Source organism: Bombus fervidus, unplaced genomic scaffold (assembly GCF_041682495.2).
Source record: "Bombus fervidus isolate BK054 unplaced genomic scaffold, iyBomFerv1 scaffold0048, whole genome shotgun sequence".
Lineage (NCBI taxonomy): Eukaryota > Metazoa > Arthropoda > Insecta > Hymenoptera > Apidae > Bombus > Bombus fervidus.
In genome coordinates, this window is record NW_027212611.1 from 1 (window position 1) to 71,010 (window position 71,010).

Here is a 71,010-nt window from a genome sequence, read left to right on the forward strand (position 1 = left end):
AAAACGGAAACATTTCTGATATTGACGACGTCGTACGAACGAACCACACAAACTATTCCACCCTTACAGTAATACTGAACTTTGAATCCTAAAACTTTGAATCTTTGCTGCTAGTACGTGCCTATTTTATAGTATTATCCCTACCACAATACTCCTTCATCCCTCTATGAGGCACTGTGCGGAGTGCGCAAGTTGTCGACCAATCAAATGTCACTGATGCTCCACCCCTTACCGTACCGCCCCTTATGTACCGTCCTGTATTATCATTGCCTGTATATAAAATAATAAAATTATTTTTACAAATAAGTACACAATTTTTTCAATATGTGAAACATCTCACACAGGCTTTCTGCAGGAAAATTCAACCGTTTCTAACAATTTATTAATTTATTTTGAGATAAAGTTCTCTCGGGATGCGAATAGTAAGACGCTGTAGCATTATGTTATATTATATATTACCTATTATATCATGTTATATATATAATATATCAACTGATTTAGGTAAACAATTAATGTATTGTGTGAAAATATATAATGTTGTTATATCAGTAAATTCTTTATTATTGTTCGTTTGTAGGCATGTTTGTTTTTGGATTGGCAGCTGCAATAAATAAAGATACGTTTGAAACTATATATGAAGCATGTCCATCAGCACTATTGAATTCTCTAAATGATGATGTTACACCATTTTGCATTGCTGCTATGAAAAATGATAAAAATTTATTTTTTAGATTAATAGAATTAGGATTTAATGTTTCAAAAAGTAGTAAGATATTGCATTTTGTTTAAAATTAATACGATAACGATACATAATATTGTTGGCAGAGTTTTTATCCATGTTTATCATTAATTTTCAAATAGATGACTATGCTTACAGTGCATGATGAAGCAGTCAATAGTACCAGAAATAAAAAATTTGGCAAAATATTTTAACACAGAAGATTATTGGAATGATAACTCTGATCACATTCTTAAAGCAAATGAACCAGATAACAAGGACTGTTTAAGTCTTTCCAAATTAGTAAATAAAAATAATAGTAATAAGTCTCCTTTAAATGTTCATAACATACCGATAGTTACATTCGATACTACAATGTGCAATAATGTCAACTGTAACAACAATGTCATAAAAGATTCAAAAGAACTTTTAAAACCTTGTGCATTAAGTTTAGAGACAAATCACGCAGAAATCTGAACAAACTGTTACCTACTTCTCCAAATATATATTTTACACAAACTAAACGTAATGAGGAAATTAATTTGAATATAAAAGATGAAACAAAAGATAAACAATTATTCGTAAATGCAGATGAAGATGAAGTGATGCTAACTTGTTCAAAAAGTAGAAAGAACGTAAGCTTTGCAGAGGTATATTAGTTATTACTCTATATTATATACTAACTAAATATGATATTTTAATTTAACTGTATTGAACGAAGATTTAATTGAAATTTGTATAAAAAATGAAGCTGACAGAAAAGCTATATTAGATGTGATAAACAGATCATAAAAAATCAGCGACACAAAGAGAATTTATTACCTTTTATTAATTATATCTAGTTCTAATTATATATTATTATCTTATTTGTTATATACTAAAGCTGATTTATTGTATAAATTTAAAAATATAATATGTTATGTTATAGCATATTAGTATTATTTCTTATACTAACTTAGTACACTTAAGAACACATATGATACATTTCTATTTTTGCTTATAAAGATACATTTACATACATTTACATACGAAACTTTTTTTTTTGTTTTTTTTCTTTTTTTTTTAATTATTTGTTTGGATTTTACAATTTGTCCAGAAGGACACTTGGTAAAATATTATATCTTAGTGAATAAAAAAATAAAAATAAAAATATAGCATGTGGGTGGCTACCCCCATCGGGGTACCATCGTCGTGTTTGCTAGGTTATATCCTTTGTGAGGTCTGTTGGGTGTTTCCTTTTTAGTCTTCTTTCTATGTTTGATGTGTTGACCGTTGCCGCTGACAGTCGGTTCGGGTACTTTTCTATTCTTTCTCTGTACCTTCTTGCGAATCTGTTAATCTCCTCCTTGACCGTTGGTATTCCCAGGTCTTTCCGAATGTCATCGTTTCTAACGTACCATGGGGCGTTTACTATCGTTCTAAGAATTTTAGCTTGTATTGTCCCAATTTTGCTTATATGGCTCATTGCTGCTGTTCCCCATAGCGGGAATTTACATACGAAATGGCTGTAAAATTGTTGTATTCCTGATGTGTGATAATACTTTATTAATAAGTACACTTTTTTTGCTTTAGGATCATGCGGAATTGAACGCAAATTTAGACAATCACTCGATTCACTATTTTTCATTTGACCTAACTGATTTATTTTTGCCATTATCAACGCAATATTGTTTTGATCCAATTTAATAAATTATAGAATAATTATATGTAACTTGAACTTAATCATACAGAATTTAGAATCATAAATATGTGTATACTGGATAAAAATGAGCTGCTACCTATATCAGATTTAGCTTTTGATAGTTTCTCCTTTTGCGTCAAATGTTTTTGTCTCTGATCTTTTTCTTCTGGTAGCTATTTTTAAACAGAGAAGATTATAAGCGAAGCATAAGCAATGAAAGTATAATAAAAGAAAAAGTAAGCTATGATTTTTATGATTTGAAATATATATGTATAATACAGTTTCATTTTACTAACAATAAGGGGAATAAAACAAGGAACAATTAGTTAGATTACTAAAAAAAAAAAAAAAAGTTAACTTTATTAACATTATTGTTTCTATTTGCATATTATAACACATTTTAATTTGATAACAACTATAAAATATGTTCATATTAGAGATATGAACATGCTAATTTATATATGTACATAATTATATATATAGATGTGCATGTATTATGGCAAATATATGTGAGTTAGGGCTTTAATTTCTGTTTTGCAAATTATGCATCGTGCAAAAGCACGCGAGCAATACCAGCATGTTACTAAATGTCCACAGGGTAGGAATATAATTGTTCCATCTCGTTCCGTGCAAACTTTACACGATCGAGTATCTTTCAATTTTTTATTTTTTTGCTCCAGAGCAGCTAAAATAGTAAACAGTATATTTAAATATAATATATAATAAAATTTATTATACGTGTACAGTTTTCACACAAATTAAAGAATTTGTGATTTTATTTTTATTACTTACCAAATTTCTCAACGAGAGTCATCTCGTTAGTTTCCTCTTCACTATCGGATCTCGTATCGTCATCAACTATTGGTTCCTGAAATAAATGTAATGTACATAAGTATATATTGGAATTATTAATTATACATATGGTTCATGGTGTAAGTTTCTTTTCTTTCTACTTACTTCTTCATAATTTTCGTAGATGTTTTGCTGTCTTAGATCATTAACAAACTGGTGGCCACGAACTGTTATCAAGTAACAACAGCTTGAAGACCAAATTGCATGTCTATCCCATGGATTTTCTCCTGGACTCCAACTTACTACACCAAGTCCACAATGATAACAGATAGACATACGATCTCTTTCGTTATAGTAAAAGCCTGCATCGGCTAATAGTTCTTTATTCATAGATGTATCAGTAAATGTTGAGAATGAATTTAATCGGGATTGGTAAGTAATATAATCCAAATGTTTTGGTTTCTTAACTTTTTTTAGTCCCAAACGGCTAAGATCATATGCCGTCGGGTCTTCTGCATCTGTTACAAATCGATGGTCATTAAAATCAAAGGACTGCGAATATTCTAAACCGTAACGACATAATATATTTCCATTTCTTCGTTCTGTCGGTTGAATTTCATCAGGGTGTGTACCAATTGGCACATTACCGCAATCTTCATTGCGGACAAATCTGCACTCTGGAGACCATATCTCGTGAACTTGCATGGGAGTACGACCCTCTAACCAGTGACTTACCACCACTCGACACACAAAACATTTGACTCTATCCATTTTGCCTGTACAATAGAATCCTGCTGCTGCAAGACTGGCAGGGTCAACGAGAGGTACAAGCCAGTTTCGAAAACTCCAAAGTCTTGCTGCTTCAAAACGAAAATCACCATGATGTTTTCGAATGCCACGCGACGTCGATGGAACCGACGACACTGGATTAATCATTGGTTCCGGCATCCGGTACCGGTGTCGGTACCGGTGCCAACGATTGGTATATGCCGGTATCGGTATCTGAATCACATCAGACGAAATTGAATCGTCTGACGATTCTTCGTGTTCTGGAGATTCTTCGTATTGTGGTAGCACAGGTTGGATGTTAGATATATGCAACATCTTGTCCTTATTGTCACTTGTAGAGTTTTCACACCTATTTAAAGGGGGAAAAAAAACCGAAAAAGAAAGAAATTAAAATACCTAGTAATTGTAACAAGCCGATATTATCGAAGTAATCTCAGTTCCGTGTGTTTTAGCGCAAAAGTTAAAAATTGTCTTTGAAGAATTACAGCGATTTTAATTGATATTTGAAGCGTTTGAAGGATCCCGAAACTTTCTGTACAATCTACATAAATTCTTTCGCTACGATATTTTGACTTACAAATGGTAAAACGTTTTTAGTTAATTTATTTTCGAGAAATATTATACGTGTACAGTTGATCAAACAGAAATATATTACAGACAAAACTTACGAATATGAGATGTTTAGGTATCGCTACAACAGCTCACCAACTCTTCAAATGGAATCTTCACAAAGATTTAATATCCTGTACTTGTATATTTTATATTGTTAAATTTACTAAAACTGCACTATCGTACGAATCAATCACACAAACTATTCCACTCTTACAGTAATACCGAACTTTGAATCCAAAAACTTTGAATCCTTGCTGCTAGTACGTGCCTATTTTATATTACTATCCCTACCACATTACTCCTTCATCCCACCATAAGGCACTGTGCCGAGTGCGCAAGTTGTCGACCAATCAAATTTCACTGATGCTCCACCCCTTACCGTACCGCTCCTTATGTACCGTCCTGTATTATCATTACCTGTATATAAAATAATAAAATTATTTTTACAAATAAGTACACAATTTTTTCAATATGTGAAACATCAGGCTTTCTGCAGGAAAATTTAACCGTTTCTAACGTTTTATAAATTAATTTTCAGATAAAGTTCTCTCGCGATGCGAATAATAAGACGCCGTAGCATTATCTTATATTATATTTTATCTATCAAAGCACATCACTTGTCACTTTTCGCAAATGTTCCTTACGTTTGCCAACGATATACCATATATTTAGTTTGCCAGTAAAATTGTTAATTGCGTATGCACTAGATGATAATAAAAACGAAGATTGAAGCTATTACTTAAAGCAATACACTTTGCATGAAAAGCAATTAAATCTTGAAAAATATTGAAAGAAACGTTGTCGTTTGTCAAATGCGAAAAAAAGTATCGACAAAGTAAAACCATTAAAATTGTCGATGCCTCTGATTTGTTACTAACAATCCTGAAATTGCTAAAATGAGTGATCATTCTCATTATTGAATGTCTAGCGTTTATATTCGTGTTCAATGTAGCGACGTATCTACGGTATCCGATTTCGCTTGCTTTTTCTTTAATTTTCTTTATTTTTCTCTAGCATTTTGCATTTCATGCGTCTTAGGCAACAAAGATTCTTAGGGCCACAAGTGAACGTTCTAAATTTTCCATTTTTGTTGTATCTTGCTGTACGTTTCTATTTATTAAGAAAATAGCAAGTAGAATTTCAAAAGGAAAATCTTTCTATTTATAACGGTATTATGATAACGGAGGCGTTTCTTATTGGCTTTATCTCTCCTGAGAAAATTCACCTATTATTCTAAACATTCTATGTTTGTATGAAACCTTCAATAGCCTAAATGAGTTTTTCTTCAATGCAATCGAGTATGACGGGTGACAGGTATACGGGCTGATAGAACAAAGGCCGCCTGCTAATCTACGGGATATTAGTTAACTTGATTCTAAGATTTACAGCGGCTCCTCAGACTACCTCGACATACGATGTTTATGATGCATCAACCTCTGGGCGACCACCCTTATTTGGATAACTACGGGGCCGTTAGGGTGTTTATTGTCAAGTATCGGTACTTTCAAGTATCGGCCGATTCATTAAAGGCAATTTCACGTCTGTGTTAGGTGAAACGTTCATCCCGCCGTCACGTCCGTCACGTTTGTTTTTATCTGCGTATCCAATGTCTCGTAAATGGCTGTGCAATGTGGTCAAATACACAGCATACAAAACTAATTAATCTGTATGAATCAATTAAATATCAAAAGCAAAACCAATGTAATAACAGCTTTAAACAGCATCTGAAAAACGATAACATCCAAGGAAACAACTTGCGATTGAAAGAGTCGTATATCGAAAAATTCAAAGGTTTATTATTAATTGATATAAAAGGATTACTCTGAACATTTTTCAATGATTTTCTATGCAACAATAATATAATATTTCTATATAATAACTTTCTTTGTTAATGTTGTACATTATTTGACATTCTTTACTGTGAATTACCCATCGAAAGCTTTTCTATATTTGCTTATCAAACAAATTTAAATGGACTTGTGTTGCAACTGTCTACCCTATTCTATAAATTATTTCAGGAAATGTAAGTATAACAGCTGTTTCTTCCATATTTATGTAAAAAGGTATTAGACGAGTTTTCAACTAAACTATACTCTGTGACGCCGTCATTCTGTTTTTAGAAAATGATAAAAAATGTTTTTTTAAATTAAAAATTGAAAAAATATACCGATATTGCTTAGAAAATGTTTATTTTAGTTTATTTACTACCACTGCACATTTTTTCACGATATCGTACATTAATATAATCTTTTTGTCTTTTTGTACAGTTTCCCAGATCTAGCAACATGCAGATCTTCGTTAAGACCTTAACAGGGAAAACTATTAATCTTGAAGTTGAAGCTTCTGACACAATAGAGAATGTGAAAGCTAAGATCCAAGAAAAAGAGGGTATTATTATCATCAATGCTAGCAATTGGCAATGGAAATATATACAAAGTAACTAGGATATTTCAATTTAGCTGCATCGTTTGCAGTCCATTCGGCCACAAGATTTAAATATCAATCCTCTGTCCTTTGGTGATGCGTTACTTGATTTTATACTTAAAAGTTTCTGTTTATAATGGAGAATAGATTTTATTTACGACTATTGAATAGAAATTATTAAATATTCTGTGTAACTCACCGTAGTATCAAATGGAGTATCTTTGGATATCTGTAGCCGTTTACCGCAAACTCCAGGTAATTTCATAAGCATATCAGATAAAAAGTGTGTAATTCTAGATTCTTTTTCTCTATGTGGAATAATTTCTAATGGACTAGTTGCTACACACATTCGAGGATATGTAAAAACTTTGGATTTGGAAATTGAAAATTTAATTTCATAAAATAAAATTCCATCTTTATTTTTTGGAAAATAATATCCATACTAAAACGTTATACATATTAATATACATAAATAATATTTGAAGGGAAATTGCAAGATGAATAAACATAGATATTGTCGTTCATACCATATTTTTCCAGTGTCTACGTAATTGGTCACAATCTTTGAAAGCACATTTTGCTGCAAGATCTTTAGATACAGATAATAGTTTGCCTTTTTTTTTTTTTGCACTACAGAAAATAAAAAAAATTTTATTTTCAACCAAATATACATATATATTGCACTAAATGAAATACCTTACTGTTACCTTGGTAACACATGTACAAATGGAAGATTATAACGAGATAAATCTTTACGGTCTGCTAAAAAATGTGATATAATAGATGGTGAAAGACAGTCTTCAAGTCTTACATATGGAATTTTAAGTATTTCTGCATAAAGTTGCAAATACATTTTCCTTTCTAAAAACTTTTTAATGTTAATATTTCTCACATTATTTTAATATTAGTTATACGAAGAACAAAATTAGATTTTCTATTACCCCCTCCTATAAGTATATCTAATTTTAATGCTCTAGTTGCTTCTATAAAGTTGTAAAAATTTTGTTCCTTCAACAAAGTAATCATCAACTTTATTGCACAAAGGAGCTATCTTAGTTTGTATCGTATACCTAAGACAACTTTTATCAACTTTTGTAGCAACTGATCTTAATCCTTGATACTGACAGAAATAAAAACCAGTTTATCATGGAAATAATATATTTAGAGTCAACAAAGATTTGTATCGTGAATATACGACTAGTTGAAAATTTCTCAAAATTTTGTCCAATCTACCAGTTTCAGAAAATTGTTTATGCGTTATAACAAATATATATCTTTCTGTAGCCATTACTGGTGAAGCAATAACGTCCGATATTAAATGAATAAATAATGTAAAATTCTATTGGTAGTAAAATATAAGGATCATTAAGATCATTAAAATCATTAAGTATAATATTATGGAATACAAAGTTTTTGATTCGCAGAATTTGCCCTTGACTTACCGGCATTTCATTGTTTGCCAATAAAAATGTGATTTTGCCGATGGATCGTGAACTTCAACAAAATCAATTTCGCAAATTGCACAACATAGGTTACTCTTTTCCGGAAATAAAGCGTACAGAACCGACTGTTCTTTTTTTTTATTCATAAGATTACAAGCATCCATTATATATAATTGCTTGCTATTCTTAATTATTTGATGTTCTTGTAGATCCAATTTATACTAACAATTTTTCAAAAACGTATTTTCGAATGAATAGCCAACATTTAAAATTCTAAAAGTTGTAGTAAAATTTTAAATATGACTTTTAAGAAGAAGCTTTATTCTCAATTATGTTAAAATTAAACTTGCATGTGAGACATCTAATCTTTTCATATTTAAAAGAAATTTAAAATCTTGTTAAGTAAAAAGACGACACTTTTTCTATTACCAACAGTTTCGTTTTACTAACAATAAGGGCAATAAAACAGGGAACAATCAGTTAGATTACTAAAAGAAAAGTTAACTTTATTCAGATAAGATAAATAATTCAAATTAATGTTTAATTAAGTAACACTTGAAAAAGTAAAAAATGTATTTGATTAGTTTAATATTATGTTTCTATTTACAAATTACTGTAGAAATAGTACTAAAAGTAAAATATTTTCTCATTTCCTGATACATACATATACACTTAATTTAACCGTACGTAGTGTCACACATTTTAATGTGTGTACGTCATTTTTAAAACATTATAAAGTATATTCATATAAAAGATAGGTATAAACTAATTTATATATGTACATAATTATATATATAGATGTGCATGTATTATGGCAAATATATGTGAGTTAGGGCTTTAATTTCTGTTTTGCAAATTATGCATCGTGCAAAAGCACGCGAGCAATACCAGCATGTTACTAAATGTCCACAGGGTAGGAATATAATTGTTCCATCTCGTTCCGTGCAAACTTTACACGATCGAGTATCTTTCAATTTTTTATTTTTTTGCTCCAGAGCAGCTAAAATAGTAAACAGTATATTTAAATATAATATATAATAAAATTTATTATACGTGTACAGTTTTCACACAAATTAAAGAATTTGTGATTTTATTTTTATTACTTACCAAATTTCTCAGCGAGAGTCATCTCGTTAGTTTCCTCTTCACTATCGGATCTCGTATCGTCATCAACTATTGGTTCCTGAAATAAATGTAATGTACATAAGTATATATTGGAATTATTAATTATACATATGGTTCATGGTGTAAGTTTCTTTTCTTTCTACTTACTTCTTCATAATTTTCGTAGATGTTTTGGTGTGTTAGATCATTAACAAACTGGTGGCCACGAACTGTTATTAAGTAACAACAGCTTGGAGACGAAATTGCATGTCTAGCCCATGGATTTTCTCCTGGACTCCATCTTGCTACACCAAGTCCACAATGATAACAGATAGACATACGATCTCTTTCGTTATAGTAAAAGCCTGCATCGGCTAATAGTTCTTTACTCATAGATGTATCAGTAAATGTTGAGAATGAATTTAATCGGGATTGGTAAGTAATATAATCCAAATTTTGTGGTTTCTTAACTTTTTTTAGTCCCAAACGGCTAAGATCATATGCCGTCGGGTCTTCTGCATCTGTTACAAATCGATGGTCATTAAAATCAAAGGACTGCGAATATTCTAAACCATAACGACATAATATATTTCCATTTCTTCGTTCTGTCGGTTGAATTTCATCAGGGTGTGTACCAATTGGCACATTACCGCAATCTTCATTGCGGACAAACCTGCACTCTGGAGACCATATCTCGTGAACTTGCATGGGAGTACGACCCTCTAACCAGTGACTTACCACCACTCGACACACAAAACATTTGACTCTATCCATTTTGCCTGTATAATAGAATCCTGCTGCTGCAAGACTGGCAGGGTCAACGAGAGGTACAAGCCAGTTTCGAAAACTCCAAAGTCTTGCTGCTTCAAAACGAAAATCACCATGATGTTTTCGAATGCCACGCGACGTCGATGGAACCGACGACACTGGATTAATCATTGGTTCCGGCATCCGGTACCGGTATCGGTACCGGTGCCAACGATTGGTATATGCCGGTATCGGTATCTGAATCACATCAGACGAAATTGAATCGTCTGACGATTCTTCGTGTTCTGGAGATTCTTCGTATTGTGGTAGCACAGGTTGGATGTTAGATATATGCAACATCTTGTCCTTATTGTCACTTGTAGAGTTTTCACACCTATTTAAAGGAAAAAAAAAAAACCGAAAAAGAAAGAAATTAAAATACCTAGTAATTGTAACAAGCCGATATTATCGAAGTAATCTCAGTTCCGTGTGTTTTAGCGCAAAAGTTAAAAATTGTCTTTGAAGAATTACAGCGATTTTAATTGATATTTGAAGCGTTTGAAGGATCCCGAAACTTTCTGTACAATCTACATAAATTCTTTCGCTACGATATTTTGACTTACAAATCGTAAAACGTTTTTAATTAATTTATTTTCGAGAAATATTATACGTGTACAGTTGATCAAACAGAAGTATATTATAGACAAAACTTACGAATATGAGATGTTTAGGTATCGCTACAACAGCTCACCAACTCTTCAAATGGAATCTTGACAAGGATTTAATATCCTGTACTTGTATATTTTTTATTGTTAAATTTACAAAAACTGCACTATCGTACGAACCAATCACACAAACTATTCCACTCTTACAGTAATACCGAACTTTGAATCCTAAAACTTTGAATCCTTGCTGCTAGTACCTGCCTATTTTATATTACTATCCCTACCACATTACTCCTTCATCCCACCATAAGGCACTGTGCCGAGTGCACAAGTTGTCGACCAATCAAATGTCACTGATGCTCCGCCCCTCACCGTACCGCCCCTTATGTACCGTGTTGTATGTACCGTATTGCCTGTATATAAAATAATAAAATTATTTTTACAAATAAGTACACAAGTTTTTCAATATGTGAAACATCAGGCTTTCTGCAGGAAAATTCAACCGTTTCTAACGTTTTATAAATTAATTTTCAGATAAAGTTCTCTCGCGATGCGAATAATAAGACGCCGTAGCATTATCTTATATTATATTTTATCTATCAAAGCACATCACTTGTCACTTTTCGCAAATGTTCCTTACGTTTGCCAACGATATACCATATATTTAGTTTGCCAGTAAAATTGTTAATTGCGTATGCACTAGATGATAATAAAAACGAAGATTGAAGCTATTACTTAAAGCAATACACTTTGCATGAAAAGCAATTAAATCTTGAAAAATATTGAAAGAAACGTTGTCGTTTGTCAAATGCGAAAAAAAGTATCGACAAAGTAAAACCATTAAAATTGTCGATGCCTCTGATTTGTTACTAACAATCCTGAAATTGCTAAAATGAGTGATCATTCTCATTATTGAATGTCTAGTGTTTATATTCGTGTTCAATGTAGCGACGTATCTACGGTATCCGATTTCGCTTGCTTTTTCTTTAATTTTCTTTATTTTTCTCTAGCATTTTGCATTTTATGCGTCTTAGGCACCAAAGATTCTTAGGGCCACAAGTGAACGTTCTAAATTTTCCATTTTTGTTGTATCTTGCTGTACGTTTCTATTTATTAAGAAAATAGCAAGTAGAATTTCAAAAGAAAAATCTTTCTATTTATAACGGCATTATGATAACGGATGCGTTTCTTATTGGCTTTATCTCTCCTGAGAAAATTCACCTATTATTCTAAACATTCTATGTTTGTATGGAACCTTCAATAGCCTAAATGAGTTTTCCTTCAATACAATCGAGTATCGTTTATTGTCAAGTATCGGTATGGTCGATTCATTAAAGGCGAGCTATGCAATTCCACGTCTGCGTTAGGTGGAACGTTCATCCCGTGACCGTGGCTACGTACGGCGACCGGTTGTCTCCTCGAGCCCAACCTCATTCTCTCAAATTTCGAATAACTGTGTTTGGGTTGTTTCGTAATTGCTAAAGCATTCGTGTTTTTCCGAGTGATTCCAACAGGGGGTCCCGTTGTCCTCTCATCTCCGACATATGAATATATATAAGTGCCAAAGACTATATATGATTGCGATATATATATATAGCGGCGGTGTGATCCGAGCGCGGTGGCGGTCGTCTCCCCGAGAGGACAAGGAATTTATCCAAGGGCAGTTAATCTCATTTGAAAATTCATACTGCATACATCGCGAGCCCTGACGAATAAAATCGCTAGTCTAACGAATATGGAAAAATATCGAAAGTCGAGTCGAATTTCTATAAATCATTAACTATATCTATCACGAAACAATTTGTGACCCTTCTGATATTATTTAATTTATTGTTAAAAATACATGCTATATTAACCTGTTAACACAGTGTTAACCACTCCTGTTATCTTAATCGAAACAAAGGGACCGATTATTTCGCAGCGTCGATTATACGAATCGTAGCGAGAATTTACGCCTCTCGCTGACGCGTTTTCCTCCCGATCGCGTTTCTCCGCGAACGGTCGTAACAAACTTGTTTTGTTTCTCTACCACTTTGTTACATCGCCCTTCTATATTTTCACGAGCTTTTGTGACAACAAAAAATAAACACATAACCGACCAGTTCGTTCAGTAGATACACAGACACGCAACGTATCCGAACACTCGTTTGCAGATTTTTTTTTTTTTTTTTCTTGTCGTCATATCAAAGTAATGATGCGCATGTATGTAGCGGTGATTCGCAACAATGATCCACGACGATGATACGCGGTGATACACAACAAACGGATACGCATCTCTGGAAGAAGACATTTTTATAATTTCACAAGTATCATTTTGCAATGAAAATAGACTTATGACCGCAAACGAATTCGGAGAAGAATGTTTCCTGTGGCGGAAACCCAAGTTGAAGCTTTGTATTGAGAAACGGAACTGTAGAGCACTGTGACCATGCGGAAGAAATTTCTTTATTCAGAAATATTAGAAATTAGAACTTCCAATGATTTCTATCCTGTATGATAATGTATTGATGGATGGATTTATTACAATGGATTAAACAAAAAACGATGATTATTCAACGTGAACTTAACGCAATAGTGTGTATTACAACTCTTGACTTTTGACTCTCCGACGGCTAACTGAACATCAACGGCTGCGGTGCCGAAATATATTAATGGCCATTAGGGCTATTGAAGATTTCCGACCCTTTCGGCTTGTCGGAATTTGCGCTTTATCGTCGACATTGTTTGTATGTCGGGACATAAATTACAAGGGATTACACTAAATAGGGCTTTGATTGATCTTGGCAGGAAAAATTTTGCAAAGGGCCAAATCTACGTCGCTCTTCATTTAGCGCCGAACAATATTCTGAATAAACCGCATGACAAACGAGCACTTGCATAAATGCAAAAGTTACGATGATACTTTTCGCAAAGAAACAGCTGAGGTCCATTTCTTATGAACAATATGCAACGAAACGACTTCCAGAAACAATTTCGTAAAAAGGCTGCCCATTTTCATCGGTTCCATCGATTAGTTTGTGGAGAAACGATGAAATACAACGAAAAAGACAGGTATGACAATGATAAGTATGCGGAGCATTGGAGAAAAGGATTGGTTTGAATGGAACGATTTGACTAGTTTGCGTGATTGAAAACGAAATGAAACGAAGAATTGGTTTCAATCGAAAGATTTGACTGGTCAACGTGATTAAAAACGAAACGGATGGACCGTCAACGGGTCGTGTACCATTGCGTGCTTCCTATTCCATTGCTGAATTTTAGATTTTTGAACACGTAGTGGTGTAAACTATCGAGATAATCGATTATCTCGCGAAGCGGCGAAACTTGCCGAAGTTGACCGATGTGCAGCCGACGGTTCGAGATCGTTGATAAACAGATGCATCGCATCTTAACTAATGTTTGCGTCTAAATATGTAAATCGACGTTGCGTTACATTGTATTCGAGGAGCTAAGGAGAGAAAAGATAAGAGTAAATGCGGGACAAAGGACAGAGAAATACGAGGAGAAAATCAGGAAAATGCAACGAGGTGAGATTAGTAAAAAAATATCCGAGAGAAAAGGATTTATAAGAGGAAGAATAGAGTTTCGGTAAAGAAAGATTAGAGTATATACAAAGAGTAGCATAGTAAAACAATGATGGAAAATATATGCAACAAAAAGGTGCAGGTCAGTATCATATTGAAAACAGAACATTATGGTAATCAAAGATAAAGGCAATTTAATAAAATATAAGGCTCAAGGTATAATAGTAGGTATGAAGATATATAATTACTATATACTATATTATAGGTTACTAGAGTATTTGTCAGCAAGGACAAGCAAAAGTAGCCAAAAGCTAATTATTAGAGCAAAATATTAGAAGAATCCAGAAAGCAATAACATACGGGTTAGAGGAGCTCATTAATTATTAATACAGCTGATTGCGTTTTCTCCCTTTAAGCGAAGTTTTTTGTATCCAGTGTCAAGAGCTCTTTTGACAAAACGCTTTGATTCTAGTAGACTACAATTTTTCAACAATTCTATTTTCATTGCAACGACTTCTTTTACAGTTATGTTGTAATATTTGTTCTATCTGAAGGAACAAAAACGTGAGGATTTTCGTGAATAATTTATGATATACGGTCACACCGACCCTGCTATGGATTACAGAATTCTAATAAGAGTCAATGAAAATAAAAGAGAGAGACAGAGAGAGAGAGAGAGAGAGAGAGAACAACATTCGATGTATCCGTTTCTATTTCTAATGGATATATATTTATTATTTTGATTAGGAAAGTTACATTTTGATAGGAGAAGAAAAGAGCAGAAGAACTTGTTTCGTAGTTGTAGTCATAGTTGTATACACAGATCTGAAAAGTCCTGTGAAGAAAATCAATTTTAATAAACAGTAATAGCAGTTATAGGGAATAATTTATTTCTCAAAGTATAATAATAATATATATTTTCTCAAAGTACAAAAATATAAAAGTTTCGTATCGCTTCGAAATTGATGAAAATATTTTGTTAGAGGTCTTGAAATTTCTCTATGTAGTAGACAATAGAGGCTCGCCGCATGTTAGTCATGAAGAGGTTTCCTTCAAGACATACGGACAGAAACGGCAGGAAAATAAAATTACCTGCTCATTCGCCGCATTTGGAAAACATATTTTTCCACTCGATTGTATTGAAGAAAAACTCATTTAGGCTATTGAAGGTTCCATACAAACATAGAATGTTTAGAATAATAGGTGAATTTCTCAGGAGAGATAAAGCCAATAAGAAACGCATCCGTTATTATAATACCGTTATAAATAGAAAGATTTTCCTTTTGAAATTCTACTTGCTATTTTCTTAATAAATAGAAACGTACAGCAAGATACAACAAAAATGGAAAATTTAGAACGTTCACTTGTGGCCCTAAGAATCTTTGTTGCCTAAGACGCATGAAATGCAAAATGCTAGAGAAAAATAAAGAAAATTAAAGAAAAAGCAAGCGAAATCGGATACCGTAGATACGTCGCTACATTGAACACGAATATAAACGCTAGACATTCAATAATGAGAATGATCACTCATTTTAGCAATTTCAGGATTGTTAGTAACAAATCAGAGGCATCGACAATTTTAATGGTTTTACTTTGTCGATACTTTTTTTCGCATTTGACAAACGACAACGTTTCTTTCAATATTTTTCAAGATTTAATTGCTTTTCATGCAAAGTGTATTGCTTTAAGTAATAGCTTCAATCTTCGTTTTTATTATCATCTAGTGCATACGCAATTAACAATTTAAGTGCCACACAAAATATAAGGTATATTGTTGACAAACGTAAGGAACATTTGCGAAAAGTAACAAGTGACATGATATGATAGATAAAATATAATATAAGATAATGCTACGGCGTCTTATTATTCGCATCGCGAGAGAACTTTATCTGAAAATTAATTTATAAAACGTTAGAAACGGTTAAATTTTCCTGCAGAAAGCCTGATGTTTCACATATTGAAAAAATTGTGTACTTATTTGTAAAAATAATTTTATTATTTTATATACAGGCAATGATAATACAGGACGGTACATAAGGATCGGTACGGTAAGGGGTGGAGCATCAGTGACATTTGATTGGACGACAACTTGCGCACTCGGCACAGTGCCTTATGGTGGGATGAAGGAGTAATGTGGTAGGGATAGTAATATAAAATAGGCACGTACTAGCAGCAAGGATTCAAAGTTTTTGGATTCAAAGTTCGGTATTACTGTAAGAGTGGAATAGTTTGTGTGATTGGTTCGTACGATAGTGCGGTTTTAGTAAATTTAACAATATAAAATATACAAGTACAGGATATTAAATCTTTGTCAAGATTCCATTTGAAGAGTTGGTGAGCTGTTGTAGCGATACCTAAACATCTCATATTCGTAAGTTTTGTCTGTAATATATTTCTGTTTGATCAACTGTACACGTATAATATTTCTCGAAAATAAATTAACTAAAAACGTTTTACCATTTGTAAGTCAAAATATCGTAGCGAAAGAATTTATGTAGATTGTACAGAAAGTTTCGGGATCCTTCAAACGCTTCAAATATCAAATATCAAATATTAAAATCGCTGTAATTCTTCAAAGACAATTTTTAACTTTTGCGCTAAAACACACGGAACTGAGATTACTTCGATAATATCGGCTTGTTACAATTACTAGATATTTTAATTTCTTTCTTTTTCTCTTTTTTTTTTTTTTTCCTTTAAATAGGTGTGAAAACTCTACAAGTGACAATAAGGACAAGTTGTTTCATATATCTAACATCCAACCTGTGCTACCAGAATACGAAGAATCGTCAGACCATTCAATTTCGTCTGATATGATTCAGATACCGATACCGGCATATACCAATCGTTGGCACCGGTACCGACACCGGTACCGGATGCCGGAACCAATGATTAATCCAGTGTCGTCGGTTCCATCCACGTCGCTTCACGCTCAAGAACGATATGATCTACGTTTTGAAGCAGCAAGACGCTCGACTTTTCTATACTGGCCTCGATCCTTTTCCATTCCTCCTGCCACACTTGCAGCAGCAGGATTCTTTTATACAGGCATATCGGATACTGTCAAATGTTTTGCGTGTGCATTGGAGATAAGTAACTGGTCAAACGGTCGTACTCCCATGCAACTTCACGAGATATATTGTCCATGGTGCAGATTTGTCTGCAATGAAGATTGCGGTAATGTGCCAATTGGTACACATCCTGATGAAATTCTACCGACAGAACGAAGAAATGGAAATATAATATGTCGTTATGGTTTAGAATATTCGCAGTCCTTTGATTTTAATGACCATCGATTTGTAACAGATGCAGAAGACCCGACGGCATATGATCTTAGCCGTTTGGGACTAAAAAAAGTTAAGAAACCAAAATATTTGGATTATATTACTTACCAATCCCGATTAAATTCATTCTCAACATTTTCTGATACATCTATGAGTAAAGAACTATTAGCCGATGCAGGCTTTTACTATAACGAAAGAGATCGTATGTCTATCTGTTATCATTGTGGACTTGGTGTAGGAAGATGGTTTCCAGGAGAAAATCCATGGGCTAGACATGCAATTTCGTCTCCAAGCTGTTGTTACTTAATAACAGTTCGTGGCCACCAGTTTGTTAATGATCTAACACACCAAAACATCTACGAAAATTATGAAGAAGTAAGTAGAAAGAAAAGAAACTTACACCATGAACCATATGTATAATTAATAATTCCAATATATACTTATGTACATTACATTTATTTCAGGAACCAATAGTTGATGACGATACGAGATCCGATAGTGAAGAGGAAACTAACGAGATGACTCTCGCTGAGAAATTTGGTAAGTAATAAAAATAAAATCACAAATTCTTTAATTTGTGTGAAAACTGTACACGTATAATAAATTTTATTATATATTATATTTAAATATACTGTTTACTATTTTAGCTGCTCTGGAGCAAAAAAATAAAAAATTGAAAGATACTCGATCGTGTAAAGTTTGCACGGAACGAGATGGAACAATTATATTCCTACCCTGTGGACATTTAGTAACATGCTGGTATTGCTCGCGTGCTTTTGCACGATGCATAATTTGCAAAACAGAAATTAAAGCCCTAACTCACATATATTTGCCATAATACATGCACATCTATATATATAATTATGTACATATATAAATTAGTTTATACCTATCTTTTATATGAATATACTTTATAATGTTTTAAAAATGACGTACACACATTAAAATGTGTGACACTACGTACGGTTAAATTAAGTGTATATGTATGTATCAGGAAATGAGAAAATATTTTACTTTTAGTACTATTTCTACAGTAATTTGTAAATAGAAACATAATATTAAACTAATCAAATACATTTTTTACTTTTTCAAGTGTTACTTAATTAAACATTAATTTGAATTATTTATCTTATCTGAATAAAGTTAACTTTTCTTTTAGTAATCTAACTGATTGTTCCCTGTTTTATTGCCCTTATTGTTAGTAAAACGAAACTGTTGGTAATAGAAAAAGTGTCGTCTTTTTACTTAACAAGATTTTAAATTTCTTTTAAATATGAAAAGATTAGATGTCTCACATGCAAGTTTAATTTTAACATAATTGAGAATAAAGCTTCTTCTTAAAAGTCATATTTAAAATTTTACTACAACTTTTAGAATTTTAAATGTTGGCTATTCATTCGAAAATACGTTTTTGAAAAATTGTTAGTATAAATTGGATCTACAAGAACATCAAATAATTAAGAATAGCAAGCAATTATATATAATGGATGCTTGTAATCTTATGAATAAAAAAAAAGAACAGTCGGTTCTGTACGCTTTATTTCCGGAAAAGAGTAACCTATGTTGTGCAATTTGCGAAATTGATTTTGTTGAAGTTCACGATCCATCGGCAAAATCACATTTTTATTGGCAAACAATGAAATGCCGGTAAGTCAAGGGCAAATTCTGCGAATCAAAAACTTTGTATTCCATAATATTATACTTAATGATTTTAATGATCTTAATGATCCTTATATTTTACTACCAATAGAATTTTACATTATTTATTCATTTAATATCGGACGTTATTGCTTCACCAGTAATGGCTACAGAAAGATATATATTTGTTATAACGCATAAACAATTTTCTGAAACTGGTAGATTGGACAAAATTTTGAGAAATTTTCAACTAGTCGTATATTCACGATACAAATCTTTGTTGACTCTAAATATATTATTTCCATGATAAACTGGTTTTTATTTCTGTCAGTATCAAGGATTAAGATCAGTTGCTACAAAAGTTGATAAAAGTTGTCTTAGGTATACGATACAAACTAAGATAGCTCCTTTGTGCAATAAAGTTGATGATTACTTTGTTGAAGGAACAAAATTTTTACAACTTTATAGAAGCAACTAGAGCATTAAAATTAGATATACTTATAGGAGGGGGTAATAGAAAATCTAATTTTGTTCTTCGTATAACTAATATTAAAATAATGTGAGAAATATTAACATTAAAAAGTTTTTAGAAAGGAAAATGTATTTGCAACTTTATGCAGAAATACTTAAAATTCCATATGTAAGACTTGAAGACTGTCTTTCACCATCTATTATATCACATTTTTTAGCAGACCGTAAAGATTTATCTCGTTATAATCTTCCATTTGTACATGTGTTACCAAGGTAACAGTAAGGTATTTCATTTAGTGCAATATATATGTATATTTGGTTGAAAATAAAATTTTTTTTATTTTCTGTAGTGCAAAAAAAAAAAAAGGCAAACTATTATCTGTATCTAAAGATCTTGCAGCAAAATGTGCTTTCAAAGATTGTGACCAATTACGTAGACACTGGAAAAATATGGTATGAACGACAATATCTATGTTTATTCATCTTGCAATTTCCCTTCAAATATTATTTATGTATATTAATATGTATAACGTTTTAGTATGGATATTATTTTCCAAAAAATAAAGATGGAATTTTATTTTATGAAATTAAATTTTCAATTTCCAAATCCAAAGTTTTTACATATCCTCGAATGTGTGTAGCAACTAGTCCATTAGAAATTATTCCACATAGAGAAAAAGAATCTAGAATTACACACTTTTTATCTGATATGCTTATGAAATTACCTGGAGTTTGCGGTAAACGGCTACAGATATCCAAAGATACTCCATTTGATACTACGGTGAGTTACACAGAATATTTAATAATTTCTATTCAATAGTCGTAAATAAAATCTATTCTCCATTATAAACAGAAACTTTTAAGTATAAAATCAAGTAACGCATCACCAAAGGACAGAGGATTGATATTTAAATCTTGTGGCCGAATGGACTGCAAACGATGCAGCTAAATTGAAATATCCTAGTTACTTTGTATATATTTCCATTGCCAATTGCTAGCATTGATGATAATAATACCCTCTTTTTCTTGGATCTTAGCTTTCACATTCTCTATTGTGTCAGAAGCTTCAACTTCAAGATTAATAGTTTTCCCTGTTAAGGTCTTAACGAAGATCTGCATGTTGCTAGATCTGGGAAACTGTACAAAAAGACAAAAAGATTATATTAATGTACGATATCGTGAAAAAATGTGCAGTGGTAGTAAATAAACTAAAATAAACATTTTCTAAGCAATATCGGTATATTTTTTCAATTTTTAATTTAAAAAAACATTTTTTATCATTTTCTAAAAACAGAATGACGGCGTCACAGAGTATAGTTTAGTTGAAAACTCGTCTAATACCTTTTTACATAAATATGGAAGAAACAGCTGTTATACTTACATTTCCTGAAATAATTTATAGAATAGGGTAGACAGTTGCAACACAAGTCCATTTAAATTTGTTTGATAAGCAAATATAGAAAAGCTTTCGATGGGTAATTCACAGTAAAGAATGTCAAATAATGTACAACATTAACAAAGAAAGTTATTATATAGAAATATTATATTATTGTTGCATAGAAAATCATTGAAAAATGTTCAGAGTAATCCTTTTATATCAATTAATAATAAACCTTTGAATTTTTCGATATACGACTCTTTCAATCGCAAGTTGTTTCCTTGGATGTTATCGTTTTTCAGATGCTGTTTAAAGCTGTTATTACATTGGTTTTGCTTTTGATATTTAATTGATTCATACAGATTAATTAGTTTTGTATGCTGTGTATTTGACCACATTGCACAGCCATTTACGAGACATTGGATACGCAGATAAAAACAAACGTGACGGACGTGACGGCGGGATGAACGTTTCACCTAACACAGACGTGAAATTGCCTTTAATGAATCGGCCGATACTTGAAAGTACCGATACTTGACAATAAACACCCTAACGGCCCCGTAGTTATCCAAATAAGGGTGGTCGCCCAGAGGTTGATGCATCATAAACATCGTATGTCGAGGTAGTCTGAGGAGCCGCTGTAAATCTTAGAATCAAGTTAACTAATATCCCGTAGATTAGCAGGCGGCCTTTGTTCTATCAGCCCGTATACCTGTCACCCGTCATACTCGATTGCATTGAAGAAAAACTCATTTAGGCTATTGAAGGTTTCATACAAACATAGAATGTTTAGAATAATAGGTGAATTTTCTCAGGAGAGATAAAGCCAATAAGAAACGCCTCCGTTATCATAATACCGTTATAAATAGAAAGATTTTCCTTTTGAAATTCTACTTGCTATTTTCTTAATAAATAGAAACGTACAGCAAGATACAACAAAAATGGAAAATTTAGAACGTTCACTTGTGGCCCTAAGAATCTTTGTTGCCTAAGACGCATGAAATGCAAAATGCTAGAGAAAAATAAAGAAAATTAAAGAAAAAGCAAGCGAAATCGGATACCGTAGATACGTCGCTACATTGAACACGAATATAAACGCTAGACATTCAATAATGAGAATGATCACTCATTTTAGCAATTTCAGGATTGTTAGTAACAAATCAGAGGCATCGACAATTTTAATGGTTTTACTTTGTCGATACTTTTTTTCGCATTTGACAAACGACAACGTTTCTTTCAATATTTTTCAAGATTTAATTGCTTTTCATGCAAAGTGTATTGCTTTAAGTAATAGCTTCAATCTTCGTTTTTATTATCATCTAGTGCATACGCAATTAACAATTTTACTGGCAAACTAAATATATGGTATATCGTTGGCAAACGTAAGGAACATTTGCGAAAAGTGACAAGTGATGTGCTTTGATAGATAAAATATAATATAAGATAATGCTACGGCGTCTTATTATTCGCATCGCGAGAGAACTTTATCTGAAAATTAATTTATAAAACGTTAGAAACGGTTAAATTTTCCTGCAGAAAGCCTGATGTTTCACATATTGAAAAAATTGTGTACTTATTTGTAAAAATAATTTTATTATTTTATATACAGGTAATGATAATACAGGACGGTACATAAGGAGCGGTACGGTAAGGGGTGGAGCATCAGTGAAATTTGATTGGTCGACAACTTGCGCACTCGGCACAGTGCCTTATGGTGGGATGAAGGAGTAATGTGGTAGGGATAGTAATATAAAATAGACACGCACTAGCAGCAAGGATTCAAAGTTTTAGGATTCAAATTTCAGTATTACTGTAAGAGTGGAATAGTTTGTGTGATTGGTTCGTACGATAGTGCAGTTTTAGTAAATTTAACAATATAAAATATACAAGTACAGGATATTAAATCTTTGTGAAGATTCCATTTGAAGAGTTGGTGAGCTGTTGTAGCGATACCTAAACATCTCATATTCGTAAGTTTTGTCTGTAATATATTTCTGTTTGATCAACTGTACACGTATAATATTTCTCGAAAATAAATTAACTAAAAACGTTTTACCATTTGTAAGTCAAAATATCGTAGCGAAAGAATTTATGTAGATTGTACAGAAAGTTTCGGGATCCTTCAAACGCTTCAAATATCAATTAAAATCGCTGTAATTCTTCAAAGACAATTTTTAACTTTTGCGCTAAAACACACGGAACTGAGATTACTTCGATAATATCGGCTTGTTACAATTACTAGGTATTTTAATTTCTTTCTTTTTCGGTTTTTTTTTTTTCCTTTAAATAGGTGTGAAAACTCTACAAGTGACAATAAGGACAAGATGTTGCATATATCTAACATCCAACCTGTGCTACCACAATACGAAGAATCTCCAGAACACGAAGAATCGTCAGACGATTCAATTTCGTCTGATGTGATTCAGATACCGATACCGGCATATACCAATCGTTGGCACCGGTACCGATACCGGTACCGGATGCCGGAACCAATGATTAATCCAGTGTCGTCGGTTCCATCGACGTCGCGTGGCATTCGAAAACATCATGGTGATTTTCGTTTTGAAGCAGCAAGACTTTGGAGTTTTCGAAACTGGCTTGTACCTCTCGTTGACCCTGCCAGTCTTGCAGCAGCAGGATTCTATTATACAGGCAAAATGGATAGAGTCAAATGTTTTGTGTGTCGAGTGGTGGTAAGTCACTGGTTAGAGGGTCGTACTCCCATGCAAGTTCACGAGATATGGTCTCCAGAGTGCAGGTTTGTCCGCAATGAAGATTGCGGTAATGTGCCAATTGGTACACACCCTGATGAAATTCAACCGACAGAACGAAGAAATGGAAATATATTATGTCGTTATGGTTTAGAATATTCGCAGTCCTTTGATTTTAATGACCATCGATTTGTAACAGATGCAGAAGACCCGACGGCATATGATCTTAGCCGTTTGGGACTAAAAAAAGTTAAGAAACCACAAAATTTGGATTATATTACTTACCAATCCCGATTAAATTCATTCTCAACATTTACTGATACATCTATGAGTAAAGAACTATTAGCCGATGCAGGCTTTTACTATAACGAAAGAGATCGTATGTCTATCTGTTATCATTGTGGACTTGGTGTAGCAAGATGGAGTCCAGGAGAAAATCCATGGGCTAGACATGCAATTTCGTCTCCAAGCTGTTGTTACTTAATAACAGTTCGTGGCCACCAGTTTGTTAATGATCTAACACACCAAAACATCTACGAAAATTATGAAGAAGTAAGTAGAAAGAAAAGAAACTTACACCATGAACCATATGTATAATTAATAATTCCAATATATACTTATGTACATTACATTTATTTCAGGAACCAATAGTTGATGACGATACGAGATCCGATAGTGAAGAGGAAACTAACGAGATGACTCTCGCTGAGAAATTTGGTAAGTAATAAAAATAAAATCACAAATTCTTTAATTTGTGTGAAAACTGTACACGTATAATAAATTTTATTATATATTATATTTAAATATACTGTTTACTATTTTAGCTGCTCTGGAGCAAAAAAATAAAAAATTGAAAGATACTCGATCGTGTAAAGTTTGCACGGAACGAGATGGAACAATTATATTCCTACCCTGTGGACATTTAGTAACATGCTGGTATTGCTCGCGTGCTTTTGCACGATGCATAATTTGCAAAACAGAAATTAAAGCCCTAACTCACATATATTTGCCATAATACATGCACATCTATATATATAATTATGTACATATATAAATTAGCATGTTCATATCTCTAATATGAACATATTTTATAGTTGTTATCAAATTAAAATGTGTTATAATATGCAAATAGAAACAATAATGTTAATAAAGTTAACTTTTTTTTTTTTTTTTAGTAATCTAACTAATTGTTCCTTGTTTTATTCCCCTTATTGTTAGTAAAATGAAACTGTATTATACATATATATTTCAAATCATAAAAATCATAGCTTACTTTTTCTTTTATTATACTTTCATTGCTTATGCTTCGCTTATAATCTTCTCTGTTTAAAAATAGCTACCAGAAGAAAAAGATCAGAGACAAAAACATTTGACGCAAAAGGAGAAACTATCAAAAGCTAAATCTGATATAGGTAGCAGCTCATTTTTATCCAGTATACACATATTTATGATTCTAAATTCTGTATGATTAAGTTCAAGTTACATATAATTATTCTATAATTTATTAAATTGGATCAAAACAATATTGCGTTGATAATGGCAAAAATAAATCAGTTAGGTCAAATGAAGAATAGATTTATACATTAAATCAGCTTTATTATGTAACAAATAAACTATAAAAAATAAGTAAATTGTGTCGCTGATTTTTTATGATCTATTTATCACTTCTAATATAGCTTTCCTGTCAGCTTCATTTTTTATACCAATTTCAATTAAATATTTATATTAAATATATATATATATATTCACGTGGGATAGGGACTCTTTTTGTTTTACGGGTAGCACGACGTTATTTGTTTCACGGACAGAGCTACCCCCTTATATGTTTTACGGACGACCATACTTGAGAGACACTCATTTCCCAAATGGACGGACACAGAGCAAGATCAGAGACAGACAAGATCACAGAATAATTATTTACAATTTTGAAGACCGACGGAGAAAGATCGGTAGTTCAGGACGTTGAAAATCGATTCTCGATTTTCCGGCAAACATTGTACGGAACTTGTTATTTCCCGTTTATGTAATTTATTGTTATTTATTGTTATAGACGGATATCGATTGTTGTTTATTTTTGTATTTTATCTAATTATTTTCACAATAAAACTCGATTTTCAGAATTCAAAATCGATCACCTGAATTATCAAAAGATTTACGATCGTACATATATATTTTCTGCACCGAAAAGTATCCTCACGGACATGGGACGAAATTTCGTATTCGACATGTGAAAACCACTTCTTTCCACCCGCGATCTAACGGATCTCTTGAACGAACACGTGCTGTAGTAAAAGATCTTATTCGAACTTGTAAGACCGATCGATAAAACGACTGGGACGAAAATTTAAAACTAATATGCATGGGATACAATACTTCGGTACACGAAACGACCGGACATACCCCATTCGAACTAACATTTGGACGACAAATGACTAACATGCCGTCCTCGATATCAAACACCCTCACCCTAACTAAAGATGAATTATTTAAACTCTGGAGGAACCGACATAACGCCTATATAGCGAAAGCAAGAGAAATCACTGAATCAAACAAAAGGCGGTATCAAAGAGATCAGATTCGAAAAATTATCAAAACACAAACTATATTCCAAGTAAAAGACAAAGTATGAGTACATAACGATCACAAAACCAACAAACTAGATCACGAATGGCTAGGACCTGCAGAAATCCTCCCCTCTAATCCACCCACCTATCTTATCGAACATTCCAACGGTCATACGCAAAGAATCCACGGTAACAGGCTAAAATCCTACTTTTCAGGAAGAAGACCGTAACATGGATCATTATAACACTCGAATACATTAAAAGCGATCTAGTGGTAAAACCACTAAATTACGCCAACATTTTCTTGGAACACATCGACGATTGCTATCTGTACAACAAACAAATAGATATCACCCTTATAGTAGGCCTTAACGATCCAATCAAGTTGATAGATTACAACTCGTAATAGATTTAATAGACCGACAATGTAAACCACCTTGCGCTCACATACCAGAAATAAGCAGCCTAAAATTTAAGTACAGAAATTTTCAAAACCTGACTCGGCAACTCAAATTATTATTGCATTATAGAAGCAAACGCGGATTGCTCAATGTCGTAGGCTCAGTATCCAAAACTTTATTTGCAACTCTCGACGAAAGGGACCTAGAACTCATTAACGAAAACATCGACACATTATTTGACTCCAACAACAAAATAAAAACAATGCTTAATGAGCAAACCGCACTTATCAAACGCGTGCTAGACGACACCAAAACAGATCAACTCGAAAACCTTGCCAACGATATACACAAGATTGAAAACCACAATGAAAAAAACGAAATGCTAGTCTCCCTAGTAATTCAAACTGAATCTACCATATCGGAACTGCATGTTAACATCGACGAAATTTTTAACACTGTCACGTTAGGAAAACAAGGAATCATAAATCCACAAGTTATAGAACCTGAACAATTCTTAAAAACACTTGACCAAATAACGAGACTAAACTTTATGACTAATCATATCGAACCTTCAGATCAAAATTTTCAACTAATTCTACATCTAAGTAAACTAAAAATATACAAACTTATACAATATACAAACTTATAAACTTATACAATACAATACAATGTGCCGGTTTTGGAAAACAATGAATGGAAAATAACTAAAATTTATCCGATACCTTCCAAACAAAACTCTGTATTCGTTGCAGCTGTAATGGAAACTGACTTGATACTAACCAACTCAGAACAATACACCTTTGCCGATAGTCACTATTTAGACAAATATTGTAAACGAACAGCAATCATCCACATTTGTAAAAGAACTGAACCGAGTCACAATAGAACCAATTCACCTGAATGCGGGTCAGAATTAATTAATAATCAACGGACAGTCAAAACTTGCCCGACTGCTGTCTTCAAATTGGAAGGACTGACGTTCGTACCTTTGCAGACAGAAAACCATTACATTATTATTCCTAAGAAGAATGTACAAATCGACGTATTATGTAAGACACGTAAAATCCTAGAAATTAGACAACCAAGTTTAATTAGCAGGAAAACCGGGTGCATAATCACATACGATCATAATATTATGAAAATAGGAGGATCACATAAAAATATCTCTTACGAAACCAAACTTAAGAATAGTATATACAGCTTCGAAGAAACAGACGTTCTAATATTAGAGAAAATATTAGAAACAGCTCCAAGAGTAACTCACAATTCTAACCGATATAAAGCCGACCTCGATACGTTGCAAATGCAAATCAGTACCCTGCAATGTGAACGACGCATAAATTCGTTGAAGGGATATGGCATATTCACACTACAAATATTAGGAATCGTAGTCCTAGGACTAGGAACAATATATGTAATGTAGAAATGTAAACTTTTCGAATGTCTACGTCGATCATTTCCCAAAAATGTATGTATCAAAATACTCTGCCCTACCGCTCGCGTAAACAGGATCGGTCAAACATCAACAGCACCAAGGACGGTTACTTACCAAAACATCGCAGAAGATGAAGATAGCGGGATCATCCAAATCGGGCGACCCACCAGAGTCATACGCTTCAATGAAGCAAAGCGAGTCTAAGAAGGGGGAAATGTCACACGCTCAAGAAGACCACCCGCTCAAGAAGGGCCGCTCGCTCAGTAACCGGATAGATTAAACACCCTGCATGCCACAGCTATCGAAACAATAACTTAAAAGGCGCCTCTGATACACCCTCCAAAGGGACTAAACCCTCCTAAACAAGCGCTCGAATCAGTCTGTTGTAACATTTCAAACCAGTTTGTTCTAACATTCCCAACCATTCTGTTGTAACGCTTGAACCGTCACTCTGTTGGATTTCTATAATAAATTTCATTGTCGCATACGAAGTTCAATTTTCTTCGCCCTATTCGTGAAAGAATCATTTCGTTGGAACCGCGATGCGAGGAGATTACCGGCGATCCGTTAATTTCGCGATTTCTTGTGTCTCCGACGTGATACCAGCGAAATCAGTAACGCCGGGAGCTGTCAAGTTTGAGGAGACAAAACCCGGTGGTTGAAGAACGCAACCACGCAGCCTCCCGCCGCAGGTAGGCAAAGTAGTCACGACAGTCACGAATCCCAACAACGAGGTAAGCTTGTTCCTTGCATTCCCGATCCACTATCCGCCGTAACAATGGCAACCGCAGACAAAATTACCTCGTTGTGTCGGAGACGAGGCCATTATAGCCGCCAATTCACGCTCATATCGAAACGACTGGATGAGTACGAACAATCCGGTCGTCAGGATGAGTCCGATTTATTATTCCTCGAAAAACATCTGGACAAATACGGGCGTGATTTCAACGCGATCCAACTGGAGCTGGCAGAATTAAGCGAGGAGGAAGACGCACGCGGCATCGAGATGTCGCAACTGTATTACGATATAGGACAACGTATGAACCAGCTCTTAAAAGCTTTCAAGGAGCTTCTCATAAAAGGGATTGCTCTCATTACCTCTATTTTTGATGCAATTCGTCGCCTTGAATACGATACTAATCTTGAAAAATATCATTAATTACTCTTATCCCTAAACTTGGAAAACCTCACAATCTGCTTACTAAAAGGCATCACTGCTTTCCCCACGCCGTAGCAAGATTCTTTAAACGAAGTCTACTCTTTATTCTTGTTCCCATTCGCGACCAAACGCGCGCAACCGCGAAGTTAAGACACGACTCTGCGACTGCAAAGTATATGGAACACATACATATATATATATACGTGCTACGATCGCGTGCGAAATAGCCGTGCGCGACCGAACGTCGATGATAGAACATCAGAAATCCTTACTGAAGATTATTTATTTATTTATTTACTTATCTACTGTATTAACTTATAATATTAACTTATTAATATTAACTATTACCTTATAATATTATTATTATTGTTATATACGTATAATATTGTATGCAATATATAACGGTATATAGGGTGAAACTGTAGAAACGTTATCTACCCTCGGATTTCTATGATTTTTGGATATGTTGCAGAAATATTTTAAACAACTTTTACCTATTTACTATACTGTATATAAAGATTGAACTTGTTTAATTTTCAATATATTGGTAAGAAACTACCGGCTCGATTATACTGTACTTCTGCTTATAGTTGTTCATCTGCGAGAGCGGCGTATGCGTCGGTCTGGTTGCCAGTCGTCGGTCACTTACCTTTTGTACATTAACAATTATTTAATTATTTAATATTTGAACCCAATACATTGATGATATTTACTTTTAATCGAGTTATAAGTTACCGGTTATAACGGACTCTTGCAGCCTCGCATGTGTACGTTGTGCACGAAGCCTCTAGGCTACGAAGCCGCCCTACCCTCGTTTCCAAAGAGAAGATAAGTGACCGGCAATCGGTAACCAAACTAACGCATACGCTGTCACAGTTGCACAACTGCAGATGCAGAATTCACTGTAGCGATGTCGGTAGTTTTTCGCGAATATCCCGGAAACTAAGCGAATTCACTTCTTATATAGGAAAAGCTTATTTGAAATATCGATTTCTACAACATATTCGAAAACATCGAAATCGAAGAGTAGTTAACGTTTCTGCAGTTCCACATACCAAATCGTATTCTCTTCAACGCTATTCAATTTTTATGCGAAAGATTTTTCCATAAAGTAAATCATTTTGTAATGATGTTTGAAATGATAAAGTTAGATGCTTCATTCTATTTAGCGTAGATTATCATATATTCAAAGGAATAGCTTTCTGTTCGTTCATTAATATGGCATTACTTAGTTTTTATCTAACTGGGAAATGTAAACATTTTCTAATGTAATTTCAATAGATAGATTTCAATAAGAGCCAATGGAACTTTAAGATCATATTCTGAAAGAACGATTCATTTGCGACCCATGGTTCCTTGCAGATATTACGCGATTCATTAGATATCCATTACACGATGCAGTACAAAAAGTTTGGCTTTGAAATTCTATTATACGGTATCTTTCATTAATAAATCTCCACCGATATGAAGGTGTAGGATCGTCTACCAAAGTCATGAGATATAATTCCTGAATATCCTGAACAACCAATAGCCTATAACCAAATTGCACAACATTTAATCATGTTTCTTTAATGCAATATAATTGTAATATCTTCTCACTCTTTTCCTTTCCAATACTCTGTTGCTTTTGACGACATATCTTTCGTTTGTTAGTTTATAACCTTAAACGAAGATAATTAAAATTAAGAATTATAATGATTTATAATGATCCTTTTCTTCTGGTAGCTATTTTTAAACAGAGAAGATTATAAGCGAAGCATAAGCAATGAAAGTATAATAAAAGAAAAAGTAAGCTATGATTTTTATGATTTGAAATATATATGTATAATACAGTTTCATTTTACTAACAATAAGGGGAATAAAACAAGGAACAATTAGTTAGATTACTAAAAACAAAAAAAAAAAGTTAACTTTATTAACATTATTGTTTCTATTTGCATATTATAACACATTTTAATTTGATAACAACTATAAAATATGTTCATATTAGAGATATGAACATGCTAATTTATATATGTACATAATTATATATATAGATGTGCATGTATTATGGCAAATATATGTGAGTTAGGGCTTTAATTTCTGTTTTGCAAATTATGCATCGTGCAAAAGCACGCGAGCAATACCAGCATGTTACTAAATGTCCACAGGGTAGGAATATAATTGTTCCATCTCGTTCCGTGCAAACTTTACACGATCGAGTATCTTTCAATTTTTTATTTTTTTGCTCCAGAGCAGCTAAAATAGTAAACAGTATATTTAAATATAATATATAATAAAATTTATTATACGTGTACAGTTTTCACACAAATTAAAGAATTTGTGATTTTATTTTTATTACTTACCAAATTTCTCAACGAGAGTCATCTCGTTAGTTTCCTCTTCACTATCGGATCTCGTATCGTCATCAACAATTGGTTCCTGAAATAAATGTAATGTACATAAGTATATATTGGAATTATTAATTATACATATGGTTCATGGTGTAAGTTTCTTTTCTTTCTACTTACTTCTTCATAATTTTCGTAGATGTTTTGCTGTCTTAGATCATTAACAAACTGGTGGCCACGAACTGTTATCAAGTAACAACAGCTTGAAGACCAAATTGCATGTCTATCCCATGGATTTTCTCCTGGACTCCAACTTACTACACCAAGTCCACAATGATAACAGATAGACATACGATCTCTTTCGTTATAGTAAAAGCCTGCATCGGCTAATAGTTCTTTATTCATAGATGTATCAGTAAATGTTGAGAATGAATTTAATCGGGATTGGTAAGTAATATAATCCAAATGTTTTGGTTTCTTAACTTTTTTTAGTCCCAAACGGCTAAGATCATATGCCGTCGGGTCTTCTGCATCTGTTACAAATCGATGGTCATTAAAATCAAAGGACTGCGAATATTCTAAACCGTAACGACATAATATATTTCCATTTCTTCGTTCTGTCGGTTGAATTTCATCAGGGTGTGTACCAATTGGCACATTACCGCAATCTTCATTGCGGACAAATCTGCACTCTGGAGACCATATCTCGTGAACTTGCATGGGAGTACGACCCTCTAACCAGTGACTTACCACCACTCGACACACAAAACATTTGACTCTATCCATTTTGCCTGTATAATAGAATCCTGCTGCTGCAAGACTGGCAGGGTCAACGAGAGGTACAAGCCAGTTTCGAAAACTCCAAAGTCTTGCTGCTTCAAAACGAAAATCACCATGATGTTTTCGAATGCCACGCGACGTCGATGGAACCGACGACACTGGATTAATCATTGGTTCCGGCATCCGGTACCGGTGTCGGTACCGGTGCCAACGATTGGTATATGCCGGTATCGGTATCTGAATCACATCAGACGAAATTGAATCGTCTGACGATTCTTCGTGTTCTGGAGATTCTTCGTATTGTGGTAGCACAGGTTGGATGTTAGATATATGCAACATCTTGTCCTTATTGTCACTTGTAGAGTTTTCACACCTATTTAAAGGGGGAAAAAAAAAAACCGAAAAAGAAAGAAATTAAAATACCTAGTAATTGTAACAAGCCGATATTATCGAAGTAATCTCAGTTCCGTGTGTTTTAGCGCAAAAGTTAAAAATTGTCTTTGAAGAATTACAGCGATTTTAATTGATATTTGAAGCGTTTGAAGGATCCCGAAACTTTCTGTACAATCTACATAAATTCTTTCGCTACGATATTTTGACTTACAAATGGTAAAACGTTTTTAGTTAATTTATTTTCGAGAAATATTATACGTGTACAGTTGATCAAACAGAAATATATTACAGACAAAACTTACGAATATGAGATGTTTAGGTATCGCTACAACAGCTCACCAACTCTTCAAATGGAATCTTCACAAAGATTTAATATCCTGTACTTGTATATTTTATATTGTTAAATTTACTAAAACTGCACTATCGTACGAACCAATCACACAAACTATTCCACTCTTACAGTAATACTGAAATTTGAATCCTAAAACTTTGAATCCTTGCTGCTAGTGCGTGTCTATTTTATATTACTATCCCTACCACATTACTCCTTCATCCCACCATAAGGCACTGTGCCGAGTGCGCAAGTTGTCGACCAATCAAATTTCACTGATGCTCCACCCCTTACCGTACCGCTCCTTATGTACCGTCCTGTATTATCATTACCTGTATATAAAATAATAAAATTATTTTTACAAATAAGTACACAATTTTTTCAATATGTGAAACATCAGGCTTTCTGCAGGAAAATTTAACCGTTTCTAACGTTTTATAAATTAATTTTCAGATAAAGTTCTCTCGCGATGCGAATAATAAGACGCCGTAGCATTATCTTATATTATATTTTATCTATCAAAGCACATCACTTGTCACTTTTCGCAAATGTTCCTTACGTTTGCCAACGATATACCATATATTTAGTTTGCCAGTAAAATTGTTAATTGCGTATGCACTAGATGATAATAAAAACGAAGATTGAAGCTATTACTTAAAGCAATACACTTTGCATGAAAAGCAATTAAATCTTGAAAAATATTGAAAGAAACGTTGTCGTTTGTCAAATGCGAAAAAAAGTATCGACAAAGTAAAACCATTAAAATTGTCGATGCCTCTGATTTGTTACTAACAATCCTGAAATTGCTAAAATGAGTGATCATTCTCATTATTGAATGTCTAGCGTTTATATTCGTGTTCAATGTAGCGACGTATCTACGGTATCCGATTTCGCTTGCTTTTTCTTTAATTTTCTTTATTTTTCTCTAGCATTTTGCATTTCATGCGTCTTAGGCAACAAAGATTCTTAGGGCCACAAGTGAACGTTCTAAATTTTCCATTTTTGTTGTATCTTGCTGTACGTTTCTATTTATTAAGAAAATAGCAAGTAGAATTTCAAAAGGAAAATCTTTCTATTTATAACGGTATTATGATAACGGAGGCGTTTCTTATTGGCTTTATCTCTCCTGAGAAAATTCACCTATTATTCTAAACATTCTATGTTTGTATGAAACCTTCAATAGCCTAAATGAGTTTTTCTTCAATGCAATCGAGTATGACGGGTGACAGGTATACGGGCTGATAGAACAAAGGCCGCCTGCTAATCTACGGGATATTAGTTAACTTGATTCTAAGATTTACAGCGGCTCCTCAGACTACCTCGACATACGATGTTTATGATGCATCAACCTCTGGGCGACCACCCTTATTTGGATAACTACGGGGCCGTTAGGGTGTTTATTGTCAAGTATCGGTACTTTCAAGTATCGGCCGATTCATTAAAGGCAATTTCACGTCTGTGTTAGGTGAAACGTTCATCCCGCCGTCACGTCCGTCACGTTTGTTTTTATCTGCGTATCCAATGTCTCGTAAATGGCTGTGCAATGTGGTCAAATACACAGCATACAAAACTAATTAATCTGTATGAATCAATTAAATATCAAAAGCAAAACCAATGTAATAACAGCTTTAAACAGCATCTGAAAAACGATAACATCCAAGGAAACAACTTGCGATTGAAAGAGTCGTATATCGAAAAATTCAAAGGTTTATTATTAATTGATATAAAAGGATTACTCTGAACATTTTTCAATGATTTTCTATGCAACAATAATATAATATTTCTATATAATAACTTTCTTTGTTAATGTTGTACATTATTTGACATTCTTTACTGTGAATTACCCATCGAAAGCTTTTCTATATTTGCTTATCAAACAAATTTAAATGGACTTGTGTTGCAACTGTCTACCCTATTCTATAAATTATTTCAGGAAATGTAAGTATAACAGCTGTTTCTTCCATATTTATGTAAAAATGTATTGGATAAGTTTTCAAGTAACCCATACTCTGTGACGCCATCATTTTTTTTTTTTTTAACAAAATTTCAGCTGATTATAATGATGTTTTTATAAATTAAAAATTTAACAAAATTTACAGCTATTGCTTAGAAAATGTTTATTTTTGGATTTACTACCACTGCATATTTTTTCACGATATTGTACATTAACAGAATCTTTTTGTCTTTTCCTACAGTCCCCCAGATCTAGCAACATGCAGATCTTCGTTAAGACCTTAAGAGGGAAAACTATTACTCTTGAAGTTGAAGCTTCTGGCAGAATAGAGAATGTGAAAGCTAAGATCCAAGAAAAAGAAGATATTATTATTACCATCAATGCTAGCAATTCGCAATAGAAACATATACAAATAACTAGGATATTTTAATTTAACTGTACTGTCTGCAAAGATTACAGTCCATTCGGTCACAAGATTTAAATATTAAAGTATAGACAGAGAAGATCTTGATACTTGTGTTGAATATGTGCTTGAATTTAATCCATTGCGCCAACAAAATGTTCCTCCAACTATGAACGATGAAAATGTATTGAGGGAAAATACACCAACGATATGTATGTATGTATGTATGTATAAAATTTTATTATAAATTAATATTGTAAATTTATTTTAGGTTGACTTTGATTTGTTTATGACTTATAACTAATGAAGATTTAATTGAAATTGGTATAAAAAATGAAGCTGACAGAAAAGCTATATTACAAGTGGTAAATAGATCATAAAAAATCAGCGACACAAAAGGAATTTATAACCTTTTATTAGTTATATCTAACTATATGTTATTATTTTATTTGTTATATACTAAAGCTGATTTAATGTATAAATTTAAAAATATAATATGTTATGTTATAGCACATTAGTATTATTTCTTATACTAACATAGTACACTTAAAAACACATATGGTACATTTCTATTTTTACTTATAAAGATACATTTACATACATTTACATATTGCCTGTACAATTGCTGTATTCTTGATGTGCGATAATACTTTATTATTAAGTACACTTTCTTTTTTTTGCTTTAGGATCATGCGGAATTGAACGCACATTTAGACAATCACTCGATTCACTATTCTTCATTTGATCTAACTGATATATTTTAGCAATTGTTTCCGCAACATTGTTTTGATCCTATTTAATAAATTATAGAATAATTATATGTAATTTTAACATAATCATACAGAATTTAGAAACATAAATATGTGTATACTGGATAAAAATGAGCTGCTACCTATATCAGATTTAGCTTTTGATAGTTTCTCCTTTTGCGTCAAATGTTTTTGCCTTTGATCTTTTTCTTCTGGTAGCTATTTTTAAACAGAGAAGATTATAAGCGAAGCATAAGCAATGAAAGTATAATAAAAGAAAAAGTAAGCTATGATTTTTATGATTTGAAATATATATATATAATACAGTTTCATTTTACTAACAATAAGGGGAATAAAACAAGGAACAATTAGTTAGATTACTAAAAAAAAAAAAAAAAAGTTAACTTTATTAACATTATTGTTTCTATTTGCATATTATAACACATTTTAATTTGATAACAACTATAAAATATATTCATATTAGAGATATGAACATGCTAATTTATATATGTACATAATTATATATATATGGATGTGCATGGATTAAGCAAAAACGACACGAACTACAGCATTGACTTCTTTTCGGCAAACTATACATCGATCGAAATTTGAAGAGCAGAAATTACATGTTGCCAGATGTCCACAAGGTAGGAATGCATTTGTCGCTTCTCGTTCCGTGCAAACTATACACGATCGAGCATCCTGTAATTCTTGATTTTCTTTCTCCAGAGCAGCTAAAATAGTAAACGGTATATTTAAATATAATATATAATACAAATTTATTATACGTATACGGATTTCATACAAATTAAAGAATGTATGATCTATCTGTGTTTTTATTTTTATTACTTACCAATTTTCTCAACGAGAGTCATCTCGTTTGTTTCATTTACACTGTCGGATCCCTCATGATTCTCATCTGTAGTTTCTGTTGCTTCCTGTAATAAATATAATGTACATAAGTATATATTGGAATTATTAATTATACATATGATTCATGGTGTAAGTTTCTTTTCTTTCTACTTACTTGAATAGAATTTGAATAGAGATCTTGGCCTGTTACATTATTAATGTATTCACAGCCCCGTGCTTCGATTATATAACAACATGCAGGAGATGAAATTGCATGTCGAACCCATGGATCTTCTCCTGGATTCCAATTTTCTATACCAATGCTACAATGATGACAGATGGCCATATCATTTCTTCCGTCGTAGTAAAAGCCTGCATCGGCTAATTGTTCTCTACTCATATGTGTATTAGGAAATGTTGCGAATGAATCTAATCTGCATTCGTAATTAGCATATTTCAAATTTTTTAGTTTCGTAATACAGTTTGGTCTCAAACGGCTACGTCCTTCGATTGGCACATTACCGCAATCTTCATTGCAGACAAATCTGCACGATGGACAATATATCTCGTGAAGTTGCATGGGAGTACGACCGTTTGACCAGTCACTTATCTCCACTGCACACGCAAAACATTTGACAGTATCCGATATGCCTGTATAAAAGAATCCTTCTGCTGCAAGTGTGGCAGGAGGAATGGAAAAAGATCGAGGCCAGTATAGAAAAGTCGAGCGTCTTGCTGCTTCAAAACGTAGATCATATTGTTCTTGAGTGTGAAAAAACGTCGATGGAACCGACGACATTCGATCAATCGATAGCACCGGAAACGGAAACATTTCTGATATTGACGACGCCGTACTAACGAACCACACAAACTATTCCACTCTTACAGTAATACCGAACTTTGAATCCAAAAACTTTGAATCCTTGCTGCTAGTACGTGCCTATTTTATATTACTATCCCTACCACATTACTCCTTCATCCCACCATAAGGCACTGTGCCGAGTGCGCAAGTTGTCGACCAATCAAATGTCACTGATGCTCCACCCCTTACCGTACCGATCCTTATGTACCGTCCTGTATTATCATTGCCTGTATATAAAATAATAAAATTATTTTTACAAATAAGTACACAATTTTTTCAATATGTGAAACATCAGGCTTTCTGCAGGAAAATTTAACCGTTTCTAACGTTTTATAAATTAATTTTCAGATAAAGTTCTCTCGCGATGCGAATAATAAGACGCCGTAGCATTATCTTATATTATATTTTATCTATCAAAGCACATCACTTGTCACTTTTCGCAAATGTTCCTTACGTTTGCCAACGATATACCATATATTTAGTTTGCCAGTAAAATTGTTAATTGCGTATGCACTAGATGATAATAAAAACGAAGATTGAAGCTATTACTTAAAGCAATACACTTCGCATGAAAAGCAATTAAATCTTGAAAAATATTGAAAGAAACGTTGTCGTTTGTCAAATGCGAAAAAAAGTATCGACAAAGTAAAACCATTAAAATTGTCGATGCCTCTGATTTGTTACTAACAATCCTGAAATTGCTAAAATGAGTGATCATTCTCATTATTGAATGTCTAGCGTTTATATTCGTGTTCAATGTAGCGACGTATCTACGGTATCCGATTTCGCTTGCTTTTTCTTTAATTTTCTTTATTTTTCTCTAGCATTTTGCATTTCATGCGTCTTAGGCAACAAAGATTCTTAGGGCCACAAGTGAACGTTCTAAATTTTCCATTTTTGTTGTATCTTGCTGTACGTTTCTATTTATTAAGAAAATAGCAAGTAGAATTTCAAAAGGAAAATCTTTCTATTTATAACGGTATTATGATAACGGAGGCGTTTCTTATTGGCTTTATCTCTCCTGAGAAAATTCACCTATTATTCTAAACATTCTATGTTTGTATGAAACCTTCAATAGCCTAAATGAGTTTTTCTTCAATGCAATCGAGTATGACGGGTGACAGGTATACGGGCTGATAGAACAAAGGCCGCCTGCTAATCTACGGGATATTAGTTAACTTGATTCTAAGATTTACAGCGGCTCCTCAGACTACCTCGACATACGATGTTTATGATGCATCAACCTCTGGGCGACCACCCTTATTTGGATAACTACGGGGCCGTTAGGGTGTTTATTGTCAAGTATCGGTACTTTCAAGTATCGGCCGATTCATTAAAGGCAATTTCACGTCTGTGTTAGGTGAAACGTTCATCCCGCCGTCACGTCCGTCACGTTTGTTTTTATCTGCGTATCCAATGTCTCGTAAATGGCTGTGCAATGTGGTCAAATACACAGCATACAAAACTAATTAATCTGTATGAATCAATTAAATATCAAAAGCAAAACCAATGTAATAACAGCTTTAAACAGCATCTGAAAAACGATAACATCCAAGGAAACAACTTGCGATTGAAAGAGTCGTATATCGAAAAATTCAAAGGTTTATTATTAATTGATATAAAAGGATTACTCTGAACATTTTTCAATGATTTTCTATGCAACAATAATATAATATTTCTATATAATAACTTTCTTTGTTAATGTTGTACATTATTTGACATTCTTTACTGTGAATTACCCATCGAAAGCTTTTCTATATTTGCTTATCAAACAAATTTAAATGGACTTGTGTTGCAACTGTCTACCCTATTCTATAAATTATTTCAGGAAATGTAAGTATAACAGCTGTTTCTTCCATATTTATGTAAAAAGGTATTAGACGAGTTTTCAACTAAACTATACTCTGTGACGCCGTCATTCTGTTTTTAGAAAATGATAAAAAATGTTTTTTTAAATTAAAAATTGAAAAAATATACCGATATTGCTTAGAAAATGTTTATTTTAGTTTATTTACTACCACTGCACATTTTTTCACGATATCGTACATTAATATAATCTTTTTGTCTTTTTGTACAGTTTCCCAGATCTAGCAACATGCAGATCTTCGTTAAGACCTTAACAGGGAAAACTATTAATCTTGAAGTTGAAGCTTCTGACACAATAGAGAATGTGAAAGCTAAGATCCAAGAAAAAGAGGGTATTATTATCATCAATGCTAGCAATTGGCAATGGAAATATATACAAAGTAACTAGGATATTTCAATTTAGCTGCATCGTTTGCAGTCCATTCGGCCACAAGATTTAAATATCAATCCTCTGTCCTTTGGTGATGCGTTACTTGATTTTATACTTAAAAGTTTCTGTTTATAATGGAGAATAGATTTTATTTACGACTATTGAATAGAAATTATTAAATATTCTGTGTAACTCACCGTAGTATCAAATGGAGTATCTTTGGATATCTGTAGCCGTTTACCGCAAACTCCAGGTAATTTCATAAGCATATCAGATAAAAAGTGTGTAATTCTAGATTCTTTTTCTCTATGTGGAATAATTTCTAATGGACTAGTTGCTACACACATTCGAGGATATGTAAAAACTTTGGATTTGGAAATTGAAAATTTAATTTCATAAAATAAAATTCCATCTTTATTTTTTGGAAAATAATATCCATACTAAAACGTTATACATATTAATATACATAAATAATATTTGAAGGGAAATTGCAAGATGAATAAACATAGATATTGTCGTTCATACCATATTTTTCCAGTGTCTACGTAATTGGTCACAATCTTTGAAAGCACATTTTGCTGCAAGATCTTTAGATACAGATAATAGTTTGCCTTTTTTTTTTTTGCACTACAGAAAATAAAAAAAATTTTATTTTCAACCAAATATACATATATATTGCACTAAATGAAATACCTTACTGTTACCTTGGTAACACATGTACAAATGGAAGATTATAACGAGATAAATCTTTACGGTCTGCTAAAAAATGTGATATAATAGATGGTGAAAGACAGTCTTCAAGTCTTACATATGGAATTTTAAGTATTTCTGCATAAAGTTGCAAATACATTTTCCTTTCTAAAAACTTTTTAATGTTAATATTTCTCACATTATTTTAATATTAGTTATACGAAGAACAAAATTAGATTTTCTATTACCCCCTCCTATAAGTATATCTAATTTTAATGCTCTAGTTGCTTCTATAAAGTTGTAAAAATTTTGTTCCTTCAACAAAGTAATCATCAACTTTATTGCACAAAGGAGCTATCTTAGTTTGTATCGTATACCTAAGACAACTTTTATCAACTTTTGTAGCAACTGATCTTAATCCTTGATACTGACAGAAATAAAAACCAGTTTATCATGGAAATAATATATTTAGAGTCAACAAAGATTTGTATCGTGAATATACGACTAGTTGAAAATTTCTCAAAATTTTGTCCAATCTACCAGTTTCAGAAAATTGTTTATGCGTTATAACAAATATATATCTTTCTGTAGCCATTACTGGTGAAGCAATAACGTCCGATATTAAATGAATAAATAATGTAAAATTCTATTGGTAGTAAAATATAAGGATCATTAAGATCATTAAAATCATTAAGTATAATATTATGGAATACAAAGTTTTTGATTCGCAGAATTTGCCCTTGACTTACCGGCATTTCATTGTTTGCCAATAAAAATGTGATTTTGCCGATGGATCGTGAACTTCAACAAAATCAATTTCGCAAATTGCACAACATAGGTTACTCTTTTCCGGAAATAAAGCGTACAGAACCGACTGTTCTTTTTTTTTATTCATAAGATTACAAGCATCCATTATATATAATTGCTTGCTATTCTTAATTATTTGATGTTCTTGTAGATCCAATTTATACTAACAATTTTTCAAAAACGTATTTTCGAATGAATAGCCAACATTTAAAATTCTAAAAGTTGTAGTAAAATTTTAAATATGACTTTTAAGAAGAAGCTTTATTCTCAATTATGTTAAAATTAAACTTGCATGTGAGACATCTAATCTTTTCATATTTAAAAGAAATTTAAAATCTTGTTAAGTAAAAAGACGACACTTTTTCTATTACCAACAGTTTCGTTTTACTAACAATAAGGGCAATAAAACAGGGAACAATCAGTTAGATTACTAAAAGAAAAGTTAACTTTATTCAGATAAGATAAATAATTCAAATTAATGTTTAATTAAGTAACACTTGAAAAAGTAAAAAATGTATTTGATTAGTTTAATATTATGTTTCTATTTACAAATTACTGTAGAAATAGTACTAAAAGTAAAATATTTTCTCATTTCCTGATACATACATATACACTTAATTTAACCGTACGTAGTGTCACACATTTTAATGTGTGTACGTCATTTTTAAAACATTATAAAGTATATTCATATAAAAGATAGGTATAAACTAATTTATATATGTACATAATTATATATATAGATGTGCATGTATTATGGCAAATATATGTGAGTTAGGGCTTTAATTTCTGTTTTGCAAATTATGCATCGTGCAAAAGCACGCGAGCAATACCAGCATGTTACTAAATGTCCACAGGGTAGGAATATAATTGTTCCATCTCGTTCCGTGCAAACTTTACACGATCGAGTATCTTTCAATTTTTTATTTTTTTGCTCCAGAGCAGCTAAAATAGTAAACAGTATATTTAAATATAATATATAATAAAATTTATTATACGTGTACAGTTTTCACACAAATTAAAGAATTTGTGATTTTATTTTTATTACTTACCAAATTTCTCAGCGAGAGTCATCTCGTTAGTTTCCTCTTCACTATCGGATCTCGTATCGTCATCAACTATTGGTTCCTGAAATAAATGTAATGTACATAAGTATATATTGGAATTATTAATTATACATATGGTTCATGGTGTAAGTTTCTTTTCTTTCTACTTACTTCTTCATAATTTTCGTAGATGTTTTGGTGTGTTAGATCATTAACAAACTGGTGGCCACGAACTGTTATTAAGTAACAACAGCTTGGAGACGAAATTGCATGTCTAGCCCATGGATTTTCTCCTGGAAACCATCTTCCTACACCAAGTCCACAATGATAACAGATAGACATACGATCTCTTTCGTTATAGTAAAAGCCTGCATCGGCTAATAGTTCTTTACTCATAGATGTATCAGAAAATGTTGAGAATGAATTTAATCGGGATTGGTAAGTAATATAATCCAAATATTTTGGTTTCTTAACTTTTTTTAGTCCCAAACGGCTAAGATCATATGCCGTCGGGTCTTCTGCATCTGTTACAAATCGATGGTCATTAAAATCAAAGGACTGCGAATATTCTAAACCATAACGACATATTATATTTCCATTTCTTCGTTCTGTCGGTAGAATTTCATCAGGATGTGTACCAATTGGCACATTACCGCAATCTTCATTGCAGACAAATCTGCACCATGGACAATATATCTCGTGAAGTTGCATGGGAGTACGACCGTTTGACCAGTTACTTATCTCCAATGCACACGCAAAACATTTGACAGTATCCGATATGCCTGTATAAAAGAATCCTGCTGCTGCAAGTGTGGCAGGAGGAATGGAAAAGGATCGAGGCCAGTATAGAAAAGTCGAGCGTCTTGCTGCTTCAAAACGTAGATCATATCGTTCTTGAGCGTGAAGCGACGTGGATGGAACCGACGACACTGGATTAATCATTGGTTCCGGCATCCGGTACCGGTGTCGGTACCGGTGCCAACGATTGGTATATGCCGGTATCGGTATCTGAATCATATCAGACGAAATTGAATGGTCTGACGATTCTTCGTATTCTGGTAGCACAGGTTGGATGTTAGATATATGAAACAACTTGTCCTTATTGTCACTTGTAGAGTTTTCACACCTATTTAAAGGAAAAAAAAAAAAAAAGAGAAAAAGAAAGAAATTAAAATATCTAGTAATTGTAACAAGCCGATATTATCGAAGTAATCTCAGTTCCGTGTGTTTTAGCGCAAAAGTTAAAAATTGTCTTTGAAGAATTACAGCGATTTTAATATTTGATATTTGATATTTGAAGCGTTTGAAGGATCCCGAAACTTTCTGTACAATCTACATAAATTCTTTCGCTACGATATTTTGACTTACAAATGGTAAAACGTTTTTAGTTAATTTATTTTCGAGAAATATTATACGTGTACAGTTGATCAAACAGAAATATATTACAGACAAAACTTACGAATATGAGATGTTTAGGTATCGCTACAACAGCTCACCAACTCTTCAAATGGAATCTTGACAAAGATTTAATATCCTGTACTTGTATATTTTATATTGTTAAATTTACTAAAACTGCACTATCGTACGAACCAATCACACAAACTATTCCACTCTTACAGTAATACCGAACTTTGAATCCAAAAACTTTGAATCCTTGCTGCTAGTACGTGCCTATTTTATATTACTATCCCTACCACATTACTCCTTCATCCCACCATAAGGCACTGTGCCGAGTGCGCAAGTTGTCGTCCAATCAAATGTCACTGATGCTCCACCCCTTACCGTACCGATCCTTATGTACCGTCCTGTATTATCATTGCCTGTATATAAAATAATAAAATTATTTTTACAAATAAGTACACAATTTTTTCAATATGTGAAACATCAGGCTTTCTGCAGGAAAATTTAACCGTTTCTAACGTTTTATAAATTAATTTTCAGATAAAGTTCTCTCGCGATGCGAATAATAAGACGCCGTAGCATTATCTTATATTATATTTTATCTATCATATCATGTCACTTGTTACTTTTCGCAAATGTTCCTTACGTTTGTCAACAATATACCTTATATTTTGTGTGGCACTTAAATTGTTAATTGCGTATGCACTAGATGATAATAAAAACGAAGATTGAAGCTATTACTTAAAGCAATACACTTTGCATGAAAAGCAATTAAATCTTGAAAAATATTGAAAGAAACGTTGTCGTTTGTCAAATGCGAAAAAAAGTATCGACAAAGTAAAACCATTAAAATTGTCGATGCCTCTGATTTGTTACTAACAATCCTGAAATTGCTAAAATGAGTGATCATTCTCATTATTGAATGTCTAGCGTTTATATTCGTGTTCAATGTAGCGACGTATCTACGGTATCCGATTTCGCTTGCTTTTTCTTTAATTTTCTTTATTTTTCTCTAGCATTTTGCATTTCATGCGTCTTAGGCAACAAAGATTCTTAAGGCCACAAGTGAACGTTCTAAATTTTCCATTTTTGTTGTATCTTGCTGTACGTTTCTATTTATTAAGAAAATAGCAAGTAGAATTTCAAAAGGAAAATCTTTCTATTTATAACGGTATTATAATAACGGATGCGTTTCTTATTGGCTTTATCTCTCCTGAGAAATTCACCTATTATTCTAAACATTCTATGTTTGTATGGAACCTTCAATAGCCTAAATGAGTTTTTCTTCAATACAATCGAGTGGAAAAATATGTTTTCCAAATGCGGCGAATGAGCAGGTAATTTTATTTTCCTGCCGTTTCTGTCCGTATGTCTTGAAGGAAACCTCTTCATGACTAACATGCGGCGAGCCTCTATTGTCTACTACATAGAGAAATTTCAAGACCTCTAACAAAATATTTTCATCAATTTCGAAGCGATACGAAACTTTTATATTTTTGTACTTTGAGAAAATATATATTATTATTATACTTTGAGAAATAAATTATTCCCTATAACTGCTATTACTGTTTATTAAAATTGATTTTCTTCACAGGACTTTTCAGATCTGTGTATACAACTATGACTACAACTACGAAACAAGTTCTTCTGCTCTTTTCTTCTCCTATCAAAATGTAACTTTCCTAATCAAAATAATAAATATATATCCATTAGAAATAGAAACGGATACATCGAATGTTGTTCTCTCTCTCTCTCTCTCTCTCTCTGTCTCTCTCTTTTATTTTCATTGACTCTTATTAGAATTCTGTAATCCATAGCAGGGTCGGTGTGACCGTATATCATAAATTATTCACGAAAATCCTCACGTTTTTGTTCCTTCAGATAGAACAAATATTACAACATAACTGTAAAAGAAGTCGTTGCAATGAAAATAGAATTGTTGAAAAATTGTAGTCTACTAGAATCAAAGCGTTTTGTCAAAAGAGCTCTTGACACTGGATACAAAAAACTTCGCTTAAAGGGAGAAAACGCAATCAGCTGTATTAATAATTAATGAGCTCCTCTAACCCGTATGTTATTGCTTTCTGGATTCTTCTAATATTTTGCTCTAATAATTAGCTTTTGGCTACTTTTGCTTGTCCTTGCTGACAAATACTCTAGTAACCTATAATATAGTATATAGTAATTATATATCTTCATACCTACTATTATACCTTGAGCCTTATATTTTATTAAATTGCCTTTATCTTTGATTACCATAATGTTCTGTTTTCAATATGATACTGACCTGCACCTTTTTGTTGCATATATTTTCCATCATTGTTTTACTATGCTACTCTTTGTATATACTCTAATCTTTCTTTACCGAAACTCTATTCTTCCTCTTATAAATCCTTTTCTCTCGGATATTTTTTTACTAATCTCACCTCGTTGCATTTTCCTGATTTTCTCCTCGTATTTCTCTGTCCTTTGTCCCGCATTTACTCTTATCTTTTCTCTCCTTAGCTCCTCGAATACAATGTAACGCAACGTCGATTTACATATTTAGACGCAAACATTAGTTAAGATGCGATGCATCTGTTTATCAACGATCTCGAACCGTCGGCTGCACATCGGTCAACTTCGGCAAGTTTCGCCGCTTCGCGAGATAATCGATTATCTCGATAGTTTACACCACTACGTGTTCAAAAATCTAAAATTCAGCAATGGAATAGGAAGCACGCAATGGTACACGACCCGTTGACGGTCCATCCGTTTCGTTTTTAATCACGTTGACCAGTCAAATCTTTCGATTGAAACCAATTCTTCGTTTCATTTCGTTTTCAATCACGCAAACTAGTCAAATCGTTCCATTCAAACCAATCCTTTTCTCCAATGCTCCGCATACTTATCATTGTCATACCTGTCTTTTTCGTTGTATTTCATCGTTTCTCCACAAACTAATCGATGGAACCGATGAAAATGGGCAGCCTTTTTACGAAATTGTTTCTGGAAGTCGTTTCGTTGCATATTGTTCATAAGAAATGGACCTCAGCTGTTTCTTTGCGAAAAGTATCATCGTAACTTTTGCATTTATGCAAGTGCTCGTTTGTCATGCGGTTTATTCAGAATATTGTTCGGCGCTAAATGAAGAGCGACGTAGATTTGGCCCTTTGCAAAATTTTTCCTGCCAAGATCAATCAAAGCCCTATTTAGTGTAATCCCTTGTAATTTATGTCCCGACATACAAACAATGTCGACGATAAAGCGCAAATTCCGACAAGCCGAAAGGGTCGGAAATCTTCAATAGCCCTAATGGCCATTAATATATTTCGGCACCGCAGCCGTTGATGTTCAGTTAGCCGTCGGAGAGTCAAAAGTCAAGAGTTGTAATACACACTATTGCGTTAAGTTCACGTTGAATAATCATCGTTTTTTGTTTAATCCATTGTAATAAATCCATCCATCAATACATTATCATACAGGATAGAAATCATTGGAAGTTCTAATTTCTAATATTTCTGAATAAAGAAATTTCTTCCGCATGGTCACAGTGCTCTACAGTTCCGTTTCTCAATACAGAGCTTCAACTCGGGTTTCCGCCACAGGAAACATTCTTCTCCGAATTCGTTTGCGGTCATAAGTCTATTTTCATTGCAAAATGATACTTGTGAAATTATAAAAATGTCTTCTTCCAGAGATGCGTATCCGTTTGTTGTTTATCACCGCGTATCATCGTCGTGCATCATTGTTGCGAATCACCGCTACATACATGCGCATCATTACTTTGATATGACGACAAAAAAAAAAAAAAAAAAAAAAAATCTGCAAACGAGCGTTCGGATACGTTGCGTGTCTGTGTATCTATTGAACGAACTGGTCGGTTATGTGTTTATTTTTTGTTGTCACAAAAGCTCGTGAAAATATAGAAGGGCGATGTAACAAAGTGGTAGAGAAACAAAACAAGTTTGTTACGACCGTTCGCGGAGAAACGCGATCGGGAGGAAAACGCGTCAGCGAGAGGCGTAAATTCTCGCTACGATTCGTATAATCGACGCTGCGAAATAATCGGTCCCTTTGTTTCGATTAAGATAACAGGAGTGGTTAACACTGTGTTAACAGGTTAATATAGCATGTATTTTTAACAATAAATTAAATAATATCAGAAGGGTCACAAATTGTTTCGTGATAGATATAGTTAATGATTTATAGAAATTCGACTCGACTTTCGATATTTTTCCATATTCGTTAGACTAGCGATTTTATTCGTCAGGGCTCGCGATGTATGCAGTATGAATTTTCAAATGAGATTAACTGCCCTTGGATAAATTCCTTGTCCTCTCGGGGAGACGACCGCCACCGCGCTCGGATCACACCGCCGCTATATATATATATCGCAATCATATATAGTCTTTGGCACTTATATATATTCATATGTCGGAGATGAGAGGACAACGGGACCCCCTGTTGGAATCACTCGGAAAAACACGAATGCTTTAGCAATTACGAAACAACCCAAACACAGTTATTCGAAATTTGAGAGAATGAGGTTGGGCTCGAGGAGACAACCGGTCGCCGTACGTAGCCACGGTCACGGGATGAACGTTCCACCTAACGCAGACGTGGAATTGCATAGCTCGCCTTTAATGAATCGACCATACCGATACTTGACAATAAACGATACTCGATTGTATTGAAGGAAAACTCATTTAGGCTATTGAAGGTTCCATACAAACATAGAATGTTTAGAATAATAGGTGAATTTTCTCAGGAGAGATAAAGCCAATAAGAAACGCATCCGTTATCATAATGCCGTTATAAATAGAAAGATTTTTCTTTTGAAATTCTACTTGCTATTTTCTTAATAAATAGAAACGTACAGCAAGATACAACAAAAATGGAAAATTTAGAACGTTCACTTGTGGCCCTAAGAATCTTTGGTGCCTAAGACGCATAAAATGCAAAATGCTAGAGAAAAATAAAGAAAATTAAAGAAAAAGCAAGCGAAATCGGATACCGTAGATACGTCGCTACATTGAACACGAATATAAACACTAGACATTCAATAATGAGAATGATCACTCATTTTAGCAATTTCAGGATTGTTAGTAACAAATCAGAGGCATCGACAATTTTAATGGTTTTACTTTGTCGATACTTTTTTTCGCATTTGACAAACGACAACGTTTCTTTCAATATTTTTCAAGATTTAATTGCTTTTCATGCAAAGTGTATTGCTTTAAGTAATAGCTTCAATCTTCGTTTTTATTATCATCTAGTGCATACGCAATTAACAATTTTACTGGCAAACTAAATATATGGTATATCGTTGGCAAACGTAAGGAACATTTGCGAAAAGTGACAAGTGATGTGCTTTGATAGATAAAATATAATATAAGATAATGCTACGGCGTCTTATTATTCGCATCGCGAGAGAACTTTATCTGAAAATTAATTTATAAAACGTTAGAAACGGTTGAATTTTCCTGCAGAAAGCCTGATGTTTCACATATTGAAAAACTTGTGTACTTATTTGTAAAAATAATTTTATTATTTTATATACAGGCAATACGGTACATACAACACGGTACATAAGGGGCGGTACGGTGAGGGGCGGAGCATCAGTGACATTTGATTGGTCGACAACTTGTGCACTCGGCACAGTGCCTTATGGTGGGATGAAGGAGTAATGTGGTAGGGATAGTAATATAAAATAGGCAGGTACTAGCAGCAAGGATTCAAAGTTTTAGGATTCAAAGTTCGGTATTACTGTAAGAGTGGAATAGTTTGTGTGATTGGTTCGTACGATAGTGCAGTTTTTGTAAATTTAACAATAAAAAATATACAAGTACAGGATATTAAATCCTTGTCAAGATTCCATTTGAAGAGTTGGTGAGCTGTTGTAGCGATACCTAAACATCTCATATTCGTAAGTTTTGTCTATAATATACTTCTGTTTGATCAACTGTACACGTATAATATTTCTCGAAAATAAATTAATTAAAAACGTTTTACGATTTGTAAGTCAAAATATCGTAGCGAAAGAATTTATGTAGATTGTACAGAAAGTTTCGGGATCCTTCAAACGCTTCAAATATCAATTAAAATCGCTGTAATTCTTCAAAGACAATTTTTAACTTTTGCGCTAAAACACACGGAACTGAGATTACTTCGATAATATCGGCTTGTTACAATTACTAGGTATTTTAATTTCTTTCTTTTTCGGTTTTTTTTTTTTCCTTTAAATAGGTGTGAAAACTCTACAAGTGACAATAAGGACAAGATGTTGCATATATCTAACATCCAACCTGTGCTACCACAATACGAAGAATCTCCAGAACACGAAGAATCGTCAGACGATTCAATTTCGTCTGATGTGATTCAGATACCGATACCGGCATATACCAATCGTTGGCACCGGTACCGATACCGGTACCGGATGCCGGAACCAATGATTAATCCAGTGTCGTCGGTTCCATCGACGTCGCGTGGCATTCGAAAACATCATGGTGATTTTCGTTTTGAAGCAGCAAGACTTTGGAGTTTTCGAAACTGGCTTGTACCTCTCGTTGACCCTGCCAGTCTTGCAGCAGCAGGATTCTATTATACAGGCAAAATGGATAGAGTCAAATGTTTTGTGTGTCGAGTGGTGGTAAGTCACTGGTTAGAGGGTCGTACTCCCATGCAAGTTCACGAGATATGGTCTCCAGAGTGCAGGTTTGTCCGCAATGAAGATTGCGGTAATGTGCCAATTGGTACACACCCTGATGAAATTCAACCGACAGAACGAAGAAATGGAAATATATTATGTCGTTATGGTTTAGAATATTCGCAGTCCTTTGATTTTAATGACCATCGATTTGTAACAGATGCAGAAGACCCGACGGCATATGATCTTAGCCGTTTGGGACTAAAAAAAGTTAAGAAACCACAAAATTTGGATTATATTACTTACCAATCCCGATTAAATTCATTCTCAACATTTACTGATACATCTATGAGTAAAGAACTATTAGCCGATGCAGGCTTTTACTATAACGAAAGAGATCGTATGTCTATCTGTTATCATTGTGGACTTGGTGTAGCAAGATGGAGTCCAGGAGAAAATCCATGGGCTAGACATGCAATTTCGTCTCCAAGCTGTTGTTACTTAATAACAGTTCGTGGCCACCAGTTTGTTAATGATCTAACACACCAAAACATCTACGAAAATTATGAAGAAGTAAGTAGAAAGAAAAGAAACTTACACCATGAACCATATGTATAATTAATAATTCCAATATATACTTATGTACATTACATTTATTTCAGGAACCAATAGTTGATGACGATACGAGATCCGATAGTGAAGAGGAAACTAACGAGATGACTCTCGCTGAGAAATTTGGTAAGTAATAAAAATAAAATCACAAATTCTTTAATTTGTGTGAAAACTGTACACGTATAATAAATTTTATTATATATTATATTTAAATATACTGTTTACTATTTTAGCTGCTCTGGAGCAAAAAAATAAAAAATTGAAAGATACTCGATCGTGTAAAGTTTGCACGGAACGAGATGGAACAATTATATTCCTACCCTGTGGACATTTAGTAACATGCTGGTATTGCTCGCGTGCTTTTGCACGATGCATAATTTGCAAAACAGAAATTAAAGCCCTAACTCACATATATTTGCCATAATACATGCACATCTATATATATAATTATGTACATATATAAATTAGTTTATACCTATCTTTTATATGAATATACTTTATAATGTTTTAAAAATGACGTACACACATTAAAATGTGTGACACTACGTACGGTTAAATTAAGTGTATATGTATGTATCAGGAAATGAGAAAATATTTTACTTTTAGTACTATTTCTACAGTAATTTGTAAATAGAAACATAATATTAAACTAATCAAATACATTTTTTACTTTTTCAAGTGTTACTTAATTAAACATTAATTTGAATTATTTATCTTATCTGAATAAAGTTAACTTTTCTTTTAGTAATCTAACTGATTGTTCCCTGTTTTATTGCCCTTATTGTTAGTAAAACGAAACTGTTGGTAATAGAAAAAGTGTCGTCTTTTTACTTAACAAGATTTTAAATTTCTTTTAAATATGAAAAGATTAGATGTCTCACATGCAAGTTTAATTTTAACATAATTGAGAATAAAGCTTCTTCTTAAAAGTCATATTTAAAATTTTACTACAACTTTTAGAATTTTAAATGTTGGCTATTCATTCGAAAATACGTTTTTGAAAAATTGTTAGTATAAATTGGATCTACAAGAACATCAAATAATTAAGAATAGCAAGCAATTATATATAATGGATGCTTGTAATCTTATGAATAAAAAAAAAGAACAGTCGGTTCTGTACGCTTTATTTCCGGAAAAGAGTAACCTATGTTGTGCAATTTGCGAAATTGATTTTGTTGAAGTTCACGATCCATCGGCAAAATCACATTTTTATTGGCAAACAATGAAATGCCGGTAAGTCAAGGGCAAATTCTGCGAATCAAAAACTTTGTATTCCATAATATTATACTTAATGATTTTAATGATCTTAATGATCCTTATATTTTACTACCAATAGAATTTTACATTATTTATTCATTTAATATCGGACGTTATTGCTTCACCAGTAATGGCTACAGAAAGATATATATTTGTTATAACGCATAAACAATTTTCTGAAACTGGTAGATTGGACAAAATTTTGAGAAATTTTCAACTAGTCGTATATTCACGATACAAATCTTTGTTGACTCTAAATATATTATTTCCATGATAAACTGGTTTTTATTTCTGTCAGTATCAAGGATTAAGATCAGTTGCTACAAAAGTTGATAAAAGTTGTCTTAGGTATACGATACAAACTAAGATAGCTCCTTTGTGCAATAAAGTTGATGATTACTTTGTTGAAGGAACAAAATTTTTACAACTTTATAGAAGCAACTAGAGCATTAAAATTAGATATACTTATAGGAGGGGGTAATAGAAAATCTAATTTTGTTCTTCGTATAACTAATATTAAAATAATGTGAGAAATATTAACATTAAAAAGTTTTTAGAAAGGAAAATGTATTTGCAACTTTATGCAGAAATACTTAAAATTCCATATGTAAGACTTGAAGACTGTCTTTCACCATCTATTATATCACATTTTTTAGCAGACCGTAAAGATTTATCTCGTTATAATCTTCCATTTGTACATGTGTTACCAAGGTAACAGTAAGGTATTTCATTTAGTGCAATATATATGTATATTTGGTTGAAAATAAAATTTTTTTTATTTTCTGTAGTGCAAAAAAAAAAAAGGCAAACTATTATCTGTATCTAAAGATCTTGCAGCAAAATGTGCTTTCAAAGATTGTGACCAATTACGTAGACACTGGAAAAATATGGTATGAACGACAATATCTATGTTTATTCATCTTGCAATTTCCCTTCAAATATTATTTATGTATATTAATATGTATAACGTTTTAGTATGGATATTATTTTCCAAAAAATAAAGATGGAATTTTATTTTATGAAATTAAATTTTCAATTTCCAAATCCAAAGTTTTTACATATCCTCGAATGTGTGTAGCAACTAGTCCATTAGAAATTATTCCACATAGAGAAAAAGAATCTAGAATTACACACTTTTTATCTGATATGCTTATGAAATTACCTGGAGTTTGCGGTAAACGGCTACAGATATCCAAAGATACTCCATTTGATACTACGGTGAGTTACACAGAATATTTAATAATTTCTATTCAATAGTCGTAAATAAAATCTATTCTCCATTATAAACAGAAACTTTTAAGTATAAAATCAAGTAACGCATCACCAAAGGACAGAGGATTGATATTTAAATCTTGTGGCCGAATGGACTGCAAACGATGCAGCTAAATTGAAATATCCTAGTTACTTTGTATATATTTCCATTGCCAATTGCTAGCATTGATGATAATAATACCCTCTTTTTCTTGGATCTTAGCTTTCACATTCTCTATTGTGTCAGAAGCTTCAACTTCAAGATTAATAGTTTTCCCTGTTAAGGTCTTAACGAAGATCTGCATGTTGCTAGATCTGGGAAACTGTACAAAAAGACAAAAAGATTATATTAATGTACGATATCGTGAAAAAATGTGCAGTGGTAGTAAATAAACTAAAATAAACATTTTCTAAGCAATATCGGTATATTTTTTCAATTTTTAATTTAAAAAAACATTTTTTATCATTTTCTAAAAACAGAATGACGGCGTCACAGAGTATAGTTTAGTTGAAAACTCGTCTAATACCTTTTTACATAAATATGGAAGAAACAGCTGTTATACTTACATTTCCTGAAATAATTTATAGAATAGGGTAGACAGTTGCAACACAAGTCCATTTAAATTTGTTTGATAAGCAAATATAGAAAAGCTTTCGATGGGTAATTCACAGTAAAGAATGTCAAATAATGTACAACATTAACAAAGAAAGTTATTATATAGAAATATTATATTATTGTTGCATAGAAAATCATTGAAAAATGTTCAGAGTAATCCTTTTATATCAATTAATAATAAACCTTTGAATTTTTCGATATACGACTCTTTCAATCGCAAGTTGTTTCCTTGGATGTTATCGTTTTTCAGATGCTGTTTAAAGCTGTTATTACATTGGTTTTGCTTTTGATATTTAATTGATTCATACAGATTAATTAGTTTTGTATGCTGTGTATTTGACCACATTGCACAGCCATTTACGAGACATTGGATACGCAGATAAAAACAAACGTGACGGACGTGACGGCGGGATGAACGTTTCACCTAACACAGACGTGAAATTGCCTTTAATGAATCGGCCGATACTTGAAAGTACCGATACTTGACAATAAACACCCTAACGGCCCCGTAGTTATCCAAATAAGGGTGGTCGCCCAGAGGTTGATGCATCATAAACATCGTATGTCGAGGTAGTCTGAGGAGCCGCTGTAAATCTTAGAATCAAGTTAACTAATATCCCGTAGATTAGCAGGCGGCCTTTGTTCTATCAGCCCGTATACCTGTCACCCGTCATACTCGATTGCATTGAAGAAAAACTCATTTAGGCTATTGAAGGTTTCATACAAACATAGAATGTTTAGAATAATAGGTGAATTTTCTCAGGAGAGATAAAGCCAATAAGAAACGCCTCCGTTATCATAATACCGTTATAAATAGAAAGATTTTCCTTTTGAAATTCTACTTGCTATTTTCTTAATAAATAGAAACGTACAGCAAGATACAACAAAAATGGAAAATTTAGAACGTTCACTTGTGGCCCTAAGAATCTTTGTTGCCTAAGACGCATGAAATGCAAAATGCTAGAGAAAAATAAAGAAAATTAAAGAAAAAGCAAGCGAAATCGGATACCGTAGATACGTCGCTACATTGAACACGAATATAAACGCTAGACATTCAATAATGAGAATGATCACTCATTTTAGCAATTTCAGGATTGTTAGTAACAAATCAGAGGCATCGACAATTTTAATGGTTTTACTTTGTCGATACTTTTTTTCGCATTTGACAAACGACAACGTTTCTTTCAATATTTTTCAAGATTTAATTGCTTTTCATGCGAAGTGTATTGCTTTAAGTAATAGCTTCAATCTTCGTTTTTATTATCATCTAGTGCATACGCAATTAACAATTTTACTGGCAAACTAAATATATGGTATATCGTTGGCAAACGTAAGGAACATTTGCGAAAAGTGACAAGTGATGTGCTTTGATAGATAAAATATAATATAAGATAATGCTACGGCGTCTTATTATTCGCATCGCGAGAGAACTTTATCTGAAAATTAATTTATAAAACGTTAGAAACGGTTAAATTTTCCTGCAGAAAGCCTGATGTTTCACATATTGAAAAAATTGTGTACTTATTTGTAAAAATAATTTTATTATTTTATATACAGGCAATGATAATACAGGACGGTACATAAGGATCGGTACGGTAAGGGGTGGAGCATCAGTGACATTTGATTGGTCGACAACTTGCGCACTCGGCACAGTGCCTTATGGTGGGATGAAGGAGTAATGTGGTAGGGATAGTAATATAAAATAGGCACGTACTAGCAGCAAGGATTCAAAGTTTTTGGATTCAAAGTTCGGTATTACTGTAAGAGTGGAATAGTTTGTGTGGTTCGTTAGTACGGCGTCGTCAATATCAGAAATGTTTCCGTTTCCGGTGCTATCGATTGATCGAATGTCGTCGGTTCCATCGACGTTTTTTCACACTCAAGAACAATATGATCTACGTTTTGAAGCAGCAAGACGCTCGACTTTTCTATACTGGCCTCGATCTTTTTCCATTCCTCCTGCCACACTTGCAGCAGAAGGATTCTTTTATACAGGCATATCGGATACTGTCAAATGTTTTGCGTGTGCAGTGGAGATAAGTGACTGGTCAAACGGTCGTACTCCCATGCAACTTCACGAGATATATTGTCCATCGTGCAGATTTGTCTGCAATGAAGATTGCGGTAATGTGCCAATCGAAGGACGTAGCCGTTTGAGACCAAACTGTATTACGAAACTAAAAAATTTGAAATATGCTAATTACGAATGCAGATTAGATTCATTCGCAACATTTCCTAATACACATATGAGTAGAGAACAATTAGCCGATGCAGGCTTTTACTACGACGGAAGAAATGATATGGCCATCTGTCATCATTGTAGCATTGGTATAGAAAATTGGAATCCAGGAGAAGATCCATGGGTTCGACATGCAATTTCATCTCCTGCATGTTGTTATATAATCGAAGCACGGGGCTGTGAATACATTAATAATGTAACAGGCCAAGATCTCTATTCAAATTCTATTCAAGTAAGTAGAAAGAAAAGAAACTTACACCATGAATCATATGTATAATTAATAATTCCAATATATACTTATGTACATTATATTTATTACAGGAAGCAACAGAAACTACAGATGAGAATCATGAGGGATCCGACAGTGTAAATGAAACAAACGAGATGACTCTCGTTGAGAAAATTGGTAAGTAATAAAAATAAAAACACAGATAGATCATACATTCTTTAATTTGTATGAAATCCGTATACGTATAATAAATTTGTATTATATATTATATTTAAATATACCGTTTACTATTTTAGCTGCTCTGGAGAAAGAAAATCAAGAATTACAGGATGCTCGATCGTGTATAGTTTGCACGGAACGAGAAGCGACAAATGCATTCCTACCTTGTGGACATCTGGCAACATGTAATTTCTGCTCTTCAAATTTCGATCGATGTATAGTTTGCCGAAAAGAAGTCAATGCTGTAGTTCGTGTCGTTTTTGCTTAATCCATGCACATCCATATATATATAATTATGTACATATATAAATTAGCATGTTCATATCTCTAATATGAATATATTTTATAGTTGTTATCAAATTAAAATGTGTTATAATATGCAAATAGAAACAATAATGTTAATAAAGTTAACTTTTTTTTTTTTTTTTTAGTAATCTAACTAATTGTTCCTTGTTTTATTCCCCTTATTGTTAGTAAAATGAAACTGTATTATATATATATATTTCAAATCATAAAAATCATAGCTTACTTTTTCTTTTATTATACTTTCATTGCTTATGCTTCGCTTATAATCTTCTCTGTTTAAAAATAGCTACCAGAAGAAAAAGATCAAAGGCAAAAACATTTGACGCAAAAGGAGAAACTATCAAAAGCTAAATCTGATATAGGTAGCAGCTCATTTTTATCCAGTATACACATATTTATGTTTCTAAATTCTGTATGATTATGTTAAAATTACATATAATTATTCTATAATTTATTAAATAGGATCAAAACAATGTTGCGGAAACAATTGCTAAAATATATCAGTTAGATCAAATGAAGAATAGTGAATCGAGTGATTGTCTAAATGTGCGTTCAATTCCGCATGATCCTAAAGCAAAAAAAAGAAAGTGTACTTAATAATAAAGTATTATCGCACATCAAGAATACAGCAATTGTACAGGCAATATGTAAATGTATGTAAATGTATCTTTATAAGTAAAAATAGAAATGTACCATATGTGTTTTTAAGTGTACTATGTTAGTATAAGAAATAATACTAATGTGCTATAACATAACATATTATATTTTTAAATTTATACATTAAATCAGCTTTAGTATATAACAAATAAAATAATAACATATAGTTAGATATAACTAATAAAAGGTTATAAATTCCTTTTGTGTCGCTGATTTTTTATGATCTATTTACCACTTGTAATATAGCTTTTCTGTCAGCTTCATTTTTTATACCAATTTCAATTAAATCTTCATTAGTTATAAGTCATAAACAAATCAAAGTCAACCTAAAATAAATTTACAATATTAATTTATAATAAAATTTTATACATACATACATACATACATATCGTTGGTGTATTTTCCCTCAATACATTTTCATCGTTCATAGTTGGAGGAACATTTTGTTGGCGCAATGGATTAAATTCAAGCACATATTCAACACAAGTATCAAGATCTTCTCTGTCTATACTTTAATATTTAAATCTTGTGACCGAATGGACTGTAATCTTTGCAGACAGTACAGTTAAATTAAAATATCCTAGTTATTTGTATATGTTTCTATTGCGAATTGCTAGCATTGATGGTAATAATAATATCTTCTTTTTCTTGGATCTTAGCTTTCACATTCTCTATTCTGCCAGAAGCTTCAACTTCAAGAGTAATAGTTTTCCCTCTTAAGGTCTTAACGAAGATCTGCATGTTGCTAGATCTGGGGGACTGTAGGAAAAGACAAAAAGATTCTGTTAATGTACAATATCGTGAAAAAATATGCAGTGGTAGTAAATCCAAAAATAAACATTTTCTAAGCAATAGCTGTAAATTTTGTTAAATTTTTAATTTATAAAAACATCATTATAATCAGCTGAAATTTTGTTAAAAAAAAAAAAAATGATGGCGTCACAGAGTATGGGTTACTTGAAAACTTATCCAATACATTTTTACATAAATATGGAAGAAACAGCTGTTATACTTACATTTCCTGAAATAATTTATAGAATAGGGTAGACAGTTGCAACACAAGTCCATTTAAATTTGTTTGATAAGCAAATATAGAAAAGCTTTCGATGGGTAATTCACAGTAAAGAATGTCAAATAATGTACAACATTAACAAAGAAAGTTATTATATAGAAATATTATATTATTGTTGCATAGAAAATCATTGAAAAATGTTCAGAGTAATCCTTTTATATCAATTAATAATAAACCTTTGAATTTTTCGATATACGACTCTTTCAATCGCAAGTTGTTTCCTTGGATGTTATCGTTTTTCAGATGCTGTTTAAAGCTGTTATTACATTGGTTTTGCTTTTGATATTTAATTGATTCATACAGATTAATTAGTTTTGTATGCTGTGTATTTGACCACATTGCACAGCCATTTACGAGACATTGGATACGCAGATAAAAACAAACGTGACGGACGTGACGGCGGGATGAACGTTTCACCTAACACAGACGTGAAATTGCCTTTAATGAATCGGCCGATACTTGAAAGTACCGATACTTGACAATAAACACCCTAACGGCCCCGTAGTTATCCAAATAAGGGTGGTCGCCCAGAGGTTGATGCATCATAAACATCGTATGTCGAGGTAGTCTGAGGAGCCGCTGTAAATCTTAGAATCAAGTTAACTAATATCCCGTAGATTAGCAGGCGGCCTTTGTTCTATCAGCCCGTATACCTGTCACCCGTCATACTCGATTGCATTGAAGAAAAACTCATTTAGGCTATTGAAGGTTTCATACAAACATAGAATGTTTAGAATAATAGGTGAATTTTCTCAGGAGAGATAAAGCCAATAAGAAACGCACCCGTTATTATAATACCGTTATAAATAGAAAGATTTTTCTTTTGAAATTCTACTTGCTATTTTCTTAATAAATAGAAACGTACAGCAAGATACAACAAAAATGGAAAATTTAGAACGTTCACTTGTGGCCCTAAGAATCTTTGCTGCCTAAGACTCATAAAATGCAAAATGCTAGAGAAAAATAAAGAAAATTAAAGAAAAAACAAAAGAAGATAGATACGTCGCTACATTGAACACGAATATAAACATTAAATATGAGACATTGAATAATGAGTATGATCACTCGTTTTAGCAATTTCAGGATTGTTAGTAACAAATCAGAGGCATCGACAATTTTAATGGTTTTACTTTGTCGATACTTTTTTTCGCATTTGACAAACGACAACGTTTCTTTCAATATTTTTCAAGATTTAATTGCTTTTCATGCAAAGTGTATTGCTTTAAGTAATAGCTTCAATCTTCGTTTTTATTATCATCTAGTGCATACGCAATTAACAATTTTACTGGCAAACTAAATATATGGTATATCGTTGGCAAACGTAAGGAACATTTGCGAAAAGTGACAAGTGATGTGCTTTGATAGATAAAATATAATATAAGATAATGCTACGGCGTCTTATTATTCGCATCGCGAGAGAACTTTATCTGAAAATTAATTTATAAAACGTTAGAAACGGTTAAATTTTCCTGCAGAAAGCCTGATGTTTCACATATTGAAAAAATTGTGTACTTATTTGTAAAAATAATTTTATTATTTTATATACAGGTAATGATAATACAGGACGGTACATAAGGAGCGGTACGGTAAGGGGTGGAGCATCAGTGAAATTTGATTGGTCGACAACTTGCGCACTCGGCACAGTGCCTTATGGTGGGATGAAGGAGTAATGTGGTAGGGATAGTAATATAAAATAGACACGCACTAGCAGCAAGGATTCAAAGTTTTAGGATTCAAATTTCAGTATTACTGTAAGAGTGGAATAGTTTGTGTGATTGGTTCGTACGATAGTGCAGTTTTAGTAAATTTAACAATATAAAATATACAAGTACAGGATATTAAATCTTTGTGAAGATTCCATTTGAAGAGTTGGTGAGCTGTTGTAGCGATACCTAAACATCTCATATTCGTAAGTTTTGTCTGTAATATATTTCTGTTTGATCAACTGTACACGTATAATATTTCTCGAAAATAAATTAACTAAAAACGTTTTACCATTTGTAAGTCAAAATATCGTAGCGAAAGAATTTATGTAGATTGTACAGAAAGTTTCGGGATCCTTCAAACGCTTCAAATATCAATTAAAATCGCTGTAATTCTTCAAAGACAATTTTTAACTTTTGCGCTAAAACACACGGAACTGAGATTACTTCGATAATATCGGCTTGTTACAATTACTAGGTATTTTAATTTCTTTCTTTTTCGGTTTTTTTTTTTCCCCCTTTAAATAGGTGTGAAAACTCTACAAGTGACAATAAGGACAAGATGTTGCATATATCTAACATCCAACCTGTGCTACCACAATACGAAGAATCTCCAGAACACGAAGAATCGTCAGACGATTCAATTTCGTCTGATGTGATTCAGATACCGATACCGGCATATACCAATCGTTGGCACCGGTACCGACACCGGTACCGGATGCCGGAACCAATGATTAATCCAGTGTCGTCGGTTCCATCGACGTCGCGTGGCATTCGAAAACATCATGGTGATTTTCGTTTTGAAGCAGCAAGACTTTGGAGTTTTCGAAACTGGCTTGTACCTCTCGTTGACCCTGCCAGTCTTGCAGCAGCAGGATTCTATTATACAGGCAAAATGGATAGAGTCAAATGTTTTGTGTGTCGAGTGGTGGTAAGTCACTGGTTAGAGGGTCGTACTCCCATGCAAGTTCACGAGATATGGTCTCCAGAGTGCAGATTTGTCCGCAATGAAGATTGCGGTAATGTGCCAATTGGTACACACCCTGATGAAATTCAACCGACAGAACGAAGAAATGGAAATATATTATGTCGTTACGGTTTAGAATATTCGCAGTCCTTTGATTTTAATGACCATCGATTTGTAACAGATGCAGAAGACCCGACGGCATATGATCTTAGCCGTTTGGGACTAAAAAAAGTTAAGAAACCAAAACATTTGGATTATATTACTTACCAATCCCGATTAAATTCATTCTCAACATTTACTGATACATCTATGAATAAAGAACTATTAGCCGATGCAGGCTTTTACTATAACGAAAGAGATCGTATGTCTATCTGTTATCATTGTGGACTTGGTGTAGTAAGTTGGAGTCCAGGAGAAAATCCATGGGATAGACATGCAATTTGGTCTTCAAGCTGTTGTTACTTGATAACAGTTCGTGGCCACCAGTTTGTTAATGATCTAAGACAGCAAAACATCTACGAAAATTATGAAGAAGTAAGTAGAAAGAAAAGAAACTTACACCATGAACCATATGTATAATTAATAATTCCAATATATACTTATGTACATTACATTTATTTCAGGAACCAATTGTTGATGACGATACGAGATCCGATAGTGAAGAGGAAACTAACGAGATGACTCTCGTTGAGAAATTTGGTAAGTAATAAAAATAAAATCACAAATTCTTTAATTTGTGTGAAAACTGTACACGTATAATAAATTTTATTATATATTATATTTAAATATACTGTTTACTATTTTAGCTGCTCTGGAGCAAAAAAATAAAAAATTGAAAGATACTCGATCGTGTAAAGTTTGCACGGAACGAGATGGAACAATTATATTCCTACCCTGTGGACATTTAGTAACATGCTGGTATTGCTCGCGTGCTTTTGCACGATGCATAATTTGCAAAACAGAAATTAAAGCCCTAACTCACATATATTTGCCATAATACATGCACATCTATATATATAATTATGTACATATATAAATTAGCATGTTCATATCTCTAATATGAACATATTTTATAGTTGTTATCAAATTAAAATGTGTTATAATATGCAAATAGAAACAATAATGTTAATAAAGTTAACTTTTTTTTTTTGTTTTTAGTAATCTAACTAATTGTTCCTTGTTTTATTCCCCTTATTGTTAGTAAAATGAAACTGTATTATACATATATATTTCAAATCATAAAAATCATAGCTTACTTTTTCTTTTATTATACTTTCATTGCTTATGCTTCGCTTATAATCTTCTCTGTTTAAAAATAGCTACCAGAAGAAAAGGATCATTATAAATCATTATAATTCTTAATTTTAATTATCTTCGTTTAAGGTTATAAACTAACAAACGAAAGATATGTCGTCAAAAGCAACAGAGTATTGGAAAGGAAAAGAGTGAGAAGATATTACAATTATATTGCATTAAAGAAACATGATTAAATGTTGTGCAATTTGGTTATAGGCTATTGGTTGTTCAGGATATTCAGGAATTATATCTCATGACTTTGGTAGACGATCCTACACCTTCATATCGGTGGAGATTTATTAATGAAAGATACCGTATAATAGAATTTCAAAGCCAAACTTTTTGTACTGCATCGTGTAATGGATATCTAATGAATCGCGTAATATCTGCAAGGAACCATGGGTCGCAAATGAATCGTTCTTTCAGAATATGATCTTAAAGTTCCATTGGCTCTTATTGAAATCTATCTATTGAAATTACATTAGAAAATGTTTACATTTCCCAGTTAGATAAAAACTAAGTAATGCCATATTAATGAACGAACAGAAAGCTATTCCTTTGAATATATGATAATCTACGCTAAATAGAATGAAGCATCTAACTTTATCATTTCAAACATCATTACAAAATGATTTACTTTATGGAAAAATCTTTCGCATAAAAATTGAATAGCGTTGAAGAGAATACGATTTGGTATGTGGAACTGCAGAAACGTTAACTACTCTTCGATTTCGATGTTTTCGAATATGTTGTAGAAATCGATATTTCAAATAAGCTTTTCCTATATAAGAAGTGAATTCGCTTAGTTTCCGGGATATTCGCGAAAAACTACCGACATCGCTACAGTGAATTCTGCATCTGCAGTTGTGCAACTGTGACAGCGTATGCGTTAGTTTGGTTACCGATTGCCGGTCACTTATCTTCTCTTTGGAAACGAGGGTAGGGCGGCTTCGTAGCCTAGAGGCTTCGTGCACAACGTACACATGCGAGGCTGCAAGAGTCCGTTATAACCGGTAACTTATAACTCGATTAAAAGTAAATATCATCAATGTATTGGGTTCAAATATTAAATAATTAAATAATTGTTAATGTACAAAAGGTAAGTGACCGACGACTGGCAACCAGACCGACGCATACGCCGCTCTCGCAGATGAACAACTATAAGCAGAAGTACAGTATAATCGAGCCGGTAGTTTCTTACCAATATATTGAAAATTAAACAAGTTCAATCTTTATATACAGTATAGTAAATAGGTAAAAGTTGTTTAAAATATTTCTGCAACATATCCAAAAATCATAGAAATCCGAGGGTAGATAACGTTTCTACAGTTTCACCCTATATACCGTTATATATTGCATACAATATTATACGTATATAACAATAATAATAATATTATAAGGTAATAGTTAATATTAATAAGTTAATATTATAAGTTAATACAGTAGATAAGTAAATAAATAAATAAATAATCTTCAGTAAGGATTTCTGATGTTCTATCATCGACGTTCGGTCGCGCACGGCTATTTCGCACGCGATCGTAGCACGTATATATATATATGTATGTGTTCCATATACTTTGCAGTCGCAGAGTCGTGTCTTAACTTCGCGGTTGCGCGCGTTTGGTCGCGAATGGGAACAAGAATAAAGAGTAGACTTCGTTTAAAGAATCTTGCTACGGCGTGGGGAAAGCAGTGATGCCTTTTAGTAAGCAGATTGTGAGGTTTTCCAAGTTTAGGGATAAGAGTAATTAATGATATTTTTCAAGATTAGTATCGTATTCAAGGCGACGAATTGCATCAAAAATAGAGGTAATGAGAGCAATCCCTTTTATGAGAAGCTCCTTGAAAGCTTTTAAGAGCTGGTTCATACGTTGTCCTATATCGTAATACAGTTGCGACATCTCGATGCCGCGTGCGTCTTCCTCCTCGCTTAATTCTGCCAGCTCCAGTTGGATCGCGTTGAAATCACGCCCGTATTTGTCCAGATGTTTTTCGAGGAATAATAAATCGGACTCATCCTGACGACCGGATTGTTCGTACTCATCCAGTCGTTTCGATATGAGCGTGAATTGGCGGCTATAATGGCCTCGTCTCCGACACAACGAGGTAATTTTGTCTGCGGTTGCCATTGTTACGGCGGATAGTGGATCGGGAATGCAAGGAACAAGCTTACCTCGTTGTTGGGATTCGTGACTGTCGTGACTACTTTGCCTACCTGCGGCGGGAGGCTGCGTGGTTGCGTTCTTCAACCACCGGGTTTTGTCTCCTCAAACTTGACAGCTCCCGGCGTTACTGATTTCGCTGGTATCACGTCGGAGACACAAGAAATCGCGAAATTAACGGATCGCCGGTAATCTCCTCGCATCGCGGTTCCAACGAAATGATTCTTTCACGAATAGGGCGAAGAAAATTGAACTTCGTATGCGACAATGAAATTTATTATAGAAATCCAACAGAGTGACGGTTCAAGCGTTACAACAGAATGGTTGGGAATGTTAGAACAAACTGGTTTGAAATGTTACAACAGACTGATTCGAGCGCTTGTTTAGGAGGGTTTAGTCCCTTTGGAGGGTGTATCAGAGGCGCCTTTTAAGTTATTGTTTCGATAGCTGTGGCATGCAGGGTGTTTAATCTATCCGGTTACTGAGCGAGCGGCCCTTCTTGAGCGGGTGGTCTTCTTGAGCGTGTGACATTTCCCCCTTCTTAGACTCGCTTTGCTTCATTGAAGCGTATGACTCTGGTGGGTCGCCCGATTTGGATGATCCCGCTATCTTCATCTTCTGCGATGTTTTGGTAAGTAACCGTCCTTGGTGCTGTTGATGTTTGACCGATCCTGTTTACGCGAGCGGTAGGGCAGAGTATTTTGATACATACATTTTTGGGAAATGATCGACGTAGACATTCGAAAAGTTTACATTTCTACATTACATATATTGTTCCTAGTCCTAGGACTACGATTCCTAATATTTGTAGTGTGAATATGCCATATCCCTTCAACGAATTTATGCGTCGTTCACATTGCAGGGTACTGATTTGCATTTGCAACGTATCGAGGTCGGCTTTATATCGGTTAGAATTGTGAGTTACTCTTGGAGCTGTTTCTAATATTTTCTCTAATATTAGAACGTCTGTTTCTTCGAAGCTGTATATACTATTCTTAAGTTTGGTTTCGTAAGAGATATTTTTATGTGATCCTCCTATTTTCATAATATTATGATCGTATGTGATTATGCACCCGGTTTTCCTGCTAATTAAACTTGGTTGTCTAATTTCTAGGATTTTACGTGTCTTACATAATACGTCGATTTGTACATTCTTCTTAGGAATAATAATGTAATGGTTTTCTGTCTGCAAAGGTACGAACGTCAGTCCTTCCAATTTGAAGACAGCAGTCGGGCAAGTTTTGACTGTCCGTTGATTATTAATTAATTCTGACCCGCATTCAGGTGAATTGGTTCTATTGTGACTCGGTTCAGTTCTTTTACAAATGTGGATGATTGCTGTTCGTTTACAATATTTGTCTAAATAGTGACTATCGGCAAAGGTGTATTGTTCTGAGTTGGTTAGTATCAAGTCAGTTTCCATTACAGCTGCAACGAATACAGAGTTTTGTTTGGAAGGTATCGGATAAATTTTAGTTATTTTCCATTCATTGTTTTCCAAAACCGGCACATTGTATTGTATTGTATAAGTTTATAAGTTTGTATATTGTATAAGTTTGTATATTTTTAGTTTACTTAGATGTAGAATTAGTTGAAAATTTTGATCTGAAGGTTCGATATGATTAGTCATAAAGTTTAGTCTCGTTATTTGGTCAAGTGTTTTTAAGAATTGTTCAGGTTCTATAACTTGTGGATTTATGATTCCTTGTTTTCCTAACGTGACAGTGTTAAAAATTTCGTCGATGTTAACATGCAGTTCCGATATGGTAGATTCAGTTTGAATTACTAGGGAGACTAGCATTTCGTTTTTTTCATTGTGGTTTTCAATCTTGTGTATATCGTTGGCAAGGTTTTCGAGTTGATCTGTTTTGGTGTCGTCTAGCACGCGTTTGATAAGTGCGGTTTGCTCATTAAGCATTGTTTTTATTTTGTTGTTGGAGTCAAATAATGTGTCGATGTTTTCGTTAATGAGTTCTAGGTCCCTTTCGTCGAGAGTTGCAAATAAAGTTTTGGATACTGAGCCTACGACATTGAGCAATCCGCGTTTGCTTCTATAATGCAATAATAATTTGAGTTGCCGAGTCAGGTTTTGAAAATTTCTGTACTTAAATTTTAGGCTGCTTATTTCTGGTATGTGAGCGCAAGGTGGTTTACATTGTCGGTCTATTAAATCTATTACGAGTTGTAATCTATCAACTTGATTGGATCGTTAAGGCCTACTATAAGGGTGATATCTATTTGTTTGTTGTACAGATAGCAATCGTCGATGTGTTCCAAGAAAATGTTGGCGTAATTTAGTGGTTTTACCACTAGATCGCTTTTAATGTATTCGAGTGTTATAATGATCCATGTTACGGTCTTCTTCCTGAAAAGTAGGATTTTAGCCTGTTACCGTGGATTCTTTGCGTATGACCGTTGGAATGTTCGATAAGATAGGTGGGTGGATTAGAGGGGAGGATTTCTGCAGGTCCTAGCCATTCGTGATCTAGTTTGTTGGTTTTGTGATCGTTATGTACTCATACTTTGTCTTTTACTTGGAATATAGTTTGTGTTTTGATAATTTTTCGAATCTGATCTCTTTGATACCGCCTTTTGTTTGATTCAGTGATTTCTCTTGCTTTCGCTATATAGGCGTTATGTCGGTTCCTCCAGAGTTTAAATAATTCATCTTTAGTTAGGGTGAGGGTGTTTGATATCGAGGACGGCATGTTAGTCATTTGTCGTCCAAATGTTAGTTCGAATGGGGTATGTCCGGTCGTTTCGTGTACCGAAGTATTGTATCCCATGCATATTAGTTTTAAATTTTCGTCCCAGTCGTTTTATCGATCGGTCTTACAAGTTCGAATAAGATCTTTTACTACAGCACGTGTTCGTTCAAGAGATCCGTTAGATCGCGGGTGGAAAGAAGTGGTTTTCACATGTCGAATACGAAATTTCGTCCCATGTCCGTGAGGATACTTTTCGGTGCAGAAAATATATATGTACGATCGTAAATCTTTTGATAATTCAGGTGATCGATTTTGAATTCTGAAAATCGAGTTTTATTGTGAAAATAATTAGATAAAATACAAAAATAAACAACAATCGATATCCGTCTATAACAATAAATAACAATAAATTACATAAACGGGAAATAACAAGTTCCGTACAATGTTTGCCGGAAAATCGAGAATCGATTTTCAACGTCCTGAACTACCGATCTTTCTCCGTCGGTCTTCAAAATTGTAAATAATTATTCTGTGATCTTGTCTGTCTCTGATCTTGCTCTGTGTCCGTCCATTTGGGAAATGAGTGTCTCTCAAGTATGGTCGTCCGTAAAACATATAAGGGGGTAGCTCTGTCCGTGAAACAAATAACGTCGTGCTACCCGTAAAACAAAAAGAGTCCCTATCCCACGTGAATATATATATATATATATTTAATATAAATATTTAATTGAAATTGGTATAAAAAATGAAGCTGACAGGAAAGCTATATTAGAAGTGATAAATAGATCATAAAAAATCAGCGACACAATTTACTTATTTTTTATAGTTTATTTGTTACATAATAAAGCTGATTTAATGTATAAATCTATTCTTCATTTGACCTAACTGATTTATTTTTGCCATTATCAACGCAATATTGTTTTGATCCAATTTAATAAATTATAGAATAATTATATGTAACTTGAACTTAATCATACAGAATTTAGAATCATAAATATGTGTATACTGGATAAAAATGAGCTGCTACCTATATCAGATTTAGCTTTTGATAGTTTCTCCTTTTGCGTCAAATGTTTTTGTCTCTGATCTTTTTCTTCTGGTAGCTATTTTTAAACAGAGAAGATTATAAGCGAAGCATAAGCAATGAAAGTATAATAAAAGAAAAAGTAAGCTATGATTTTTATGATTTGAAATATATATGTATAATACAGTTTCATTTTACTAACAATAAGGGGAATAAAACAAGGAACAATTAGTTAGATTACTAAAAAAAAAAAAAAGTTAACTTTATTAACATTATTGTTTCTATTTGCATATTATAACACATTTTAATTTGATAACAACTATAAAATATATTCATATTAGAGATATGAATATGCTAATTTATATATGTACATAATTTTATATATATATAGATGTGCATGTATTAAGCAAAAGCTATACGAACTGCAGCTGTAATTTTTCCTTGGCAAATTATGCATTTCATAAAAGTAGCGGAGCAATAACGGCAAGTTGCCAGATGTCCACAAGGTAAAAATGTAATAGTCGCTTCTCGTTCCGTGCAAACTTTACACGATCGAGCATTCTCCAATTCCTGATTTTCCTTCTCCAGAGCAGCTAAAATAGTAAACAGTATATTTAAATATAATATATAATACAAATTTATTATACGTATACGGATTTCATACAAATTAAAGAATGTATGATCTATCTGTGTTTTTATTTTTATTACTTACCAATTTTCTCAACGAGAGTCATCTCGTTTGTTTCATTTACACTGTCGGATCCCTCATGATTCTCATCTGTAGTTTCTATTGGTGCCTGTAATAAATATAATGTACATAAGTATATATTGGAATTATTAATTATTGGCAGACGATTGGCAGTCCTTTAGAAGCATCTGGAATAGTCAGTTGACAACAAGCGTGCATGCGAGTAGGTTTACGAGGTCTTCGGAGTATAAGATATGTGTTTAACTGTTGTGTGCTGAATAAAGTGAATTATTTGTATTTCCGAATCCCTCCTACATCTTTACAATTATACATATGGTTCAGGGTGTAAGTTTTTCTACTTACTTCTACAAAAGTTTCATGAAGATCTTGGCCTGTTACATTGTTAATGCATTCACAGCTCCGTCCTTTGATTATATAACAACATCCTGGAGACGAAGTCGCATGTCGATTGCACGGATCTTCTCCTCGACTCCAATTGTCTATAGCAATTCCACAGTGGTGACAAATAACCATATCATTTATTCCGTTGTAGTAAAAGCCAGCATCGGCTAATTTTTCACTTCTAATATATGTATTAGGCCATGCTACGAATGTATTTAATCTCGATTCGTAAGTAAGATATTTCAAATTTGCTAGTTTGCTAACTCTTCTTGGTCTCAAGTAGCTACGTGATTTAATTGGCACATTACCGCGATGTTCATGGCGGACAAGTGGGCACTCTGGACAATACATCTTGTGAATTAGCACGGGAATACTATACTTTGTCCACTGACTTATCTCCACTTTACACACAAAACATTTGACTGTAGTCGATATGCCTGTATAAAAGAATCCTGCTGCTGCAAGTCTGGCAGGGTCAATGGAACATGATAGAGGCCAATTTCGAAAAGTCGAGAGTCTCGCTGTTTCAAAACGAAGATCATGTTGTTCTTGAATGCCACGCAACTTCGATGAAATCCACGACAGTAGATTAAACGTTAGCATC

The 71,010-nt window shown here is 33.2% G+C and overlaps 9 protein-coding genes and 2 long non-coding RNA genes across 11 annotated transcripts; 5 read left to right on the forward strand and 6 right to left on the reverse strand.

Annotated features, from left to right (window-relative positions):
• Positions 1-440: 440 nt before the first annotated feature.
• LOC139997276 (uncharacterized) lies at positions 441-1,195 on the forward strand. The gene is made up of 3 exons (XM_072021598.1): positions 441-501; positions 578-783; positions 878-1,195. Exons 1-3 carry the CDS (start codon positions 441-443, stop codon positions 1,193-1,195), a joined length of 585 nt encoding a protein of 194 aa, XP_071877699.1.
• Positions 1,196-3,183: 1,988 nt separating this feature from the next.
• Positions 3,184-4,295, reverse strand: LOC139997278 (baculoviral IAP repeat-containing protein 7-B-like). Its single transcript, XM_072021599.1, has 2 exons — positions 3,357-4,295; positions 3,184-3,267 (listed from the first exon to the last, which is right to left on the reverse strand). Exons 1-2 carry the CDS (start codon positions 4,293-4,295, stop codon positions 3,184-3,186), a joined length of 1,023 nt encoding a protein of 340 aa, XP_071877700.1.
• Positions 4,296-30,984: 26,689 nt separating this feature from the next.
• LOC139997285 (baculoviral IAP repeat-containing protein 7-B-like) lies at positions 30,985-32,988 on the reverse strand. Its single transcript, XM_072021607.1, has 4 exons — positions 32,050-32,988; positions 31,885-31,960; positions 31,139-31,200; positions 30,985-31,071 (listed from the first exon to the last, which is right to left on the reverse strand). The coding sequence occupies exons 1-4, from the start codon at positions 32,986-32,988 to the stop codon at positions 30,985-30,987; spliced, it is 1,164 nt and encodes a 387-aa protein (XP_071877708.1).
• A 1,879-nt stretch (positions 32,989-34,867) lies between these two features.
• LOC139997274 (uncharacterized) lies at positions 34,868-36,242 on the forward strand. The gene is made up of 3 exons (XR_011802688.1): positions 34,868-35,311; positions 35,569-35,942; positions 36,002-36,242. It is a non-coding gene; the product is annotated as an uncharacterized lncRNA (long non-coding RNA).
• A 145-nt stretch (positions 36,243-36,387) lies between these two features.
• LOC139997279 (E3 ubiquitin-protein ligase XIAP-like) lies at positions 36,388-38,130 on the reverse strand. Its single transcript, XM_072021600.1, has 3 exons — positions 37,507-38,130; positions 37,373-37,417; positions 36,388-36,522 (listed from the first exon to the last, which is right to left on the reverse strand). The coding sequence occupies exons 1-3, from the start codon at positions 38,128-38,130 to the stop codon at positions 36,388-36,390; spliced, it is 804 nt and encodes a 267-aa protein (XP_071877701.1).
• Positions 38,131-42,967: 4,837 nt separating this feature from the next.
• LOC139997280 (E3 ubiquitin-protein ligase XIAP-like) lies at positions 42,968-43,923 on the reverse strand. Its single transcript, XM_072021601.1, has 2 exons — positions 43,141-43,923; positions 42,968-43,051 (listed from the first exon to the last, which is right to left on the reverse strand). The coding sequence occupies exons 1-2, from the start codon at positions 43,921-43,923 to the stop codon at positions 42,968-42,970; spliced, it is 867 nt and encodes a 288-aa protein (XP_071877702.1).
• Positions 43,924-50,632: 6,709 nt separating this feature from the next.
• LOC139997281 (E3 ubiquitin-protein ligase XIAP-like) lies at positions 50,633-51,744 on the forward strand. The gene is made up of 2 exons (XM_072021603.1): positions 50,633-51,571; positions 51,661-51,744. Exons 1-2 carry the CDS (start codon positions 50,633-50,635, stop codon positions 51,742-51,744), a joined length of 1,023 nt encoding a protein of 340 aa, XP_071877704.1.
• A 4,837-nt stretch (positions 51,745-56,581) lies between these two features.
• On the forward strand, positions 56,582-58,324 carry LOC139997282 (E3 ubiquitin-protein ligase XIAP-like). The gene is made up of 3 exons (XM_072021604.1): positions 56,582-57,205; positions 57,295-57,339; positions 58,190-58,324. Exons 1-3 carry the CDS (start codon positions 56,582-56,584, stop codon positions 58,322-58,324), a joined length of 804 nt encoding a protein of 267 aa, XP_071877705.1.
• Positions 58,325-58,469: 145 nt separating this feature from the next.
• Positions 58,470-58,841, reverse strand: LOC139997275 (uncharacterized). Its single transcript, XR_011802689.1, has 2 exons — positions 58,770-58,841; positions 58,470-58,710 (listed from the first exon to the last, which is right to left on the reverse strand). It is a non-coding gene; the product is annotated as an uncharacterized lncRNA (long non-coding RNA).
• A 2,880-nt stretch (positions 58,842-61,721) lies between these two features.
• Positions 61,722-63,725, forward strand: LOC139997283 (baculoviral IAP repeat-containing protein 7-B-like). Its single transcript, XM_072021605.1, has 4 exons — positions 61,722-62,660; positions 62,750-62,825; positions 63,510-63,571; positions 63,639-63,725. The coding sequence occupies exons 1-4, from the start codon at positions 61,722-61,724 to the stop codon at positions 63,723-63,725; spliced, it is 1,164 nt and encodes a 387-aa protein (XP_071877706.1).
• Positions 63,726-69,718: 5,993 nt separating this feature from the next.
• LOC139997284 (E3 ubiquitin-protein ligase XIAP-like) lies at positions 69,719-70,757 on the reverse strand. Its single transcript, XM_072021606.1, has 3 exons — positions 70,368-70,757; positions 70,071-70,113; positions 69,719-69,909 (listed from the first exon to the last, which is right to left on the reverse strand). The coding sequence occupies exons 1-3, from the start codon at positions 70,755-70,757 to the stop codon at positions 69,719-69,721; spliced, it is 624 nt and encodes a 207-aa protein (XP_071877707.1).
• Between the last annotated feature and the right edge of the window lie 253 nt (positions 70,758-71,010).

What these genes read in the sequence shown, in the direction of transcription:
- LOC139997283 (XM_072021605.1), top strand. Translation starts at nt 61,722, where the DNA reads ATGTTGCATATATCTAACATCCAACCTGTGCTACCACAATACGAAGAA. An exon ending in GACTCTCGTTGAGAAATTTG is followed by an intron (nt 62,826 to 63,509) that starts GTAAGTAATAAA and finishes TCTTCGTTTAAG; the next exon opens with GTTATAAACTAACAAACGAA. An exon ending in GAGTATTGGAAAGGAAAAGA is followed by an intron (nt 63,572 to 63,638) that starts GTGAGAAGATAT and finishes ATTTGGTTATAG; the next exon opens with GCTATTGGTTGTTCAGGATA.
- LOC139997285 (XM_072021607.1), bottom strand. Translation starts at nt 32,988, where the DNA reads ATGTTGCATATATCTAACATCCAACCTGTGCTACCACAATACGAAGAA. An exon ending in TCTACGAAAATTATGAAGAA is followed by an intron (nt 31,961 to 32,049) that starts GTAAGTAGAAAG and finishes CATTTATTTCAG; the next exon opens with GAACCAATTGTTGATGACGA. An exon ending in GACTCTCGTTGAGAAATTTG is followed by an intron (nt 31,201 to 31,884) that starts GTAAGTAATAAA and finishes TCTTCGTTTAAG; the next exon opens with GTTATAAACTAACAAACGAA.
- LOC139997284 (XM_072021606.1), bottom strand. Translation starts at nt 70,757, where the DNA reads ATGTATTGTCCAGAGTGCCCACTTGTCCGCCATGAACATCGCGGTAAT. An exon ending in TTCATGAAACTTTTGTAGAA is followed by an intron (nt 70,114 to 70,367) that starts GTAAGTAGAAAA and finishes TATTTATTACAG; the next exon opens with GCACCAATAGAAACTACAGA. An exon ending in GAATCATGAGGGATCCGACA is followed by an intron (nt 69,910 to 70,070) that starts GTGTAAATGAAA and finishes TTACTATTTTAG; the next exon opens with CTGCTCTGGAGAAGGAAAAT.
- LOC139997280 (XM_072021601.1), bottom strand. Translation starts at nt 43,923, where the DNA reads ATGCCGGAACCAATGATTAATCCAGTGTCGTCGGTTCCATCCACGTCG. An exon ending in TCTACGAAAATTATGAAGAA is followed by an intron (nt 43,052 to 43,140) that starts GTAAGTAGAAAG and finishes CATTTATTTCAG; the next exon opens with GAACCAATAGTTGATGACGA.
- LOC139997281 (XM_072021603.1), top strand. Translation starts at nt 50,633, where the DNA reads ATGTTGCATATATCTAACATCCAACCTGTGCTACCACAATACGAAGAA. An exon ending in TCTACGAAAATTATGAAGAA is followed by an intron (nt 51,572 to 51,660) that starts GTAAGTAGAAAG and finishes CATTTATTTCAG; the next exon opens with GAACCAATAGTTGATGACGA.
- LOC139997282 (XM_072021604.1), top strand. Translation starts at nt 56,582, where the DNA reads ATGTCGTCGGTTCCATCGACGTTTTTTCACACTCAAGAACAATATGAT. An exon ending in TCTATTCAAATTCTATTCAA is followed by an intron (nt 57,206 to 57,294) that starts GTAAGTAGAAAG and finishes TATTTATTACAG; the next exon opens with GAAGCAACAGAAACTACAGA. An exon ending in ATCATGAGGGATCCGACAGT is followed by an intron (nt 57,340 to 58,189) that starts GTAAATGAAACA and finishes TTTATTAAATAG; the next exon opens with GATCAAAACAATGTTGCGGA.
- LOC139997279 (XM_072021600.1), bottom strand. Translation starts at nt 38,130, where the DNA reads ATGTCGTCGGTTCCATCGACGTTTTTTCACACTCAAGAACAATATGAT. An exon ending in TCTATTCAAATTCTATTCAA is followed by an intron (nt 37,418 to 37,506) that starts GTAAGTAGAAAG and finishes TATTTATTACAG; the next exon opens with GAAGCAACAGAAACTACAGA. An exon ending in ATCATGAGGGATCCGACAGT is followed by an intron (nt 36,523 to 37,372) that starts GTAAATGAAACA and finishes TTTATTAAATAG; the next exon opens with GATCAAAACAATGTTGCGGA.
- LOC139997276 (XM_072021598.1), top strand. Translation starts at nt 441, where the DNA reads ATGTTATATTATATATTACCTATTATATCATGTTATATATATAATATA. An exon ending in TAATATATCAACTGATTTAG is followed by an intron (nt 502 to 577) that starts GTAAACAATTAA and finishes GTTCGTTTGTAG; the next exon opens with GCATGTTTGTTTTTGGATTG. An exon ending in GTAGTAAGATATTGCATTTT is followed by an intron (nt 784 to 877) that starts GTTTAAAATTAA and finishes CTATGCTTACAG; the next exon opens with TGCATGATGAAGCAGTCAAT.
- LOC139997278 (XM_072021599.1), bottom strand. Translation starts at nt 4,295, where the DNA reads ATGTTGCATATATCTAACATCCAACCTGTGCTACCACAATACGAAGAA. An exon ending in TCTACGAAAATTATGAAGAA is followed by an intron (nt 3,268 to 3,356) that starts GTAAGTAGAAAG and finishes CATTTATTTCAG; the next exon opens with GAACCAATAGTTGATGACGA.